Here is a 70,055-nt window from a genome sequence, read left to right on the forward strand (position 1 = left end):
CCCTGGACGTACCCTGCTGGCCCACACGCTGCAGGGCAGAGCCAGACAGCAGGCTGGGCTCACTGGCCTGGAGAGAGAGACACAGCAGGCTGGACTGCTCGCAGTAAGAGCTCACACCCGGACAGTGAAATCCTCTGCACCATGTGGAGCTGTGACACCCCTCTGTCAAAACACAGCTGGAGGAGATCCTGGAGCCAAATAACTCCCAACGATTAAACAGCTGGATGGGCCAGCTGGCCTCCTCTTGTCTGTCACCATCATGCTCTGATCTTCTCATGCTGTGTGAGTGAGTTAGTATTTTATTGTTTTGATTATTGGGAACACAAACAACTGGATTGACTTCACCTGAGCAGCTACTGACATCGACGTTTATTAAAAAACTTCTTTCTGTCAGGCTGAGTCCAAAATGACACAGAAAGTCACTTCTCTTACAACACCACACCTTCCCCAAACAACAACCACCAAAGCCGTTTCATAACTGCAGTTCTAAACCACTCCCCCTGACAACCCTAATCACACCCCTAACAACCACACCCCCTAATAATCACACCCCCACAGCTCTGTGCAGATCCAGGAAGTGAAACTCAGAGATCAGTTTCGTTTTACTAGAAACAGCCTCACTGCAGCTCCTTCTCTACTGCTCCTCTCTGTGCAGTCTCTACTTGTCAGAAAAATGGCAGAAGGAACTTTTCCATTTTCTCAGGACCAGTTCAGCTGCTCAGTGTGTCTGGATTTGCTGAAGGATCCAGTGACTCTGCTCTGTGGACACAGTTACTGTAAGGGCTGTATTAAGAACTGCTGGGATCAGGAAGATCAGACTGGGATCTACAGCTGCCGCCAGTGCAGACAGACCTTCACCCCAAGACCTGATCTTCACAGAAACACCATCCTGGCTGAAGTGGTGGAGAAACTGAAGGAGACAGGGCTCAGTGGTCCTCCTCCTGCTCACAGTCCTGCTGGCCCTGGAGATGTGCTGTGTGATGTCTGCACTGGGAGACAGAGGGGAGCTGTGAAATCCTGTCTGGTGTGTCTGGCCTCTTACTGTCAGACTCACCTCCAGCCTCACTATGAAGCTGCTCCATTGAAGAAACACAAGCTGGTTGAGGCCACAGGACAACTGCAGGAGAAGATCTGCTCCACTCATGACAAACCGCTTGAGGTCTATTGCCGTACTGACCAGAAGTGTGTTTGTTATCTTTGTGTAATGGATGAACACAGAGGCCATGATACTGTCTCAGCTGCAGCAGGAAGGACTGAGAAACAGGTGAGGACTTTGTGTCTGTTCATAAAGTGTCTAGTACAACATGTAAAAAGGATATTTAAGATATTTGGGGGCTTTAAGTGATCTCCAGACTGTATTTACTGTATCTGTAATGCTGGATCTCCACTGCTGAGTCCTGCTCATGTACTCAGCTGTGATCCACACTGTTGTGTCTCTGAAGTGTCTCCTGTTCTTCTGTCTGTTGTTCATTATCTCCTCCTCTACACCTTGTGGTGTCTCCGGGGGAGAGTTTATGTAAATTAAACCACACTTTTCTTTCCTGAGATCCGTGGCGTTTCTTCCTCCAACTGTCTTCCGAATACAGTCCGTAATCCGTTCCCTTAGTCCTGATCCGATCCAAGTTCCAAAAGTCTGTAATAAAGCCAATCTGCGATGTATCCTTAACCAGTGTCCGTAATCCAAAACCATAAACCTTTTCTCCTTTCAGTAGTCCGTTATTCTTTAGCCCAATCCTTAACATGCACCTCTTTCCTCTCTTTTCCTCCAAAATGCATTCACCTTACCGGCTTCCGCCCTGTTCACTGCCTCCGGGGCACTTATATTTCGGCTCCTGATGCGGCTCAGCTGTGTCTCGTTGTTCTCCATTTCCTGGTCAGCTGATTCTTTTTGGCCGCCATTTTGCTAAGGTCCATATTTAGTATTTTCAGTGTTTCGTTAATGAAATACCGGTTAGAGATGACCCTTCCCCAGGTCCTCTTACAACCTTCACTGTTTCCCTCTTTACGTTCCTCTTGAAGCACCAGTGAACCTGTACAACTTCACACAGCACACTCAACACCTCTAGAGCAGACTGCACCCTCAATAATGCACAGCACTCTCAACACCTCTAGAACAGACTGCACCCTCATTAATGCACAACACACTCAACACCTCTAGAACAGACTGCACCCTCATTAATGAAGTCCTAATTTAATTTCACTATAACTGTATGATCAATAATAATAAACTATATTTTTATACCTTTAAAAGTGGCAAAGCAATTTACAGCACAAAAAATGCACAGTGAGAGGAGAAAGTAGAAGGGGGTTTGGAAAAACAGCAGAAAAGCAAAGAAGCAGAAACAGACCCAGTTAAATTAAAGCTCTTAATGAATAGAAGATTGTGAGTCTGGATTTGAAAGAGCTCAGGGAAGGTGACTCTATGATATCCATAGGGATACAATTCCAGAGCTCTGGGCTGCAGCAGGAGAAGCCCTGTCACCCAGAGTGCTGGCTTGGGGGACAGACAGGAGACCAGAATTAGAAGAGTGAAGGTTGTGAGGTGGGGAGTAGGATGATAGTAACTCTGACAGGTACTGAGGTGTCAAGCCATGCAGAGGGGATCATGAGGACTTTGAAGTCAACATGAAACCTGATAGGAAGCCAGTGCAGGGACTTCAGGACAGGAGTAATGTGATCACTTGCACTAGACCTGGTCAGAATTCTGGCTGTCATATTCTGGACATACTGAAGTTTGTTCAGTGTGGGTTTAAATACCCCAGCGAGTGGAGCTGTACAGCGAGTTACTGTAGTCAATATGAGTAAAGATGAAAGAGTTGACCAGCTTTTCAGCAACAATTAGATATAACATAGGACGCAGCCTGGCAGTATTTCTGAGGTGGAAGAATGATGTTTTGATATTTTGTTGCACATGTCAAGCCTGGATCAGATATCGCCCCCAAGTTATTCAATTGTGACTGTGACTCCAGTACAGTGTCATCCACAGATAAGGATACTGCATTGGTGTGCCAAGAAGCATGACTTCTGTCTTGTCGTAGTTTAAATGAAGGAAATTGTGAGTCATCCATGTGTTTATGTCAGAGAAGCAATTAGAGCAGAGACATGTCAGTGTCAGTTTAGTATGGACAGACTGTACTGCAGATTTGAGTATCATCAGAACTCATACATGCTGAAGGGTAGGGGCCCAGTGTCAACCCTTGAGGAAGACCAGACTTAATGAGTCCAATTTCAGAGCTACAATCGCCGAGAGAGACAGAGTGAAAGTGATCAGTGAGGTAAGACTGGAACCATTGAAGAGCAGTGTCAGAAACTCCAAACACAGTCTCAAGACAAGAAAGTGAGAGGTCATGGCTGACAGTGTCGAAAGCAGCACTGAGCTCAGTAAGAATGAGGACAGAAAGAGAACGAGAATCAGAAGCCGTTAGAAGATCGTTAGTGACTTTGACCAGGGCACTTTCTGTGCTGTGAGGTTGTCTGAAACCATATTGGAGTTCAAAGAGGATTATTTAACTGAAATCTAACAGCACACTGTAAACTTTCTGCATGAAAAGGTAATGAAAGGGTATGAAAGTTGGAGAGAGGGTGAAAGTTGTTCAGGCTGTCCAGAGCCATGACTCTCTTTCTCACACAGGGGTAACAGCAGCAGCTGTGAAGCCACTGGTACCACATCAGTGCTCAAGGATTCATTTATTATACTGAGGACTATGGGGCAGAAAGCAGAGAAACAGGATTGAAATAAAGTGCTGGGAAGGGGATCTAATAGTCAGGTGGTGGACCTCAGACACATAAACCAGTGAACTGTGGTATAATACCTTCACCTGCTTTATTAAATATAAGACTCACGCTGGGCTCTCATGGAGTCAATCTGACACAGAACATGTTTCCTTTTGTCCTCTGAAATGATCTGAATTTCCCCAGAAGCAGACAGGATGTGAGATGTGGTCGGACACAGGGTCTGCCTGGTCCAGAACCTCATCCAGCGGTCAAGCACGTCAGCCACAGGGTCTCCTCTGACCACTCAGAGAAACTAGTGGCAACAAGGCTCATCAGCACTGCTGTAGTCCTCTGTTTTGAGATGCCGAGAGCAGTCAGGACACTAGTGTATATTGAGATGAATGAAATCTGAAATCTCTAGATTATGAAGGAACAAGTAATAGGTTTATTCTTCTTCAGGTGTGAGAAGGCTCCACGGCCGAAACGTTGTGTTTTCTTTCTTCTTTTTTTCAGTATTGAATAAACCTATTGCTTGTTCCTTTGCAGCCTACGCATGCTGACGCAGCTCCCCACCTGAACTATCTCTAGATGATGTTTTATATATAATTTGAAACACAATTATCTTGTTTTTACATTTCACCTCACATACAGATGTGCAGACCCAGGTGTCAGGTGTCTGCTGCGCTGCACACGCTGCCGGTGTAGATTAGACATGAAACAGGAGCATGTCAGACAGGAGCAGGAAACACATCTCATGTGGATAAGACATCAGCCAGCAGCCATATCACCCTGCAACTCACAACTGGCAACCCACTGAAGCTAAGCAGGTGTGAGCCTGGTCAGTACCTGGATGGGAGACCTCCTGGGAAAAACTAAGGTTGCTGCTGGAAGAGGTGTTAGTGGGGCCAGTGGGGGGCGCTCACCCTGCGGTCCATGTGGGTCCTAATGCCCCAGTATAGTGACGGGGACACTATACTGTAAACAGGCGCCGTCCTTCGGATGAGACGTAAAAACCGAGGTCCTGACTCTCTGTGGTCATTAAAAATCCCAGGGTGCTTCTCGAAAAGAGTAGGGGTGTAACCCCGATGTCCTGGCCAAAATTTCCAATTGGCCCTTACTAATCATGGCCTCCTAATAATCCCCCTCTATGAATTGGCTACATTACTCTGCTCTCCTCCCCACTGATAGCTGATGTGTGGTGAGCGTTCTGGCGCACTATGGCTGCCGTCGCATCATCCAGGTGGATGCTGCACATTGGTGGTGGTGGAGGGGAGTCCCCATTACCTGTAAAGCGCTTTGAGTGGAGTGTCCAGAAAAGCGCTATATAAGTGTAAGTAATTATTATTATTATTATTATCAGGGATACAGAGTGTGGATTTCCCAGGGTGACTCTAAGGGGTGTCTCTGTGATGTGATTCTCTTACAGCAGAAATGTCCTGAGTGTCTCTGTTTCTCCACAGAAGCAGCTGGGGAAGACACAGACACAAACCCAGCAGAGACTCCAGGAGAGAGAGAAGGAGCTGCAGAAGCTGAGACAGGCTGTGGAGTCACTCAGAGTGGGTATTTACCAGAGGAGTGGACACACAGACACACATTTCCACAGCTGGACACTGGACAGTACCCTTTGGAAACAGAGCATACAGCATAATGTAGTTTGAGTGTTTTCCTGTGCAATAATCCACTGTGTGTCTCCTCCCTCAGAGCTCTGCAGGCACAGCAGTACAGGACACTGACAGGATCTTTACTGAGCTGATCCGCTCCATTGAGAGAACACGCTCTGAGGTCACACAGCTGATCAGAGCTCAAGAGAGGGCTGCAGTGAGTCAGGCTGAAGGACTTCTAGAGCGACTGGAGAAGGAGATCACTGAGCTGAAGAGGAGAGATGCTGAGCTGGACCAGCTCTCACACACAGAGGATCACATCCATTTCCTCCAGGTAACATCACTGCTCTGTGACTCTGCAGTACAGAAGGGTGTCTCTCACACAGAGCTGCTCCTGGCTTCTCCCCAGGAATGTGTGTTGTGTTTGACTGGAAACTCCTCTTTCTCTTCCCTGATTCAGAATTTCCAGTCTGTCTGTGTCCCTCCTGGAGCTGGAGACTCACCCAGCATCCCTGTCTGTCCACACTTCTCTCCTGAGGCAGTGAGGAGAGCTGTCTCTGGACTGAAAGAGCGACTGGAGGATCTTTGCAAGAAGGAATCAATAAAGATTTCCACAACAGGTTAGTAGAGAAACACACTGATGTCTTTCTGGATAGCTTATATATTTCCTGTTTTTCTCTTATATTGTCAATGAATTTTTTGTGCAGTGACTGTATTTATCAGAGCAGCTTATCAGTCAATGATTCAAATTCTAGGTGAAATGTCTTAAAATCTCCAGTCTCACAAATCTTTATGACAGTAAGTGTGTTGTTATATTGTGCTGTATATAGTTTAACAGGAACGTTTTAATAGGGGCTACAGTCCCAGTCCAGTAGAACATGTTATTCCTGTTACTCTGTTACTGCAGCCCTGATGAGACATTTCTCTGTGTGTCTCCCCAGTGACTGAAGTCTACAGTCTGCTGACTCCAGAGCCCGGGTCCAGAGCAGAGCTTTTAAACTGTGAGTCTTTTTTCACAACACTTCCCCTCTGAAATGTACCTGGAGCTCAAACACACAGCAGGAACAGTGATACAGAAATTGATACACACTCTGACACACACACACTGATTCACACTCTGATACATGCTGATACACGTCTGAATTCAGAAAGTCAAGCTTGCAGACAGTCACTCTGTGTGGATCAGAGACACACTATGTCAAACACACAGATGGACACAGAAGTTCCAGTGGGTGTAGTTTATTTAAGAAAATGCACTTTATTACAACAATGTGCAGTGCACAGTGCTTACAGAGAATACACTTCTGACAACAACTTTTCTACAGAATTTAAATCGTCTCAAAAAGAGTGATTTAAACCACTTTTGCAAGTGGTCAGTGAGGCTGGTTCACACAATAAGAGCCCCTCCAAGCCTCCTGGGTGTTACCACTGGCTGCAGTCCTGGCTTTGAAACTGCGATTGTCCATTTCTCAACAGGATCACTAAAGAACAGGTTTTTCTGGGTTTTCTTCAGCCCTCAGTCCTTTCCAGTGCTCTTTTGCTCTGATGAAAAGTTCAGCAGTTCAGGAGTCGTATAGAAACCAATGTCCTCAGGCAGCGGACTTGGGGCGACCTGGTGCTGGGCGGGTCTCAGGACATCCGAACGTCAATGATGAGCCAAGGGGAATGAGAGACCCGGAAATATATATCCCCAGAGACAGAGACACCGGAAGGACAGCAAAGCACAAGCTTTGCTTGGGACAGGACAGAGTAGGAGCGCCCTTTGGCTGCAGAGGGCATGACACCTCTCTGGTCACCAGCTCTGGTGCACAGTTATCCAGCTGAGGGCCTTCAGCTTGTTGTCTAGTCCTCTGGGTTGAGTCTTTACCCAGGTCTCCCATGGGATCGTCAGCCCCTCCCCGGTGACCTGTAGGATCATCTGTCTCGCCCTGGTGACTAGTTCCTCCTTTCTCTTCCTTGTATAGTGCCTTTTGTTGGTGCAGAGCTCTTGCTGTCTCATGGCCTCATACCTCCTAGTAGGTCTCCGGTCAGTTTTCTGCTTTAGGACTAGTGTTTGACACCGGATCAGATGCTTCATTGGGAGGGAGAACCACAGCCTGACAAAGTACTGAGAATTGTGACTGATGGGGTCCAGCCCCTAGTGACAGAGGTTGCAGAAGAAGATGCAGTGGAGTTTCAGGGGGAAATTCGGCACATCTCTCCCCCTTCCTCACTGTCTGGCACATCTGGCTCCTTGTGATGTACTCGTACCTGTTCCACCATCCCTTGCAGCGCTTGTCTGAGTCTGGCTGACAGAGGGTACACCACGACCAGGTCAGCTAAAGCCAGCAGGGTGTCTGCCTTCAGCACCCTCACTTTCCCCATGAGAGTCAGCGTGAGAGTCTTCCACAGGCCCAGTAACACGTTGACCTTGACGGTCCTCTCTGTCCAGTTTATGTTCTTGTTGTCCTGGCTCTGGAATGAAACCACCAGTATCATTAGGGGCTCCATGCAAAGCTTGAGACCTTCTGGCGGCATGTTCCTGTCCCTCCAGGGTCCAAAGAGCTTGCCCTTGCTCTTTCTGTTTATTAGCCTCAAGTCTGAGGCTCTGCAGTACTTCTCCCTGACCTGCAGCCCACTCTGCAACCCCCTGTCTGAAATCAGGAACAGCATCATGTGTACTGGGAGATCTTGAGGACTTCCCCTGTGCCTCTGCCTACAGCTCTATAATGAGAACATAGAGAAGAGGTGAAAGAGGACACTCTTGTCCTTCTCCAGATTCCTGGGGGATGAAATCCCAAATATGTCTGTTCATGTTGACCCTACTACCCACTTCAGAGTACAGTATCTCTGTCCAGCAGCTAAAACTTTCTCAGAATCTGATGGAAGAGCTCTTGTTCCACCTCCACCAGGTCTGCCGCTGGGGTGTCCCAGAAGCAGGTGTAGAATTCCTTGGGAAGTCCGTCTTGCCACAGCCCTTTGCCATTCTCCATCTGTCAGAATGTGTCAGAGTCTGAGACCCTGGATTTGTGAATAACTGGAATATTCAGGAGCAGAGCCAGTCTCACAATAATGATGGTATGATGACAGTGCTCTTCACCTGCAGCTTCACAGACACACAGTCTCTGACAGACAAAAAGAAAAAGAATTCAGGACGACACACAACCCGTTACACAGTTTGTTCATTGCTGGCTTGCTGTTTACTGGGACCAACAGTAACAGGAAGCCAACAGCAGGTATAAGTCATCGTAAATGTATTCTGTTCAGTGTTGAAAGAGTGAGCAAACACTCTGTACAGGACATGTTTCTGCAGTTTCACATCAAGAAGAACAGATGTTTGGAAAGCTGTGTCAATTCTACTTGTCACAGAAATGGTAAAAACGACACACGTTTAAGATCAAGATCTCTTTATTTGCCATATACAATCTCTTGCATTAGGAATTCATCTTTTCACATACAGTATCCCAGCTTGCTCTCCATGAGACACAGACACACAGACAGAGAGAAGCTTGGGGTCACAGTACAGCCTGTTTTCCTCAGAGCAGCTCAGACATGTCAGAGTCAGGTGCTCATGGTTAGTTTAAGAGGGGTATTTACTGGGGCTGTAGGGCTCCTCTTACTGGCCAGGGGTAATAACTTTGGGGTCTTTCTCTTCAGCCCAGCTGGTGTTCTCACATGGTCCTGGTCATTAAGAGACCCAGTGGTTTGTTTCACTAAGAATGACACTGGAGTGTCAATATTATTTCACTAGTCCCACCAGAGTGAGTGTGTATTGGGGTGTTTGCCTGCGATATTGGGGACCTCGTTTCAAACAGGAGTGATCTAGAGGGTGTCTGTGTTTCCAGACTGATAGACTCTCCTGTGGAGTAAGTCAGTGTTTGACACTGTGTCCTGTTCTACACAGAATAAGTGTGAAATATCAGTTTAAGATGTTGTCATGATGGCTTCAGAGTTGCAGTGTCCAGAAGAGGGCGACCTCTCTCATCACTGAAATAAAGGCACTCTGAGCCCAGAAATGAATTCAGGTATTAATAATAATTGCTTACACTTATATAGTTCTTTACAGGCAATGGGGACTCCTCTCCACCACCACCAGTGTGTAGCCCCACCTGGATGATGCAACTGCAGCCATAGTGCGCCAGAACACTCCCCACACATCAGCACCTGTTTACAGTATCATGTCCCCATCGCTATACTGGGGAATTAGGACCCACATAGACTGCAGGGTGAGCACCCCCTGTTGGCCCCACTCACACCTGTTCCAGCAGCAGCCTTAGTTTTTCCCAGGAGGTCTCCCATCCAGGTACTGACCAGGCTCACACCTGCTGAGTTGCAGTGGGCTGCCAGTTGTGAGTTGCAGAGTGATATGGCTGCTGGTGTTTTTATCAATTCATGTAGGTGACTGTGTCAGCCTTTCTAGGCTCCAGGAGTCAAAAAATAAGAGCTGATAAGAATATCTTTGATCTTCACTAGATTGACAGGCAGACAGGCAAAGGGGAGTATTTACTCAGTATTAAGTATTAATAGTTTACACTGAAGTATTAAGTATGAGGAGAGTATTAAGTCAGTATTCATTAGTCATGCGAATAAAGCTTCTTGAATCGATTAAAACCCCCATTCGCTTTGGGCATGTATAAGCCTCGCCCCGTCTGTCAGTGGTCAGAGCTTACTGAGTGACAGCTGTTGTCTCCTATCAGAGAGGCAGACAGTGAGCGCGAGCAGTATGAAGTCAGAATGAGCACCTCTGTTTCTCTCGTCTTTCTCTCCGGGTTTCTGGATGTGTTATTTCTGCTTTTAATTGAATACGTTGGATATTTCTTCGCATTTTCAAAGTAAGTGGGAAGGCTTTCTTATATTTCAGCAAGGTTTTGCTTTTTCCATTATATTTTTTTTCTGTAAAAACTTGCATTACACAGTCTTTGAATTCAGCACTTTTTTATTCTGCGTCGTCAGGAAAATGGTCTCAGAGAAGATGAACGAGCTGCTGAACTGGGATTTGAAATAAACCGGTTTAACAGACAGGCTGTCCAGTTTCTTACAGTATACAGGTCGTTGTGGTGGGTTGTGAAGTGTTTGAAAGCGAGTGGTCGGGCTGTAGTTTCTCCTGCAGTCCGGTCGGTCCTGTGTTTATTAATAATGTCGTTTAAGAAAATAAAGTTTCATCGCTGTGAAAACAAGTGTTTAATGTTTGTATTTAGAGGATATTGGGATCACTCCCATGTGTAATACTAGTGAAACAGTGAAGAAGATGTCGTTTCTCTGGAAGGGAAGAGCAGTCATTAGTAATTGACTGGTGTTTCTCTCTCGGTGTGTTTGGGGACAAAGACATTTCACAGTCTGATGGAGTTGAGTTGGACTGTGATCGGCAGGAGCCTGTTGTGATGTTTGTGTTTTATTCCCCAGCTGCTGTGACTCTGGACCCTGATACAGCTCACTGTGGGCTCAGCCTGTCTGAGGATGGGAAGAGAGTGAGATGGGGAGAGAGGAAGAGTCTCTCTGACAATCCTCGCAGATTTGATTACTGGTCCTGTGTCGTGAGCAGGGAGGCCTTCACCTCAAGGAGACACTACTGGGAGGTGGAGGTGAATGACGGGTGGATAATAGGAGTGACCAGAGAGTCTGCAGAGAGGAAAGGGGGGTTCATCTTCTCTCCCCAGCGGGGTTACTGGTGTCTGAGATCTTACCAGTCTGTTTTCTCTGCTCTCACTGCCCCTGAGACCCCTCTCCCCCTCAGTCTGCGGCCCAGGAAGCTGGGGGTATGTGTGGATATTGAGGAGAGGAAGGTCTCCTTTTACACAGTGGAGTCCAGAGCTCATGTCTACACTTTCACTGACATGGTCTTCCCTCAGGGGGAGAAGATCTATCCTGTCTTCTGTACCTGGGATTCAGATAAAGACCTTGAGCTGCTGCCTGCTGTCAGTGTGGAGATTAAACCCGTCACTAACTCATGAACACAGGCTGACTCTCTCCCAGCTCTCTGTCCACTGCTCACACTGGGAGACGGGTTTACTGACGGGCAGTGAGATGAGGTCAGAAATATATTAGTAATTGTAGAAATGATGATGTTGTGTCGTGTTAAATTTTTTTTATTTACTATAACGCATTTAAACGGGGAAAAATAACATGTACGAGAGAGGGCGAGATACCTCGCTACCAGCCTGCTATACTCCTGACTTGTAAATATCTCTGGAAACCCTCCAGTGTTTTTTTTCTAATTTTTGAGAAAATAAACTTTTAAAAATGAAATCCCGTGTGAGTCTCACCTGCGCGCGCCGGTAACTGTGAAGCTGCCAGAACGGGGAGGGACCCGCTGACGTCAACCACAGCCAGGAGGAATAGGGACTGTGACGCAGACAGGAAGTGGCTCAGGGTGGTTATGGGAGTTGTAGTTTATCACCAGCGCTGTGTCTGTGAGCAGCTACAGACCCTGACAGTCTAGTACACGGCTCCCCTTAGAGTTAAGTTTAATGTTTCAATAAAATCAGTTTTATTTGATCTGTGTCTCAGGGGAAAGTGCGGTATGGACGCGATGTGCCCGTTACTCCTTTTTCCTGCTCTTTTCTTTATTTTAGTTCCCAATAAATCGAGATAATCGCCCGGTGAAAGCTCTGTTTTCCTTCATATTGTAACGCATACGGCCATTAGGGTGTGTAAGAGCCGGCTTACCAGAGCGGTGACGTCGCCGCCCTTCCCTGTGATAGCAGGACCACAGCTACTAAGCTGTAGAGAGATCTCTCTTTGGCTCACCGGGCTGGGTCCTTGTTGAGTGACGTGGGAGTCCTGGGTTTGAGCCCTTGACGGTCGGGGGTCGACCTGATGCGGCAAGGGTGCCCACCTGAACCCCGAAGCGTTACAATATGAAAGCCCAAACTCCTAAACCGAACTCAGGATTTTACATCTGTTTGGTGGCAGCGGCGAGTTTTTTTCTTCACGGACAGAAACTTGGGCTCCGTGTCAGTCTTGTCTTCCGTCCTGCCGTTTGGACATTTCATGTGGACGATTCTCTTTCCACAGAGGGACTGTGTCGTGAGAGGTAGTTTTAACACACTCCCTTGTGCGCTGGTTTGTGTGGTAATTGTGAGACACTCCCTAGAGCAGGCGAGTTAGTAGATGGCTGAGTTGCTTAATAACTGTTCATGTAAGAAGTGAAGTTAAACGCATTCCTGGTGTTGTTCAACCTTGTTTAATCTATATAAACCAGGGTTCCCAATCAGTCGATCGCGGAGTGCTTACAAGTCAATCGATCGCAAGAATGTTTGGCAAAAAACAAATGGGCTATTTAATTATTTACTTTATTCGAGAGCCTAAAATGTCACTCAGATCTGTCCATGTCATGTCATACACTTTACTGCCCTTGTGTGTGTCTCACCCTTGTCGAAAGGGTTGTAAAAGTCTCTTCCCTGAGTGCTGGCTGACACTGAAGAAAGGCTGCAGGAGCTCTGTAATGAGGAGCTGTGTGTGCGCTACCCAAGATCGTTCTCTGGGTTATTGCCGCACAAACCCCGGTGTGTAAAACACTTAGCTGCAGCAGTGTGGGTGTTTAAATGCTCTTGGCTCGTGAACAGCACCCCCCTATCCCAGTGCATTGCCTGTGTAATAGCGCCACATTCAATAAAACCACGAGAGACAGAGATCCACAAAGCTGTGTCGGTCTTCTGTGTAAAATAGCGGTGTGTAAAAATTCGCTCTGAATCTGGACTGTAATTAACACTGTAAACATCCCGTTTGTTTAAAATCAGGTGAGTGTAAATCTGCTGTGTTATTGTCGAGCTGTGGAAGAAGACAAGAAACATATTTTTGAACCTTGTAGGTTTAATTCAGTGTGATGTGTTTAGTACTGCAGAGATCAATGACAATGTATGTATAGAAAAAGGTGAGTGTGAATCTGGTATGTTATCGTCCATCTGTAAAAGGAGACAGGAAACCCTGCTATACTGTAGTTCAGAGTCATTTGTTTTCTCCGTTTTCCATAGCCTTCGCTTATTAAAATGCCTATTTTTGAGACCACGATTTTTCAGATGTCAATAACTTTGTGAAAATGACACAGAGCCTTCAAATCACACGCATTTAAGAGATCGCGATTTGTGAAAATTGCAGCAGCTTTTATTTAAACAACATACTGGGGCATTAGGACCCACATGAGCCACAGGGTGAGCGCCCCCTGCTGGCCCCACTCACACCTCTTCCAGCAGCAGCCTTAGTTTGTCCCAGGAGTCTCCCCTCCAGGTACTGACAGGCTCACACTGCTGGGCTCCAGTGGGCTGCCAGCTGGGAGCTGCAGGGTGACGTGGCTGCTGGCCTGCATGATGTAGCGCTGGATGTTGTAGCAGTGTAGATACGGGTTGGGCTCCTGTGGCCGTTGTCCAGGGTAGCTGTCGTGGTCTAGATGAAAGCTACAGGTGCTGAGGGTCCCCCCTCTGGGCCTGTGACACCTGGGGGTGCTGTTGCCACTGATCATGGTTCTCTCTCTGGTTTCTACCCCAACACGCTTCTCAGGGGTGGTGTTCGCCAGTGTGTCCGGCGGCCTGGGAGAGCTCTCCTTCCTGTCCTTCACAACCTTCTTCCACAGGTACACCAACCTCTCAGGGCAGCGTTAATGTACTGGAGTGTCCAGTCAGTGTGTCTGTATGAACGCCCTTCTCTCTCTCAGTGCAGTGTTAATGTACTGGAGTGTCCAGTCAGTGTGTCTGTATTAACCCCTCTCTCTCTCAGTGCAGTGTTCATGTACTGGAGTGTCCAGTCAGTGTCTGTATTAACCCCTCTCTCTCTCTCAGTGCAGTGTTAATGTACTGGAGTGTCCAGTCAGTGTGTCTGTATGAACCCCTCTCTCTCAGTGCAGTGTTAATGTACTGGAGTGTCCAGTCAGTGTGTCTGTATTAACCCCTCTCTCTCTCAGTGCAGTGTTAATGTACTGGAGTGTCCAGTCAGTGTGTCTGTATACACTGTATACACGCTGCTACAGGTATCCAGTTTCCTGTAGTGTCCTGTGATATCCAGTGCCCTGTGGTGTCCTGTGATATCTCTCCTCTTTCTACACTCCCTCTCTCCTCTTTCTCTCTTTCCACACTCCCTCTCTCCTCTTTCTCTCCTCTTTCCACACTCCCTCTCTCCTCTTTCCTCTGTCCATCTTCCACAGCTGAGCCCAGACTGGCAGGAACGCCTGGCTTGTATAGCAGGGGGGGCAGGAACCGGAGGCAGGTGCAGGAGATCAACACTAAACTAGGAAGGGCTGGAGCCTCCTTAAGAGGAGGGGTTTACGAGCGTGACAGACCGCATCCAGAAGATTCTAGCCTCCAGGGGGCGTGGTGAAAACAAACAGACGGAGCCCGGGGAGGGGCCATCGGGGGGGGGGAGGTGATATCGAGGGAACGATTTACAGAAAGTGTCTAACAGGCCAGCATGATCCCCGGCTCCTAACAACAACGCTATCAAACACTATCAAACACGTTACTGTGTCTTTATATCAGTGCAATAAAGCCGAACTGCTCCGCTCCTGTCCTTGCGAAGGGCAGAGTTAGAAAACGATATTTTGAGAGAAAACGAGGGAACGATTTAGCCTTTTCGTGCGCACGCAGTGTAAATCGTTCCCTCGATATTTCACTTTTTTTTTCCTACCGATAGTCCCCTCCCGGGCTCTGGAAAAGACCACCCCATGAGCCGGGCTGTGGGGGTTGTTGGGAGGGATACCCGGTTTCTAATGTACAAGCATGACCCTCTGGCGAGGGTGCTGGGTCTCAGATCAGGTGGCCTACTGCAGCCTAGTCTACTCACAGTCTACTCACAGCTGACATCATAGCCTGTACCTGCGAGTCAATCTGTCCTCAGATCCAGACTGAAGACCTACTACTGCAGCCTAGTCTACTCACAGCTGACATCATAGCCTGTACCTGCGAGTCAATCTGTCCTCAGATCCAGACTGAAGACCCATGACTGCAGCCTAGTCTACTCACAGCTGACATCATAGCCTGTACCTGCGAGTCAATCTGTCCTCAGATCCAGACTGAAGACCTACTACTGCAGCCTCGCCTCCTCACACCTGACATCATAGCCTGCTGCAGCCATGGCTGCTGGTGCTGTTGTACAGGCCATTGTGTGTCTCTGTGTTGGCCCACCAGGCAGATACATCTGTTCTGACCAGACTATCCTATTCTCCTCCCCACGTCTGGATGGCACCCAGGCTGGGCACCATCTGAGCTGGATGCTACATCACTGCCATGGATCCAAGAGGGACATCGTGGATATAGCTGTCGTTTAGGAGGATTTACTGGTCCACAGAGATCTGCATGGAGTACTGACACACAGAAGACATGATGGCTGGATTAATACCCTCATTCATTTCTTTCTTTTTTAATTCTATAATGTTAGCATGCCCAGAGGGGTTGGGCAGCCAGTTGACCTTGGACCCCCAGAGGATTTTTTCTCTCCTTACTGAGGGGTTTGTGGTTCCTCTCCTCCGTTGTCTCCTGCTCTTTTCTGTCCTGTGTTCACAACTTGAGGGTCACTTGCTATGTTAAGCACCTGGGGGCAACCTTGTTGTGAAAGGCACTGTATAAAAATACCTTGAAATGAATGGACTATTCTGTCAAGGTGAACAACACGAGTGCTTGTGCCTAGTGCTCTGCTGCTCTAAAATGATAGATTATACGGTCGCATCGCCACCGCCGCCGCCGCCAACCTGATTCTCTCAAAGTTATCGCTCTCAGGCTCTACTGCAGCACCCCTGAGCATTACATGATTAAGCGGTGCGGACGTCATCTCTGTTTAATTTCGTTTAAACTCGTTTGAATCATTCTGAATTGATTTCGTCATGTGTACCCCTTCTTTCTATCTCGAAATGTTAGATGTACTCTGGTTTGGATTGTATTTCTTTTGTTATCGTTTATGCAGAAAGTTAAGAAAAAGAACGTTAGTGGTGGTGGTAGCGAGGGCGCAGACCCCCCTGAATCCCGAAAACTCTACATTATTATATGGCTCTGCGGCTCGGGACCTACGCCTCCTTCAGGTGTGACGTTCACAGCTGATAAAAGGAAGAGGAGCTGTTACCTGTGGAAATTCCTTAACTTCCTTCATGTTGTCCTCAAAGACAAACTGCAGGCAGCACAGATAAAAAGACCATTACATTTGCTGACCGCCCTGTCTTTCTCACACCTGAAGATGCTCCACAGCCGGGGCTGGAGGGAAACAGGGGTGTTCGGGGGAGGTGTGTCGCCCGGCTCCGAGACCCTCTTACAAACTGCAGGGCCACGCCGCTGACGACACGCAGGGCCCCTTTGACGCAGAAGAGCTACAGCAGGGAAACCGGCCGGCCGAGCGCGTCTCTTTCCGGACCCTGGGCAGACGGCACAATCCGGGGAGGAGTGAGGAAAACAGGGGGAAAGAGGCAGGCAGGGGGCTGGAGGGAAACAGGGGCGTGTCCACGGTGCGCTGGTGTTCGGGGGAGGTGTGTCCGAGGCAAACTGTCCAAGGGAGTCCGAGGTGAATCCATGAGTGTAGCAATAGTCCAAGACCGGGTGATCCATCCTGACAGACGAACAGAGTTACAAGCCGGAGCGGGATCTGGCGGAGGGTCGGGGGAATAAAAGGGGGTCACGGGGCCAGACGCTCCCTCATCCCGGACCCAGAAGATCAGGACACCGTGATGAAGCCTGTGCCGCTGAGTCGCTCCTGGACTTCCGGGTGTCCATCTTCCACAGCTGAGCCCAGACTGGCAGGAACGCCTGGCTTGTATAGCAGGGGGGCAGGAACCGGAGGCAGGTGCAGGAGATCAACACTAAACTAGGAAGGGCTGGAGCCTCCTTAAGAGGAGGGGCTTACGAGCGTGACAGGTGTTTGTATTAAGGATTCCATTGCTTGTGGTTCTCTTCCTAAAAGAGGGAACTTGCTTGTGTTTTAGGATGCCTTTGTTGTAAAAGACTTGAGGACAAAATCCTGGCTTTTCTCTGGAGTACAGCCTTGAGATTCCAGTTGGTTGTGACCAGACGACCTCTGAAAACGTCACACTGAACACCAGTGAATCTGAGCTGCAGGAGGGACGTACTGTATCCAGACTGATTAACTTCTCAGAGGTGTTGACAAGAAAGTGGGTTTCCATCACAGCACAGGAGTACTGCTTTACACAAACAGTGGTGGGAGTGTGAAACAGGTTCCACAACCCCTTAGAGTAGCATGAGATGAGATGGTCGGACTAATTAGTTTTTAGTAATTATCAGACACGCGGGGTGTTATCAGTCCCTGTGGAAGGAAGGAGAGCTGCTGCACACAGAGATCAGGGGCTCGCTGTTGCGCTGGGTGGATGGAGATCACAATCACACCCACATGACACTGCCCTGTCCATCTGCTCCTCCAGCGTCTCTCGGGGGAGAGATGGGCTGGTGACTCTCTCAGCGCTCCGCAGGTCTGTGCGGCTCACAGGGGGGTCACTGCGCAGGTGAAGCACGAAGCCCTGGACGTACCCTGCTGGCCCACACGCTGCAGGGCAGAGCCAGACAGCAGGCTGGGCTCACTGGCCTGGAGAGAGAGACACAGCAGGCTGGACTGCTCGCAGTAAGAGCTCACACCCGGACAGTGAAATCCTCTGCACCATGTGGAGCTGTGACACCCCTCTGTCACAACACAGCTGGAGGAGATCCTGGAGCCAAATAACTCCCAACGATTAAACAGCTGGATGGGCCAGCTGGCCTCCTCTTGTCTGTCACCATCATGCTCTGATCTTCTCATGCTGTGTGAGTGAGTTAGTATTTTATTGTTTTGATTATTGGGAACACAAACAACTGGATTGACTTCACCTGAGCAGCTACTGACATCGACGTTTATTAAAAAAACTTCTTTCTGTCAGTCCAAAATGACACAGAAAGTCACTTCTCTTACAACACCACACCTTCCCCAAACAACAACCACCAAAGCCGTTTCATAACTGCAGTTCTAAACCACTCCCCCTGACAACCCTAATCACACCAATAACAACCACACCCCTAATAATCACACCCCCGCAGCTCTGTGGAGATCCAGGAAGTGAAACTCAGAGATCAGTTTCGTTACACTAGAAACAGCCTTACTGCAGCTCCGTCTCTACTGCTCCTCTCTGTGCAGCTTTTACTTGTCAGAAAAATGGCAGAAGGCAGTATTTCAGTTTCTCAGGACCAGTTCAGCTGCTCAGTGTGTCTGGATTTGCTGAAGGATCCAGTGACTCTGCTCTGTGGACACAGTTACTGTAAAGGCTGTATTAAGAACTGCTGGGATCAGGAAGATCAGACTGGGATCTACAGCTGCCCCCAGTGCAGACAGACCTTCACTCCAAGACCTGATCTTCACAGAAACACCATCCTGGCTGAAGTGGTGGAGAAACTGAAGGAGACAGGGCTCAGTGGTCCTCCTCCTGCTCACAGTCCTGCTGGCCCTGGAGATGTGCTGTGTGATTTCTGCAATGGGAGACAGAGGGGAGCTGTGAAATCCTGTCTGGTGTGTCTGGCCTCTTACTGTCAGACTCACTTCCAGCCTCACTATGAAGCTGCTCCATTGAAGAAACACAAGCTGGTTGATGCCACAGGACAACTGCAGGAGAAGATCTGCTCCACTCATGTCAAACTGCTGGAGTTCTATTGCTGTACTGATGAGAAGTGTGTTTGTTATCTCTGTCTACTGGATGAACACAGAGGCCATGATACTGTCTCAGCTGCAGCAGGAAGGACTGAGAAACAGGTGAGGACTTTGTGTCTGTTCATAAAGTGTCTAGTACAGGATATTTAGGATATTTGGTGCTTTAAGTGATCTCCAGACTGTATTTACTGTATCTGTAATGCTGGATCTCCACTGCTGAGTCCTGCTCATGTACTCAGCTGTGATCCACACTGGTTGTGTCTCTGAAGTGTCTCCTGTTCTTCTGTCTGTTGTTCATTATCTCCTCCTCCTCACCTTCACTGTTTCTCTCTTCACTGTCCTCATGAAGCACCAGTGAACCTCTACAACTACACAGCACAATAAACACCTCTAGAGGAGACTGCACCCTCATTAATGCACAGCACACTCAACACCTCTAGAACAGACTGCACCCTCATTAATGCACACACACTCAACACCTCTAGAACAGACTGCACCCTCATTAATGCACACACACTCAACACCTCTAGAACAGACTGCACCCACATTAATGCACAGCACACTCAACATCTCTAGAACAGACTGCACCCTCATTAATGAAGTCCTGCTTTAATTTCAGCACAATAGTATTATTATTTATAATAATAAACTCTATTTTTATATGATAGATTTAAAATGGCTTCTCAAAGCACTTTAAAGAACACAAAAGGTAGAAGGTAGAAGGGGGTTTTGGAAAACAGTATAAAAGCAAAGAAGCAGAAACAGACCCAGTTAAATTAAAGCTCTAAATGAATAGAAGATTTTGAGTCTGGATTTGAATGAGCTCAGGGAAGGTGACTCTATGATATCCACAGGGATAGAATTCCAGAGCTCTGGGCTGCAGCAGGAGAAGCCCTGTCACCCAGAGTGTTGGCTTGGGGGACAGACAGGAGACCAGAATTAGAAGAGTGAAGGTTGTGAGGTGGGGAGTAGGATGATAGTAACTCTGACAGGTACTGAGGTGTCAAGCCATGCAGAGACTTTTACGGGATCATGAGGATTTTGAAGTCGACATGAAACCTGATAGGAAGCCAGTTCAGGGACTCCAGGACAGGAGTAACGTAATCACTTGCACTGGACCTAATCAGGATTCTGGCTGCCAAATTCTGGACATACTGTAGTTTGTTCAGTGTGGGTTTAGATACCCCAGCATGTGGAGTGTTACAGTAGTCAATATGAGTAAAGATGAAAGAGTTGACCAGCTTTCAGCAACAGTTAGCTCTAACATAGGACACAACCTGGTTGTATTTCTGTGTGGAAGAATGATGTTTTGACAATTTGTTGCACATGTCAAGCCTGGATCAGATATCGCCCCCAAGTTCTTCAATTTTGACTGTGACTCCAGTACAGTGTCATCCACAGATAAGGATACTGCATTGGTGTGCCAAGAAGCATGACTTCTGTCTTGTCGCAGTTTAAATTAAGGAAATTGTGAGTCGTCTATGTGTTTATGTCAGAGAAGCAATTAGAGCAGAGACATGTCAGTGTCAGTTTAGTATGGACAGACTGTACTGCAGATTTGAGTATCATCAGAACTCATACATGCTGAAGGGTAGGGGGCCAGTGTCAACCCCTGAGGAAGACCAGACTTAATCAGTCCAATTTCAGAGCTACAATCGCAGAGAGAGACAGAGTGAAAGTGATCAGTGAGGTAAGACTGGAACCATTGAAGAGCAGTGTCAGAAACTCCAAACACCGTCTCAAGACAAGAAAGTGAGAGGTCATGGCTGACAGTGTCGAAAGCAGCACTGAGCTCAGTAAGAATGAGGACAGAAAGAGAACGAGAATCAGAAGCCATTAGAAGATCGTTAGTGACTTTGACCAGGGCACTTTCTGTGCTGTGAAGTTGTCTGAAACCATATTGGAGTTCAAAGAGGATTATATACCTGAAATCTAACAGCACACTGTAAACTTTCTGCATGAAAAGGTAATGAAAGGGTATGAAAGTTGGAGAGAGGGTGAAAGTTGTTCAGGCTGTCCAGAGCCATGATTCTCTTTCTCACACAGGGGTAACAGCAGCAGTTGTGAAGCCACTGGTACCACATCAGTGCTCAAGGATTCATTTATTATACTGAGGACTATGGGGCAGAAAGCAAAGAAACAGGATTGAAATAAAGTGCTGGGAAGGGGATCTAATAGGCAGGTGGTGGATCTCAGACACATAAACCAGTGAACTGTGGTATAATACCTTCACCTGCTTTATTAAATACAAGACTCACGCTGGGCTCTCATGGAGTCAATCTGACACAGAACATGTTTCCTTTTCTCCTCTGAAATGATCTGAATTTTCCCAGAAGCAGACAGGATGTGAGATGTGGTCGGACACAGGGTCTGCCTGGTCCAGAACTTCATCCAGCGGTCAAGCACGTCAGCCACAGGGTCTCCTCTGACCACTCAGAGAAACTAGTGGCAACAAGGCTCATCAGCACTGCTGTAGTCCTCTGTTTTGAGATGCCGAGAGCAGTCAGGACACTAGTGTATATTGAGATGAATGAAATCTGAAATCTCTAGATTATGAAGGAACAAGTAATAGGTTTATTTTTCTTCAGGTGTGAGAAGGCTCCACGGCCGAAACGTTGTGTTTTCTTTCTTCTTTTTTTCAGTATGGAATAAACCTATTGCTTGTTCCTTGGCAGCCTACGCACGCTGACGCAGCTCCCCACCTGAACTATCTCTAGATGATGTTTTATATATCATTTGAAACACAATTATCTTGTTTTTACATTTCACCTCACATACAGATGTGCAGACCCAGGTGTCAGGTGTCTGCTGCACTGCACATGCTGCCGGTGTAGATTAGACATGAAACAGGAGCATGTCAGACAGGACCAGGAAACACATCTCGTGTGTATAAGACATCAGGGATACAGAGTGTGGATTTCCCAGGGTGACTCTAAGGGGTGTCTCTGTGATGTGATTCTCTTACATAAGAAATGTCCTGAGTGTCTCTGTTTCTCCACAGAAGCAGCTGGGGGAGACACAGACACAAACCCAGCAGAGACTCCAGGAGAGAGAGAAGAAGCTGCAGGAGCTGAGACAGGCTGTGAAGTCACTCAGAGTGGGTATTCATCAGAGGAATTGACACACAGACACACATTTGCACTGCTGGACACTGGACAGTACCCTTTGGAAACAGAGCATACAGCATAATGTAGTTTGAGTGTTTTCCTGTGTAATAATCCACTGTGTGTCTCCTCCCTCAGAGCTCTGCACGCACAGCAGTACAGGACACTGACAGGATCTTTACTGAGCTGATCCGCTCCATTGAGAGAACACGCTCTGAGGTCACACAGCTGATCAGAGCTCAAGAGAGGGCTGCAGTGAGTCAGGCTGAAGGACTTCTAGAGCAACTGGAGAAGGACATCGCTGAGCTGAAAAGAAGAGACTCTGAGCTGAACCAGCTCTCACACACAGAGGATCACATCCATTTCCTCCAGGTAACATCACTGCTCTGTGACTCTGCAGTACAGAAGGGTGTCTCTCACACAGAGCTGCTCCTGGCTTCTACCCAGGAATGTGTGCTGTGTTTGACTGGAAACTCCTCTTTCTTCCCTGCTGCAGAATTTCCAGTCTGTATGTGTCACCCCTGGAGCTGGAGACTCACCCAGTGTCCCTGTCCATCCACACTTCTCTCCTGAGGCAGTGAGGAGAGCTGTCTCTGGACTGAAAGAGCGACTGGAGGATCTCTGCAAGAAGGAATCAAGAAAGATTTCCATTAAAGGTTAGTAGAGAAACACACTGATGTCTTTCTGGACAGCTTATATACAGTATTTCCTGTTTTTCTCTTATATTGTCAATGAATTTTTTGTGCAGTGACTGTATTTATCAGAGCAGCTTATCAGTCAATGATTCAAATTCTAGGTGAAATATCTTAAAATCTCCAGTCTCACAAATCTTTATGACAGTAAGTGTGTTGTTATATTGTGCTGTATATAGTTTAGCAGGAATGTTTTAATAGGGGCTACAGTCCCAGTCCAGTAGAACATGTTATTCCTGATACTCTGTTACTACAGACCTGATGAGACATTTCTCTGTGTGTCTCCCCAGTGATTGAAGTCTACAGTCTGCTGACTCCAGAGCCCAGGTCCATAGCACAGCTTTTCCACTGTGAGTCTGTTTTCACAACAGTTCCCCTCTGAAATATACCTGGAGCTCAAACACACAGCAGGAACAGTGATACAGAAACTGATACACACTCTGACACACACACTGATTCAGACTCTGATACATGTTGATACACGTCTGAATTCAGAAAGTCAAGCTTGCAGACAGTCACTCTGTGTGGATCAGAGACACACTGTGTCAAACACACAGATGGACACAGAAGTTCCAGTGGGTGTAGTTTATTTAAGAAAATGCACTTTATTACATCAATGTGCAGTGCACAGTGCTTACAGAGAATACAATTCTGACAACAACTCTTCTACAGAATTTAAATCGTCTCAAAAAGAGTGATTGTCCATTATCAATCATTCTATTTTGCAAGTGGTCAGTGAGGCTGGTTCACACAATAAGAGCCCCTCCAAGCCTCCTGGGTGTAACCACTGGCTGCAGTCCTGGCTTTGAAACTGTGATTGTCCATTTCTCAAAAGGAGCACTAAAGAACAGGTTTTTCTGGGTTTTCTTCAGCCCTCAGTACTGTCCAGTGCTCTTTTGCTCTGATGAAACAGTTCAGCAGTTCAGGAGTCATATAGAAACCAAAGCTCTCAGGCAGTGGACGTGGGGCAACCTGGTGCTAGGCGGGTCTCAGGACATCCGAATGTCAATGGTGAGCCAAGGGGAATGAGAGACCCGGAAATATATATCCCCAGAGAGAGAGACACCGGAAGGACAGCAAAGCACAGGAAACTAGGGACAGGACAGAGTAGGAGCTCCCTCTGGCTGCAGAGGCCATGACAGTACCCCCTCCCCTTCATGGGCAGCTCCTGACGCCCATACAAATAAGCGAGCTGCACAGCACTGGGGGGAGGAAAAACCTAATTTAACTGAAAGGAAACCTCCGGGAGTCCACAACTGAGAGCTAACCCCTCCTCCAGGGTAGAAACCTTTATTGGGTAGCGGAACGGGGGGCCGGGGTAGTGCTCCGGAGACATAAAACAAAAAAAGACAAGTAAACAAGCACAAACAACGACAGAAATAAACCTGGGAGACCAGGGTAACAAACCACAATAAACAGATAGGAACCAAGAGTTCTACAACACAGGGGACAGGGGGACCAGAGAGAAGGGGAAACCAGGAAGTGAAAAAAGCAAAACACCAGGCAGAAACAAAGAAAAGGACAAAAACCCAGGAAAATTACCGCAGACTGGGCAATAGGCACATTCAACATTCTATCACTGATATCGGAGTGGACAACCCGAGGAAAGCCAGGCACACGGCCCGCTCAAAGGCACAGGAGTCGGAAAAAGAACCTCGCGATTAGAATAGGAGAGCTGAGAGAAAAAAAAAGCCCAGAGGAAAAAAAACTGCGGAAAAACAAAAAAGTGCCGCTCGCAGGGTCAGTAGGAGGCTCAGCATTCTGTCACGGATGTCGGAAGGGACAAATCGTGGAGAGGCAGGAGAGTCCCCATGAGAGTCAGCGTGCGAGTCTTCCACAGGCCCAGTTACACGTTGACCTTGACGGTCCTCTCTGTCCAGTTTATGTTCTTGTTGTCCCGGCTCTGGAATGAAACCACCAGTATCATTAGGGGCTCCATGCAAAGCTTGAGACCTTCTGGCGGCATGTTCCTGTCTCTCCAGGGTCCAAAGAGCTTGACCTTGCTCCTTCAGTTTATTAGCCTCAAGTCTGAGGCTCTGCAGTACTGCTCCCTAACCTGCAGCCCACTCTGCAACCCCCTGTCTGAAATCAGGAACAGCGTCATGTGTACTGGGAGATCTGGAGGACTTCCCCTGTGCCTCTGCCTACAGCTCTATAATGAGAACATAGAGATGAGGTGAAAGAGGACACTCTTGTCCTACTCCAGATTCCTGGGGGATTAAATCTCAAAGATGTCTGTTCATGTTGACCCTACTCCTTACTTCAGAGTACAGTATCTCTGTCCAGCAGCTGAAACCAATGTGTAGCATCCACCTGGATTATGCGACGGCAGCCATAGTGCGCCAGAACGCTCACCACACACCAGCTCTCAGTGGGGAGGAGAGCAGAGTAATGTAGCCAATTCATAGAGGGGGATTATTAGGAGGCCATGATTGGTAAGGCCAATTGGAAATTTGGCCAGGACACCGGGGTTACACCCCTACTCTTTTCGAGAAGCGCCCTGGGATTTTTAATGACCACAGAGAGTCAGGACCTCGGTTTTACATCTCATCCGAAGGACAGCGCCTGTTTACTGTATAGTGTCCCCATCACTATACTGGGGCATTAGGACCCACATGGACCACAGGGTGAGCGCCCCCTGCTGGCCCCACTAACACCTCTTCCAGCAGCAACCTTAGTTTTTCCCAGGAGGTCTCCCATCCAGGTACTGACCAGGCTCACACCTGCTGAGCTGCAGTGGGCTGCCAGTTGTGAGTTGCAAAGTGATATGGCTGCTGGTGTTTTTATAAATTCATGTAGGTGACTGTGTCAGCCTTTCTAGGCTCCAGGAGTCAGAAAACAAGAGCTTATAAGAATATCTTTGATCTTCACTAGATTGACAGGCAGACAGGCAAAGGGGAGTATTTACTCAGTATTAAGTATTAAGAGTTTACACTGAAGTATTAAGTATGAGGAGAGTATTAAGTCAGTATTCATTAGTCATGCGAATAAAGCTTCTTGAATCGATTAAAACCCCCATTCGCTCTGGGCATGTATAAGCAACGCCCCCGTCTCTCAGTGGTCAGAGTTCAATGATTGACAGCTGGTGTGCCCTATCAGAGAGGCGGACAGTGAGCGCGAGCAGTCTGAAGTCAGTATGAGCGCCTCTGTTTCTCTCGTCTTTCTCTCCGGGTTTCTGGATGTGTTATTTCTGCTTTCAATTGAACACTTTGGATATTTCTTCGCATTTTCAAAGTGTTAAGGCTTTATTATATTTCAGTAAGACTTTGCTTTTGCCATTATATATTGTTTTTTGTAAAAACGAGCACTATACAGTCTTTGAATTCAGCACTTTTTTATTCTGCGTCGTCAGGAAAATGGTCTCAGAGAAGATGAACGAGCTGCTGAACTGGGATTTGAAATAAACCGGTTTAACAGACAGGCTGTCCAGTTTCTTACAGTATACAGGTCGTTGTGGTGGGTTGTGAAGTGTTTGAAAGTGAGTGGTCGGGCTGTAGTTTCTCCTGCAGTCCGGTCGGTCCTGTGTTTATTAATAATGTCGTTTAAAAAATAAAGTTTCATCGCTGTGAAAACAAGTGTTTAATGTTTGTATTTAGAGGATATTGGGATCACTCCCATGTGTAACACTAGTGAAACAGTGAAGAAGATGTCGTTTCTCTGGAAGGGAAGAGCAGTCATTAGTAATTGACTTGTGTTTCTCTCTCGGTGTGTTTGGGGACAAAGACATTTCACAGTCTGATGGAGTTGAGTTGGACTGTGATCGGCAGGAGCCTGTTGTGATGTTTGTGTTTTATTCCCCAGCTGCTGTGACTCTGGACCCTGATACAGCTCACTGTGGGCTCAGCCTGTCTGAGGATGGGAAGAGAGTGAGACTGGGACAGAGGAAGAGTCTCTCTGACAATCCTCACAGATTTGATTACTGGGAATGTGTCGTGAGCAGGGAGGCCTTCACCTCAGGGAGACACTACTGGGAGGTGGAGGTGAATCGATACTGGAGAATAGGAGTGACCAGAGAGTCTGCAACGAGGAAAGGGAGGTTCAGCTTCTCTCCCCAGCAGGGGTACTGGTGTCTGAGCTCTTACTCTTCTGATTTCTTTGCTCTCACTGACCCTGAGACCCCTCTCCCCCTCAGTCTGAAGCCCAGGAAGCTGGGGGTGTGTGTGGATATTGAGGAGAAGAAGGTCTCCTTTTACACAGTGGAGTCCAGAGCTCATGTCTACACTTTCACTGACATAGTCTTCACTCAGGGGGAGAAGATCTATCCTGTCTTCTGGACTGAAGATTCAGATAAAGCCCTTGAGCTGCTGCCTGCTGTCAGTGTGGAGATTAAACCCGTCACTGACTCATGAACACAGGCTGACTCTCTCCCAGCTCTCTGTCCACTGCTCACACTGGGAGACGGGTTTACTGACGGGTAATGAGGTGATGTCATCAATATAGAAGTAATTGTAGAAATGATGATGTTGTGTCGTGTTTAAATGCGTTATATTAAATTTTTTAAAATTAAACGGGGGAAAAATAACATGTATGAGAGAGGGAGATATACCTCGCTACCAGCCTGCTGTACTCCTGACTTGTAAATATCTCTGGAAACCCTGCTGTGTTATTTTCCCATTTGTAAGAAAATAAACTTTTAAAAATGAAATCCCGTGTGAGTCTCTCCTGCGCGCGCCGGTGATCGTGAAGCTGCCAGAACGGGGAGGGACCCGCTGACGTCACCACAGCCAGGAGGAATAGGGACTGTGACGCAGACAGGAAGTGGCTCAGGGTGGTTATGGGAGTTGTAGTTTATCACCAGCGCTGTGTCTGTGAGCAGCTCCAGATCCTGACAGTCTAGTACACGGCTCCCCTTAGAGTTACGTTTAATGTTTAAATAAAATCAGTTTTATTTGATCTGTGTCTCAGGGGAAAGTGCGGTGTGGACGCGCTGTGCCGTTACTCCTTTTTCCTGCTCTTTTCTTTATTTTAGTTCCCAATAAATCGAGATAATCGCCCGGTGAAAGCTCTGTTTTCCTTCATATTGTAACGCATACGGCCATCAGGGTGTGTAAGAGCCGGTATCAGAGCGGTGACGTCGCCGCCCTTCCCTGTGATAGCAGGACTACAGCTGCTGGGCTGTAGGGAGATCTCTCTTTGGCTCACCGGGCTGGGTCCCTGTTGAGTGACACGGCATTCCTGGGTTTGTGTCCCTGACGGTGGAGGGCCGACCTGATGGGGGGAGGGCGCCCGCCTGAACCCCGAAGCGTTACAATGTGAAAGCCCAAAATCCTAAACCGAACCCAGGATTTTACATCTGTTTGGTGGCAGCGGCGAGTTTTTTTCTTCACGGACAGAAACCTGGGCTCCGTGTCAGTCTTGTCTTCCGTCCTGCCGTTTGGACATTTCATGTGGACGATTCTCTGTCCACAGAGGGACTGTGTCGTGAGAGGTAGTTTTAACACACTCCCTTGTGCGCTGGTTAGTGTGGTAATTGTGAGACGCTCCCTAGAGCAGGCGAGTTAGTAGATGGCTGAAGAAAGGCTGCAGGAGCTCTGTAATGAGGAGCTGTGTGTGCGCTACCCAAGATCGTTCTCTGGGTTATTGCCGCACAAACCCCGGTGTGTAAAACACTTAGCTGCAGCAGTGTGGGTGTTTAAATGCTCTTGGCTTGTGAACAGCACCCCTGTATCCCAGTGCATTGCCTGTGTAATTGCGCCACATTCAATAAAACCACGAGAGACAGAGATCCACAAAGCTGTGTCGGTCTAATGTGTAAAATATCGGTGTGTAAACATTCGCTCTGAATCTGGACTGTAATTAACACTGTAAACATCCCGTTTGTTTAAGATCAGGTGAGTGTAAATCTGCTGTGTTTTGTCGAGCTGTGGAAGAAGACAAGAAACAAATTTCTGAACCTTGCAGGTTTAATTCAGTGTGATGTGTTTAGTACTGCAGAGATCAATGACAATGTATGTATAGAAAAAGGTGAGTGTGAATCTGGTATGTTATCATCCATCTGTAAAAGGAGACAGGAAACCCTGCTATACTGTAGTTCAGAGTCATTTGTTTTCTCCGGTTTTCATAACCTTCGCTTATTAAAATGCCTATTTTTGATACCATGATTTTTCAGATGTCAATAACTTTGTGAAAATGACACAGAGCCTTCAAATCACACGCGTTTAAGAGATCGGGATTTGTGAAAATTGCAGCAGCTTTTATTTAAACAACATACTGGGGCATTAGGACCCACTTGAGCCACAGGGTGAGCGCCCCCTGTCCAGGGTAGCTGTCGTGGTCTAGATTAGTGGTTCTCAAACTTTTTGGACCAAGTACCACCCCTAATCCAACCAAAGCATCCAAGTACCACCTACAAGGCATCATCTCATAGGAACCCCAGAAATTCTCAATGACCAACATGAGCGCGCGTGCACACACACTCACACATACATATAATAAATATTATAATAATAAACTTTATTTGATATAGCGCCTTTATAGGTGGCTTCTCAAAGTGTTTTACAGAAAAAAAACAGTAACAACAACTAATAAAAAAGCACCATTTCAGTGAGAGGGGTGAGCCTGTTTAGTCGAGCAAAGCAGATGTGAATTAATTTTTCGAGCCTTGATACAATTCACAACAGAGTCTTTCTTTCAGGCATTTTCTTGACGGCGAAGGTCTCGCGGTGGATGTTGTAATGCGTACATTAATTTCTGGAGCAACCTCTCTAATTCGTGCAACTACACCGTTATGTCGGCTTGTCAGTGCTCTAGCACCGTCTGGACAAACTCAGACGCATTTTATCCAGTCGAGGCCATTCTCTTCGATAAATTCATTCAGAAGCTGAAATATGTGCTCTCTTGTACTTCCTGTTGGTAGCGGTTTACAGAACAGAAAGTCCTCATGGGACGTACCTGTCACGATTATAGTCCCTCCTCCTTAAGGGTGCTCCAGCCCTTCACTTAAGACTTTATTCTGTGCACCTGATTCCGATTCCCAGCCCACCTTAAAAGCCAGGCGCTGACGCTCATCCGGGCTCTGCATCTGATTTCCATATCGTGCGAGTCCGGGACCTGGAAGCGCCTGGTCCCGTTAAGGTTTTAACCTCGGTTCCCATTCCTGTTCCCCGTCCGCCGGTTCCGACCCAGCCTTCGTGGTTCTTAATTCTTGCTCTGATGGATCTTCTGGTTTTGGACTTACCCTTGTGGTTTGGATATTCCCAAAGGACTACTCTCTCGGATTGTTCGCCTCGGCCACACCTCCCCCGTGCACCAGCGCACCTTGGACACGCCCCCCTGTCTTCTGCCCCGTATTCCTGCATGACGTTTCCCTAGTGTTTCCCCACTCCGTCGGATTGTGTCATCCGCATAGGGTCCGGAAAGAACTGTTCATTACAGTACCCTCAAACTCGTATCTAACGTAAACGAGCAAATTGGCCAAATCGACTACAGACTCGGTGTACTTTTGATATAATCCTTCATTTCAATAATTCTATGAATGACTGTGTCTTTCAGGGGGAGGGGGGCAGCAGGTCGAGCTGTTTAGCACCTTTTTCTCCACACATAATACGTGTCAGCTCTTTTGCCAACGGTAAATAAGGTTCTTCAGAAATAGTGTACTGTAGCTTACCTGCTTTAGCAATCCGCAAGCTTGCATTTTTCCGCGTTTCCGTTTTTATTTCCGTATTTATTTAAAGTTTTTATTTCATGCACATGGGAGCGAAACACAGAGACGCTCTATGTATTTTTCTCAAATTAGAACAGTTCTTAAATATTTTTCTGTTATCTATCACGCTTTCGTGTGCTCACAAGATTACCTGCGTTCGTAGCTCGTATTTCTATGCATTCCTGTGTTTACAACGCTGGCATTGTTCCACAATCACGCACATTCTCCTTTCTCCCTATTTGCTGGAGATACAGTAGCTTTTTTAAATACAATTGGTCATTTCCATCCGTAGCACGCATTCCTATAGAGTGGTATAGAATTACAGAGTATCTGTTGTGTCCACTGAACTAATAGCGCGCACTGTATCGTAGTACGTAGGCTGCGTATTCGACATGTATTAAAATACAAAATATGAAAACCTGTCCTGATTTTTCAGCGCACACGAAACAGTTCCAGGGTCATTTGACGTACCACCTAGTGGCACTCCGCGTACCCCTGCCGGTACGCGTACCACAGTTTGAGAACCACTGGTCTAGATGAAAGCTACAGGTGCTGAGGGTCCCCCCTCTGGGCCTGTGAAACCTGGGGGTGCTGATGCCACTGATCATGGTTCTCTCTCTGGTTTCTACCCCAACACGCTTCTCAGGGGTGGTGTTCGCCAGTGTCTCCGGCGGCCTGGGAGAGCTGTCCTTCCTGTCCCTCATGACCTTCTTCCACAGGTACCCCAACCTCTCAGGGCAGCGTTAATGTACTGGAGTGTCCAGTCAGTGTGTCTGTATTAACCCCTCTCTCTCTCAGTGCAGTGTTAATGTACTGGAGTTTCCAGTCAGTGTGTCTGTATGAACCCCTCTCTCTCTCAGTGCAGTGTTAATGTACTGGAGTGTCCAGTCAGTGTGTGTGTATTAACCCCTCTCTCTCTCAGTGCAGTGTCAATGTACTGGAGTGTCCAGTCAGTGGGGGCAGGAACTGGAGGCAGGTGCAGGAGATCAACACTAAACTAGGAAGGGCTGGAGCCTCCTTAAGAGGGGTTTTCGAGTGTGACAGGCGTTTGTATTAAGGATTCCACAATGAACCGCAACGGCTTCTGTGTTACGCTGGCGGGTGATTCATCCTCAAAGATGTTTCCAAAGAACACCAGCGCGTGCTTCTCGGGGTATTCAGGAAGGGCGACTGGCCTGCACGGGAGCTGGGCAGTGGGCCTGGGAGAACTACACTACCCGCACACCCTACACACGGTAGACCGAGACGAAGAGTCTTCTGCGCGTCGGCGAAGAGGCCGGAGGCTGCAGGGACCGGCACCGCCCCCCCCCCCCAAGGGTACGCCGGCGGCATCGAGCAGCTCACGCTTGAAACGAAGCGCGCTGTGGACAAAACCAAGCTCACTGGCGTAGGTTTCAGACACGACGGAGCCCGGGGAGGGGCCATCAGTGGGGGGGGGGAGCGATATCGAGGGAACGATTTACAATTCGGGCGCACGAAATAATGTTTCCTCTTCCTCTTCGTTTTCTTTGTGTGACTGAAGTCGCACGCACACAGAAAGTGTCTAAAAGGCCAGCATGATCCCCGGCTCCTAACAACAACGCTATCAAACACTATCAAACGCGTTACTGTGTCTTTATATCAGTGCAATAAAGCCGAACTGTCTGACACTGCTGTAGATTGGGATAATGGAGAGAGATGAACTGATGAAGTTTTATTCTGGTTTGGGGAGGAGTTATTAGGGCACTGTAGCTCCTGTACTCTTGAACTTCCTAGTGAGGACTGCAGCTCTCTTTCACTGCTAGTGCCGCACCTGTCCTTGCGAAGGGCAGAGTTAGAAAACGTTATTTTGAGACAAACCGAGGGAACGCTTTAGCCTTTTCGTGTGCACGCAGTGTAAATCGTTCCCTCGATATTTAACTTTTTTTTTTCCTTCCGATGGTCCCCTCCCGGGCTCTGGAAAAGACCACCCCATGAGCCGGGCTGTGGGGGTTGTTGGGAGGGATACCCGGTTTCTTATGTACAAGCATGACCCTGTGGCGAGGGTGCTGGGTCTCAGATCAGGTGGCGGAAGTGTAAAATCGCCCCATCCTGTCAATATGACGGGCGGGTTTATCACCAGGCGTGTCTATACACAGAAATCCTAGAACACCAGTTCATAGGCGACGTCTATGTGCCGCTTCTGCGTTGCGTGCCTTTCAAAGGCGTGGATGGCGAATTCGTCACGGTCTTGCATGACAAGCCCCACTGCATGCTGGTGAGCATCGATCAGTTTAAAACACCATCGCTCTCGAAATAAAGACGGATCGAAACGAGCAGGTGTCATTTCATCTGAAAGCATGACGGTCTCTCTCTCCGTACCTCCCTCTCTCTCTAACCCTGTGTGTGTGTGTAGCACTCTATTGTCCCCGTGCGTGTGTGCGTGTGTGTGTGTGCGTGTGTGTGTGTGTGTGTGTGTGTGTGTGTGTGTGTGTGTGTGTGTGTGTGTGTGTGTGTGTGTGTGTGTGTGCGTGTGTGCGCGTTAGTGTAGGTGCAGGCCAAAATGGCAGTCAGCAGGAGCGTTCCCTCAAACCCCCTTCGCCTGTGAACACGACACCGTGTGTCTTCCTGTCTCTCTCTGTTCACGGGCGGGCCAATCCCCAAGCAGCCTCTTCAGCCCGACTTCCGGAGCGGAGAGCTCTCCCCTGGCGGACACAGCCGGGAAGCGTCTGGGAGACGAGCCCCTGCCGGATCACCGCGGGGAGCACGCCGGTGGGGGGGGGGGACACTGCTCGCTTTCCCCCTCAGCGCCGGACCAGGAGGGCACAGGGCATCATCCCCTGATCGAAACAGGGTCCCCCGAGCGCCGGGACGCGCCTCGAGCAGGCCTTACCCGCCACAGTCGACACGGTCGGGTTCGAGCGCCGGGAAGCTGCCCCGCCCACCCCCCTGCAGACAGCACAAACGAAGAAACCCCCCTCCTCCTTCGTCAGCGCTGCGCTCGTGTGCCGTTGAAGGTGGCGTCGGCGCTGCTGTCGTTCCCCAGATGTAGCGCCTTGTCGTTTCGGGGTCCTGACGTCACTCAGCCCCCCCACAACCTCATAGGGGAACCGGACCGGTCTCACTCGTCAGTGCCAGGTCAGACGTCAATCGTTAGACGTTATATCTCGGGAATGAGAGCAGCAGGGAAGTTACTTTCACCGGCACAAGCGCAGCGCTCGCGCACGAGACCACTGTGGCTTCCCCGCCGCATCTTCAGCGCGTTGGCAGGTGGCGCAGGCTGCCTTTTCATCCAAACACTCGCAGGTCGACCCCTCGTCAAGGGGAGATCTGCCCTCTAGCTCAGCTGGCTGGGTCCCTGTGGAGCGCCGCCGGAAGCCCGTGTTCGAGTCCCCAGCGGTGGGGGGATCGACCTGAGGCGGCAGTGGCGACATTCACAGAGCTGCGATGTGTCCAGGGTGTCCCAGGAGTGCGTGTGCCAAATACAGAGACAGCTGTGTGTCTGGGGAGCCAGTACAGGAGATCTGCTGAAGCCCGTAAGGCCAGTACAGGTGATCCGCTGAAGCTCGTGTAGCCGGTACAGGAGATCTGCTGAAGAATACATTTACACGCAACATCCTCGGAACACGCTTCGCCACAACACTCCCAGCCTCGTTTGTCGTGAGCGTGAGGGGTGAGGAAGAGTGTGAACATCCACCTCTTTTCAGCCTGTACTACAGTGACTGTTCGCTCATCTGCCTGCCCTGCTCAGCAGCAGTGTCAACGGACAATTCAAGCGCGTTACTGGACTTTGACATTAGTGCCACAATCGCAGAGCCTCTAGCTCATTTCACACTTCCTGTTTACTCCCTTGTCTCTGTCAACAAGGTAAAATCGCTTCTGAAGAAGAACGTGGTCAGTCACAGCGAAGTGTTGTGTAGAGAGAGAGAGAGAAACACAACTCCGAATGTGGAGATCTGTGTGAAACCCAGCGCCTTTCCCACCGCGGGGGAGAGGTTACCCACAGATCTGTGCGAGAGGCTGCTCTGCAATCCGCCTGGTGGCGTCTTCCCCGCGCGCACGGATCAAGGACTCGAGTGCCCCCCCCATCACGACCCGCCCGTGAGCACGCAAGCGCTCCGCCATGCCCACGAGCTCCAGTCACGCTGAACGGCCCCCGCACCCTGTTCACCCCCCCCTCTCTCTCCCTGAGCTCTGAAACCAGTTACTCGTCTCTTCTATCGGCTGGATTACCTTTCGGCTGCCGACTCCTCGCCCTCGTTTCAGAGCCCGGCTGCTCCTCTCGTTCTTGGCCCCACACTGTTCTGGGACCCAGTCGATCTCCCGCCCAGACTCCACCGGGGTGAGCCCCGCACCGGGTCCCGCCTCCTGACCCCACCTCCCCCGATCGAGAGACGAGTTTTCTTCGACACGGGCGGGAGCGTCGTCCGGGGTGCGCGTCCCCGTTTCCTGCGCGTCCGTGTGTGAGATTGTGGGGGTCTCCACAGGCGGCCTGTCGCACAGGTGCGTGTCAGGTGTGTCGATGAGGGCGTTACACCGCCGGCACAGCTTCTCTTTACGACGCGTGATGATTTGCGAGGTTATAAACCCCCCATTTCTCACAGCGACCGACACCCGCCGCCGCCTTCTGAACGCGTCCCGAGACCTCGCGCACAGGGCGGTTCTGAACGTCTGGCTCCATGCCGCAACACGCGGGACTGACACACGTTTGACGGGCTTTAACGCCAGCCCGCGCGGCGCTGCTGTGGCGATCCGCGGCGTGGCCGTGACTGCGAACATCCGCGGATTGATGACAACAGCTCGACTGTTTAAAAAGATGAGCCATGACCTTCCCACAGTAGAACAAACAGCGGTTTAGATTCTGATGGCGGGGGACCTGGCGTGAAATATTTCCACTCGGCCCTCTTCACGGCACAGAATTTGAACGAGCGCCTCTAAGGGCTTTTTATTAAAGAAAAAAGCTGCAGCGTCTGACAAGCCCGTCTCCCGATCCTCTGAGCGACCCGACTCGCTGCGTGTCGGCTCAGCCCCCTGTCGCCACAGCCAGTGTCCACCAGGCCGCGCACACGACCTGGCGAAACACAGAGGACCGTCGACAAGGTGCGCTTTTCCCCTGCTCAGTGACCCTCCTGTACAACAGGGATCGAGACCTCCTGCCGTCACCGTTCCGAACCGCCCGTCAGAGATCCGGCCAACGAACCCACTCGCGGGAGCTGGAGGAGTGACCCTGCAGGAGATCTGCACCGCCAAACAAGCCCACGTCCGCAGGGGAAGCCAGTGACCCCCCAAACCAGGGAGAGAGGAACCGAAGCCAAGCTGTGATCCTGAAGCCGTGGTCGAAGGAGAGAACCAAGAGTCCGTAACCACAAAGCAGCAGAGAGGAATGAGGCATTTTTTTATTAATACACAAGAATAACAAGTCACAACAAAAAAATCAATCACGTTGCAGAGCGCAGTCCATCCCTATCCTAAACCAAAAAGGATTTTCCTCCGCTCCTCGGCAGTGGGGTAGCCCTGCTGGCTGTACTCGTATGTACTCATGGAGCTGGTGGCCGAGAGGAGAAGGCTGACCAAGCTCACAGCCATCATGAACGACGCCTCTCCTCCGCTTCATGGGACTGTTACTGGGCAGCGGAGCACCTTTAGCACCAGACTGCTCCAGCTGCGGTGTTCAAGGGAACGTTTCCGCAGGTCTCTCCTCCCGGCGGCTGTCAGGGTGTAGAACGCTGCCCCAGGCGGGGACTGTCAGCCCTTCATCTGCTCGTCTATGGACAGCATGGTGCTCCATTGGACTTTTTGGACACTCAGTCTGTATAAACCTATGCACATTTTGCACATATGTTATTGTCTTAACAGTGACTATGATCAGCACATTTTGCACACACCTATGTATTTATTCATTTTTATTTATTTAGTTGTCTTTTGTTTTATAACTACTCCGATGTCTGTTTTTGCTTGTCTTGGGCTGGCCTGCTGTAACACATCAATGTCCCTACGGGATCAATAAAGTCTCCTCTATCTATCTATCTATCTATCTCGGCCACCTGCGCGATTCACCCCTCCCACGGCCGCTGGGACGAGGAACTAGGCGTAGCGCGACAGAGCGGCTCACACCGAGGACCGGCACTGAGCGGGGAGGGAGGGGGAACCGTGCTGGAGGACCAGGCGGGCCGGGGGTGTGGTTGGGGATGACGCGCTCTGAGACGCGGTCTCACTGGACTCGGGCTTCTGCCTCTTCCGCTGCCGTGCCTGCCCGTCGGGGGGGTGTCGTCTGTGAGGACCCCTGTGCGGCTCTGTAAGAGGGCCGAGGTGTGGTTGAAAGTATCGGCGGCGTTTCAATTCCCCGGGTCGCCGTCTGGGCGAGAACAGCGGGTTATTAAACCGGCCGGAAGACAAACGCAGCTGAACGAAATCGCTCGGCGACAGCTCAGCGGATGATCTCCGGGCGGCCCCATGCGCAGCGTCCATCGCCTGTACCTGCGGGTCAATCTGTCCTCAGATCCAGACTGAAGACCCATGACTGCAGCCTAGTCTACTCACAGCTGACATCATAGCCTGTACCTACGAGTGAATCTGTCCTCAGATCCAGACTGAAGACCTACTACTGCAGCCTAGTCTTCTCACAGCTGACATCATAGCCTGTACCTGCGAGTCAATCTGTCCTCAGATCCAGACTGAAGACCCATGACTGCAGTCTCGCCTCCTCACACCTTACATCATAGCCTGCTGCAGCCATGGCTGCTGGTGCTGCTGTACAGGCCATTGTGTGTCTCTGTGTTGGCCCACCTGGTCTGTTCTGACCAGACTATCCTATTCTCCTCCCCACGTCTGGACGGCACCCAGGCTGGGCACCATCTGAGCTGGATGCTGCATCACTGCCATGGATCCAAGAGGGACCTCGTGGATATACCTGTCGTTTAGGAGGATTTACTGGTCCACAGAGATCTGCATGGAGTACTGACACACAGAAGACATGATGGCTGGATTAATACCCTCATTCATTTCTTTCTTTTTTAATTCTATAATGTTAGCATGCCCAGAGGGGTTGGGCAGCCAGTTAACCTTGGACCCCCAGAGGATTTTTTCTCTCCTTACTGAGGGGTTTGTGGTTCCTCTCCTCCGTTGTCTCCTGGTCTTTTCTGTTCTGTATTCACAACTTGAGGGTCACTTGCTATGTTAAGCACCTGGGGGCAACCTTGTTGTGAAAGGCAGTATATAAAAATACCTTGAAATGAATGGAATATTCTGTCAAGGTGAACAACACGAGTGTTTGTGCCTAGTGCTCTGCTGCTCTAAAAGGATAGATTATACATTCACATCGCCACCGCCGCCGCCAACCTGATTCTCTCAAAGTTATCGCTCTCAGGCTCTACTGCAGCACCCCTGAGCATTACATGATTAAGCGGTGCGGACGTCATCTCTATTTAATTTCGTTTAAACTCGTTTGAATCATTCTGAATTGATTTCGTCATGTGTACCCGTTCTTTCTATCTCGAAATGTTAGATATACTCTGGTTTGGATTGTATTTCTTTTGTTATCGTTTATGCAGAAAGTTAAGAAAAAGAACGTTAGTGGTGGTGGTGGCGAGGGCGCAGACCCCCCTGAATCCCGAAAACTCTACATTATTATATGGCTCTGCGGCTCAGGACCTGCGCCTCCTTCAGGTGTGCAGTTCACAGCTGATAAAAGGAAGAGGAGCTGTTACCTGTGGAAATTCCTTAACTTCCTTCATGTTGTCCTCAAAGACAAACTGCAGGCAGCAAAGATAAAAAGACCATTACCTTTGCTGACCGCCCTGTCTTTCTCACACCTGAAGATGCTCCACAGCCGGGGCTGGAGGGAAACAGGGGTGTTCGGGGGAGGTGTGTCCCCCGGCTCCGAGACCCTCTTACAAACTGCAGGGCCACGCCGCTGACGACACGCAGGGCCCCTTTGACGCAGAAGAGCTACAGCAGGGAAACCAGCCGGCCGAGCGCGTCTCTTTCCGGACCCTGGGCAGACGGCACAATCCGGGGAGGAGTGAGGAAAACAGGGGGAAAGAGGCAGGCAGGGGGCTGGAGGGAAACAGGGGCGTGTCCACGGTGCGCTGGTGTTCGGGGGAGGTGTGTCCGAGGCAAACTGTTCAAGGGAGTCCGAGGTGAATCCATGAGTGTAGCAATAGTCCAAGACCGGGTGATCCATCCTGACAGACGAACAGAGTTACAAGCCGGAGCGGGATCTGGCGGAGGGTCGGGGGAATAAAAGGGGGTCACGGGGCCAGACGCTCCCTCATCCCGGACCCAGAAGATCAGGACACCGTGATGAAGCCTGTGCCGCTGAGTCGCTCCTGGACTTCCGGGTGTCCATCTTCCACAGCTGAGCCCAGACTGGCAGGAACGCCTGGCTTGTACAGCAGGGGGGCAGGAACCGGAGGCAGGTGCAGGAGATCAACACTAAACTAGGAAGGGCTGGAGTCTCCTTAAGAGGAGGGGTTTACGAGCGTGACAGGTGTTTGTATTAAGGATTCCATTTGCTTGTGGTTCTCTTCCTAAAAGAGGGAACTTGCTTGTGTTTTAGGATGCCTTTGTTGTAAAAGACTTGAGGACAAAATCCTGGCTTTTCTCAGGAGTACAGCCCTGAGATTCCAGTTGGTTGTGACCAGACGACCTCTGAAAACGTCACACTGAACACCAGTGAATCTCAGCTGCAGGAGGGACTTACTGTATCCAGACTGATTAAAAAAGCTACTGTATCTCCAGCAAATAGGGAGAAAGGAGAATGTGCGTGATTTTGGAACAGTGCCAACGTTGTAAACACAGGAATGCATAGAAATACGTGCTACGAACGCAGGTAATCTTGTGAGCACAGGAAAGCGTGATAGATAACAGAAAAATATTTAAGAACTGTTCTAAGTTAATTTGAGAAAAATACACCGAGCGTCTCTGTGTTTCGCTCCCATGCGCATGAAATAAAAACTTTAAATAAGTACGTAAATAAAAACGGAAACGCGGAAAAATGCAAGCTTGCGGATTGCTAAATCAGGTAAGCCCCACACTATTTCTGAAGAACCTTATTTACCATTGGCAAAAGAGCTGACACGTATTATGTGTGGAGAAAAAGCTGCTAAACAGCTCGACCTGCTGCCCCCCCGAAAGACACTTATTGAAATGGCGGATTATATCAAAAGTACACTGATAGAGCGCGTTAAGATGAGCAGATGTTTTTCACTGCAATTAGATGAGTCTGTAGTCGATTTGGCCAATTTGCTCGTTTATGTTAGATACGAGTTTGAGGGTACGTCCCATGAGGACTTTCTGTAAACCGCTACCAACAGGAACTACAGGAGAGCACGTATTTCAGCTTCTGAATGAATTTATCGAAGAGAATGCCCTCGACTGGATAAAATGCGTCGGAGTTTGTACAGACTGTGCTAGAGCAAAGACAAGCCGACATAACGGTGTAGTTGCACGAGTTAGAGAGGTTGCTCCAGAAATTAATGGATGCATTGCAACATCCACCGCGAGACCTTTGCAGTCAAGAAAATGCCTGCCGATTTAAAATCTGTTAGACTCTGTTGTGAATTGTATCAAGGCTCGAAAAATTAATTCACATCTGCTTTGCTCGACTAAACAGGCTCACCCCTCTCACTGAAATGGTGCTTTTTTATTAGTTGTTGTTACTGTTTTTTTTCTGTAAAACACTTTGAGAAGCCACCTTTAAAGGTGCTATATCAAATAAAGTTTATTATTATAATATTTATTATATGTATGTGTGAGTGTGTGTGCACGCGCGCTCATGTTGGTCATTGAGAATTTCTGGGGTTCCTATGAGATGATGATGTAGGTGGTACTTGGATGCTTTGGTTGGATTAGGGGTGGTACTTGGTCCAAAAAGTTTGAGAATCACTGCCTTAGAGTAACATAAGATGAGATGGTCAGACTAATGAGTTTCTAGTACTTATCAGACACGCGGGGTGTTGTCAGTCCCTGTGGACAGAAGGAGAGCTGCTGCACACAGAGATCAGGGGCTGGCTGTTGCGCTGGGTGGATGGAGATCACAATCACACCCACATGACACTGCCCTGTCCATCTGCTCCTCTAGCGTCTCTCGGGGGAGAGATGGGCTCGTGACTCTCTGCAGCGCTCCGCAGGTCTGTGCGGCTCACAGGGGGGTCACTGCGCAGGTGAAGCACGAAGCCCTGGACGTACCCTGCTGGCTCACACGCTGCAGGGCAGAGCCAGACAGCAGGCTGGGCTCACTGGCCTGGAGAGAGAGACACAGCAGGCTGGACTGCTCGCAGTAAGAGCTCACACCCGGACAGTGAAATCCTCTGCACCATGTGGAGCTGTGACACCCCTCTGTCACAACACAGCTGGAGGAGATCCTGGAGCCAATTAACTCCCAACGATTAAACAGCTGGATGGACCAGCTGGCCTCCTCTTGACTGTCACCATCATGCTCGATCTTCTCATGCTGTGTGAGTGAGTTAGTATTTTATTGTTTTGATTATTGGGAACACAAACAATTGGATTGACTTCACCTGAGCAGCTACTGACATCGATGTATATAAAAAAAGCTTCTTTCTGTCAGGCTGAGTCCAAAATGACACAGTAAGTCACAACTCTTATAACACCACACTTTACTCAAACAACAACCACCAAAGCTGTTTCATAACTGCAGCTCTAAACCACACCCCCTGACAACCCTAATCACACCCCTAACAACCACACCCCCTAATATTCACACCCCTGCAGCTCTGTGCAGATCCAGGAAGTGAAACTCAGAGATCAGTTTCGTTTTATTAGAAACAGCCTCACTACTGCTACGTCTCTACTGCTCCTCTCTGTGCAGCTTTTACTTGTCAGAAAAATGGCAGAAGGCAGTATTTCAGTTTCTCAGGACCAGTTCAGCTGCTCAGTGTGTCTGGATTTGCTGAAGGATCCAGTGACTCTGCTCTGTGGACACAGTTACTGTATGGGCTGTATTAAGAACTGCTGGGATCAGGAAGATCAGACTGGGATCTACAGCTGCCCCCAGTGCAGACAGACCTTCACTCCAAGACCTGATCTTCACAGAAACACCATCCTGGCTGAAGTGGTGGAGAAACTGAAGGAGACAGGGTGCAGTGGTCCTCCTCCTGCTCACAGTCCTGCTGGCCCTGGAGATGTGCTGTGTGATGTCTGCACTGGGAGACAGAGGGGAGCTGTGAAATCCTGTCTGGTGTGTCTGGCCTCTTACTGTCAGACTCACCTTGATCTACACAATGAGCTCAATCCAGGAAAAAAACACAAGCTGGTTGAGGCCACAGGACAACTGCAGGAGAAGATCTGCTCCACTCATGACAAACTGCTGGAGGTCTATTGCCGTACTGACCAGAAGTGTGTTTGTTATCTTTGTGTAATGGATGAACACAGAGGCCATGATACTGTCTCAGCTGCAGCAGGAAGGACTGAGAAACAGGTGAGGACATTGAGTCTGCATTTGAAGTGTCTAGTAAAACATGTAAAAAGGATATTTAGGATATTTGGGGGCTTTAAGTGATCTCTGGACTGTATTTACTGTATCTGTAATGCTGGATCTCCACTGCTGAGTCCTGCTCATGTACTCATCTGTGATCCACACTGGTTGTGTTTCTGAAGTGTCTCCTGTTCTTCTGTCTGTTGTTCAAGATCTCCTCCTCCTCTCCTTCACTGTTTCCCTCTTTACTGTCCTCATGTAGCACCGTACAACTTCACAGCACACTCAACACCTCTAGAGGAGACTGCACCCTCATTAATGCACACCACACTCAACACCTCTAGAACAGACTGCACCCTCATTAATTCACAGCACACTCAACACCTCTAGAGGAGACTGCACCCTCATTAATGCACAGCACACTCAACACCTCTAGAACAGACTGCACCCTCATTAATGCACAGCACACTCAACACCTCTAGAACAGACTGCACCCTCATTAATGCACAGCATACTCAACACCTCTAGAACAGACTGCACCCTCATTAATGCACAGCACACTCAACACCTCTAGAACAGACTGCACCCTCATTAATGCACAGCACACTCAACACCTCTAGAGGAGACTGCACCCTCATTAATGCACAACACACTCAACACCTCTAGAACAGACTGCACCCACATTAATGCACAGCACACTCAACACCTCTAGAACAGACTACACCCTCATTAATGATGTCCTGCTTTAATTTCAGCACAATAGTATTATTATTTATAATAATAAACTCAATTTTTATATAATAGATTTAAAATGGCTTCTCAAAGCACTTTACAGAACACAAAAGGTTGAAGGTAGAAGGGGGTTTTGGAAAACAGTATAAAAGCAAAGAATCAGAAACAGACCCAGTTAAATTAAAACCCTTCTGAAACAGAAGATTGTGAGTCTGGATTTGAAAGACCTCAGGGAAGGTGACTCTATGACATCCACAGGGTGGAACTCCAGAGCTCTGGGCTGCAGCAGGAGAAGCCCTGTCACCCAGAGTGCTGGCTTGGGGGACAGACAGGAGACCAGAATTAGAAGAGTGAAGGTTGTGAGGTGGGGAGGAGGATGATAGTAACTCTGACAGGTACTGAGGTGTCAAGCCATGCAGAGACTTTTAGGGGATCATGAGGACTTTGAAGTCAACATGAAACCTGATAGGAAGCCAGTGCAGGGACTTCAGGACAGGAGTAATGTGATCACTTACACTAGACCTGGTCAGAATTCTGGCTGTCATATTCTGGACATACTGAAGTTTGTTCAGTGTGGGTTTAGATACCCCAGCGAGTGGAGCGTTACTGTAGTCAATATGAGTAAAGATGAAAGAGTTGACCAGCTTTTCAGCAACAATTAGATATAACATAGGACGCAGCCTGGCAGTATTTCTGAGGTGGAAGAATGATGTTTTGATAATTTGTTGAATATGTCATCCTGGATCAGATATCACCCCCAAGTTCTTCAATTTTGACTGTGACTCCAGTACAGTGTCATCCACAGATAAGGATACTGCATTGGTGTGCCAAGAAGCATGACTTCTGTCTTGTAGCAGTTTAAATGAAGGAAATTGTGAGTCATCCATGTGTTTATGTCAGAGAAGCAATTAGAGCAGAGACATGTCAGTGTCAGTTTAGTATGGACAGACTGTACTGTAGATTTGAGTATCATCAGAACTCATACATGCTGAAGGGTAGGGGGCCAGTGTCAACCCCTGAGGAAGACCAGACTTAATGAGTCCAATTTCAGAGCTACAATCGCCGAGAGAGACAGAGTGAAATTGATCAGTGAGGTAAGACTGGAACCATTGAAGAGCAGTGTCAGAAACTCCAAACACAGTCTCAAGACAAGAAAGTGAGAGGTCATGGCTGACAGTGTCGAAAGCAGCACAGAGATCAGTAAGAATGAGGACAGAAAGAGAACAAGAATCAGAAGCCGTTAGAAGATCGTTAGTGACTTTGACCAGGGCACTTTCTGTGCTGTGAGGTTGTCTGAAACCATATAGGAGTTCAAAGAGGATTATTTAACTGAAATCTAACAGCACACTGTAAACTTTCTGCATGAAAAGGTAATGAAAGGGTATGAAAGTTGGAGAGAGGGTGAAAGTTGTTCAGGCTGTCCAGAGCCATGATTCTCTTTCTCACACAGGGGTAACAGCAGCAGTTGTGAAGCCACTGGTACCACATCAGTGCTCAAGGATTCATTTATTATACTGAGGACTATGTGACAGAAAGCAGAGAAACAGGATTGAAATAAAGTGCTGGGAAGGGGATCTAATAGGCAGGTGGTGGACCTCAGACACATAAACCAGTGAACTGTGGTATAATACCTTCACCTGCTTTATTAAATACAAGACTCTCGCTGGGCTCTGCTGGAGTCAATCTGACACAGAACATGTTTCCTTTTGTCCTCTGAAATGATCTGAATTTTCCCAGAAGCAGACAGGATGTGAGATGTGGTCGGACACAGGGTCTGCCTGGTCCAGAACCTCATCCAGCGGTCAAGCATGTCAGCCACAGGGTCTCCTCTGACCACTCAGAGAAACTAGTGGCAACAAGGCTCATCAGCACTGCTGTAGTCCTCTGTTTTAAGATGCCGAGAGCAGTCAGGACACTAGTGTATATTGAGATGAATGAAATCTGAAATCTCTAGATTATGAAGGAACAAGTAATAGGTTTATTTTTCTTCAGGTGTGAGAAGGCTCCACGGCCGAAATGTTGTGTTTTCTTTCTTCTTTTTTTCAGTATGGAATAAACCTATTGCTTGTTCCTTTGCAGCCTACGCATCCTGACGCAGCTCCCCACCTGAACTATCTCTAGATGATGTTTTATATATAATTTGAAACACAATTATCTTCTTTTTACATTTCACCTCACATACAGATGTGCAGACCCAGGTGTCAGGTGTCTGCTGCGCTGCACACGCTGCCGGTGTAGATTAGACATGAAACAGGAGCATGTCAGACAGGACCAGGAAACACATCTCGTATGGATAAGACATCAGGGATACAGAGTGTGGATTTCCCAGGGTGACTCTATGGGTTGTCTCTGTGATATGATTCTCTTACAGCAGAAATGTCCTGAATGTCTCTGTTTCTCCACAGAAGCAGCTGGGGGAGACACAGACACAAACCCAGCAGAGACTCCAGGAGAGAGAGAAGGAGCTGCAGAAGCTGAGACAGGCTGTGGAGTCACTCAGAGTGGGTATTCATCAGAGGAGTGGACACACAGACACACATTTCCACAGCTGGACACTGGACAGTACCCTTTGGAAACAGAGCATACAGCATAATGTAGTTTGAGTTTTTTCCTGTGTAATAATCCACTGTGTGTCTCCTCCCTCAGAGCTCTGCACGCACAGCTGTACAGGACACTGACAGGATCTTTACTGAGCTGATCCGCTCCATTGAGAGAACACGCTCTGAGGTCACAGAGCTGATCAGAGCTCAAGAGAGGGCTGCAGTGAGTCAGGCTGAAGGACTTCTAGAGCGACTGGAGAAGGAGATCGCAGAGCTGAAGAGGAGAGACTCTGAGCTGAACCAGTTCTCACACACAGAGGATCACATCCATTTCCTCCAGGTAACATCACTGCTCTGTGACTCTGCAGTACAGAAGGGTGTCTCTCACACAGAGCTGCTCCTGGCTTCTCCCCAGGAATGTGTGTTGTGTTTGACTGGAAACTCCTCTTTCTCTTCCCTGCTGCAGGATTTCCAGTCTGTCTGTGTCCCTCCTGGAGCTGGAGACTCACCCAGCATCCCTGTCCGTCCACACTTCTCTCCTGAGGCAGTGAGGAGAGCTGTCTCTGGACTGAAAGAGCGACTGGAGGATCTCTGCCAGAAGGAATCAATAAAGATTTCCACAACAGGTTAGTAGAGAAACACACTGATGTCTTTCTGGACAGCTTATATATTTCCTGTTTTTCTCTTATATTGTCAATGGATTTTTTGTGCAGTGACTGTATTTATCAGAGCAGCTTATCAGTCAATGATTCGAATTCTAGGTGAAATATCTTAAAATCTCCAGTCTCACAAATCTTTATGACAGTAAGCATGTTGTTATATTGTGCTGTATATAGTTTAACAGGAACCTTTTAATAGGGGCTACAGTCCCAGTCCAGTAGAACATGTTATTCCTGATACTCTGTTACTGCAGCCCTGATGAGACATTTCTCTGTGTGTCTCCCCAGTGACTGAAGTCTACAGTCTGCTGACTCCAGAGCCCTGGTCCAGAGCAGAGCTTTTACACTGTGAGTCTGTTTTCACAACACTTCCCCTCTGAAATATACCTGGAGCTCAAACACACAGCAGGAACAGTGATACAGAAACTGATACACACTCTGACACACACACTGATTCACACTCTGATACATGCTGATACACGTCTGAATTCAGAACGTCAAGCTTGCAGACAGTCACTCTGTGTGGATCAGAGACACACTGTGTCAAACACACAGATGGACACAGAAGTTCCAGTGGGTGTAGTTTATTTAAGAAAATGCACTTTATTACATCAATGTGCAGTGCACAGTACTTACAGAGAATACAATTCTGACAACAACTCTTCTACAGAATTTAAATCGTCTCAAAAAGAGTGATTGTCCATGATCAATCATTCTATTTTGCAAGTGGTCAGTGAGGCTGGTTCACACAATAAGAGCCCCTCCAAGCCTCCTGGGTGTTACCACTGGCTGCAGTCCTGGCTTTGAAACTGCGATTGTCAATTTCTCAACAGGAGCACTAAAGAACAGGTTTTTCTGGGTTTTCTTCAGTCCTCAGTACTGTCCAGTGCTCTTTTGCTCTGATGAAACAGTTCAGCAGTTCAGGAGTCGTATAGAAACCAATGCCCTCAGGCAACGGACGTGGGGCGACCTGGTGCTGGGCGGGTCTCAAGACATCCGAACGTCAATCCTGAGCCAAGGGGAATAAGAGACCCGGAAATATATATCCCCAGAGAGAGAGACACCGGAAGGATAGCAAAGCACAGGAAACTAGGGACAGGACAGAGTAGGAGCTCCCTCTGGCTGCAGAGGCCATGACAGTACCCCCTCCCCTTCATGGGCGGCTCCTGACGCCCATACAAATAAGCGAGCTGCACAGCACTGGGAGGAGGAAAAACCTCATTTAACTGAAAGGAAACCTCCGGGAGTCCACGGCTGAGAGCTACCCCCTCCTCCAGGGTAGAAACCTTTATTGGGTAGAGGAAGGGGGGGCCGGGGTAGTGCTCCAGAGACATAAAACAAAAAAAGACAAGTAAACAAGCACAAACAACGACAGAAATAAACCTGGGAGACCAGGGTAACAAACCACAATAAACAGATAGGAACCAAGAGTTCTACAACACAGGGGACAGAGGGACCAGAGAGAAGGGGAGACCAGGTAGTGAAAAAAGATAAACACCAGGCAGAAACAAACAAAAGGACAAAAACCCCGGAAAAATACCGCAGACTGGGCAATAGGCACATTCAACATTCTATCACTGATATCGGAGTGGACAACCCGAGGAAAGCCAGGCACACGGCCCGCTCACAGGCACAGGAGTCGGAAAAAGAATCTCGCGATTAGAATAGGAGAGCTGAGAGAAATAAAAAGCCCAGAGGAAAAAAACCGCGGAAAAACAAGAAAGTGCCGCTCGCAGGGTCAGTAGGAGGCTCAGCATTCTGTCACGGATGTCGGAAGGGACAAATCGTGGAGAGGCAGGAGAGTGAAAAAGACCCTTTGCGTAGTTGTGGAACAGGGGTTAGCCTGGGCTCAGCTGTTCAGGAGTCGTGTAGAAACCAATGTCCTCAGGCAGCGGACGTGGGGCAACCTGGTGCTGGGCGGGTCTCAGGACATCCGAACGTCAATGATGAGCGAAGGGGAATGAGAGACCTGGACATATATATCCCCAGAGACAGAGACACCGGAAGGACAGCAAAGCACAAGGAACTGGGGACAGGACAGAGTAGGAGCGTCCTTTGGCTGCAGAGGGCATGACACTTCTCTGGTCACCAGCTCTGGTGCACAGTCATCCAGCTGAGGGCCTTCAGCTTGTTGTCTAGTCCTCTGGGTTGAGTCTTTACCCAGGTCTCCCATGGGATCGTCAGCCCCTCCCCGGTGACCTGTAGGATCATCTGTCTCTCCCTGGTGACTAGTTCCTCCTTCCTCTTCCTTGTATAGTGCCTTTTGTTGGTGCAGAGCTCTGGCTGTCTCATGGCCTCATACCTCCTAGTAGGTCTCCGGTCAGTTTTCTGCTTTAGGACTAGTGTTTGACACCGGATCAGATGCTTCATTGGGAGGGAGAACCACAGCCTGACAAAGTACTAAGAAGTGTGACTGATGGGGTCCAGCCCCTAGTGACAGAGGTTGCAGAAGAAGATGCAGTGGAGTTTCAGGGGGAAATTCGGCACATCTCTCCCCCTTCCTCACTGTCTGGCACATCTGGTTCCTTGTGATTTACTCGTACCTGTTCCACCATCCCTTGCAGCGCTTGTCTGAGTCTGGCTGACAGAGGGTACACCACGACCAGGTCAGCTAAAGCCAGCAGGGTGTCTGCCTTCAGCACCCTCACTTTCCCCATGAGAGTCAGCGTGCGAGTCTTCCACAGGCCAAGTTACACGTTGACCTTGACGGCCCTCTCTGTCCAGTTTATGTTCTTGTTGTCCTGGCTCTGGAATGAAACCACCAGTATCATTAGGGTCTTCATGCAAAGCTTGAGACCTTCTGGCGGCATGTTCCTGTCCCTCCAGGGTCCAAAGAGCTTGCCCTTGCTCTTTCTGTTTATTAGCCTCAAGCCTGAGGCTCTGCAGTACTGCTCCCTGACCTACAACCCACTCTGCAACCCCCTGTCTGAAATCAGGAACAGCGTCATGTGTACTGGGAGATCTTGAGGACTTCCCCTGTGCCTCTGCCTACAGCTCTGTAATGAGAACATAGAGAAGAGGTGAAAGAGGACACTCTTGTCCTACTCCAGATTCCTGGGGGATGAAATCCCAAAGATGTCTGTTCATGTTGACCCTACTGCCCACATCAGAGTACAGTATCTCTGTCCAGCAGGTGAAACTTTCTCAGAATCTGAAGTGCTCCAGCCCTCTGAACAGATAGCTGTGGTTTACTGTGTCGAAGGCTTTCTCCTGGTCCAGGCTCACCACCATCATGGGCACGTTCTGGTCCTCGGCCCAGGTGATGGCATCTCTGGTGAGCTGGAGGTTCCAGCTGACTTATCACCCTCCCACCCCACATGTCTGGTCACTGTTGGTGATGTGGGGCAGGGCGGTCCTCAGTCTAATGGCCAGTAGCTTGGACACGATCTTGATGTCCATGCAGAGCATCTTTTGAACCCCTCCTGAAGTGCTGAGAGATGACACCTTCCCTCATCCTGTGTCCAAGCTTTTTGCTGATGGAAGAGCTCTTGTTCCACCTCCACCAGGTCTGCCACTGGGGTGTCCCAGAAGCAGGTGTAGAATTCCTTGGGAAGTCTGTCTTGCCACAGCCCTTTGCGATTCTCCATCTGTCAGAATGTGTCAGAGTCTGAGACCCTGGATTTGTGAATAACTGGAATATTCAGGAGCAGAGCCAGTCTCACAATAATGATGGTATGATGACAGTGCTCTTCCCCTGCAGCTTCACAGACACACAGCCTCTTGTGAGCGGCAGCAGTGGGACTCTGGTACAGGGGCTCCTCTGGGGCCTGTAGGCCTCTCTCTTGTCTGAGAAATGGCTGCTTCTCTTCACATGTCAACCAGGCTGATGGGTCAGCAGGAAGAAACAGTCAGGACTTGATCTGTCTGAACAAACAGAGCGATAGGAAAACCCAACATCATTTGTTCTTGATATCCTGCCAAAATAAGAATGTCTTAGGTTATTGTTGGTCAGTCACTAAATCTTTAAGCACAAAAACCTCAAACGCTTTTAGACTACAGTCTGCAGACATCAAATACACTGGAATTGGGAATTACACAGTAAAATGCAGGAGAGGTATAAGTTGACGGGGGAAGAAACAGTATTTCTGTGTATTTTGCGCAGATGAATGTGAAGAGATAGGGGAATGACAGACAAAAAGAAAAAGAATTCAGGACGACACACAACCCGTTACACAGTTTGTTCATTGCTGGCTTGCTGTTTACTGGGACCAACAGTAACAGGAAGCCAACAGCAGGTATAAGTCATCGTAAATGTATTCTGTTCAGTGTTGAAAGAGTGAGCAAACACTCTGTACAGGACATGTTTCTGCAGTTTCACATCAAGAAGAACAGATGTTTGGAAAGCTGTGTCAATTCTACTTGTCACAGAAATGGTAAAAATGACACACGTTTAAGATCAAGATCTCTTTATTTGCCATATACAATCTCTTGCATTAGGAATTCATCTTTTCACATACAGTACCCCAGCTTGCTCTCCATGAGACACAGACACACAGACAGAGAGAAGCTTGGGGTCACAGTACAGCCTGTTTTCCTCAGAGCAGCTCAGACATGTCAGTGTCAGGTGCTCATGGTTAGTTTAAGAGGGGTATTTACTGGGGCTGTAGGGCTCCTCTTACTGGCCAGGGGTTATAACATTGGGGTCTTTCTCTTCAGCCCAGCTGGTGTTCTCACATGGTCCTGGTCATTAAGAGACCCAGTGGTGTGTTTCACTAAGAATGACACTGGAGTGTCAATATTATTTCACTAGTCCCACCAGAGTGAGTGTGTATTGGGGTGTTTGCCTGTGATATTGGGGACCTCGTTTCAAACAGGAGTGATCTAGAGGGTTTCTGTGTTTCCAGACTGATAGACTCTCCTGTGGAGTAAGTCAGTGTTTGACACTGTGTCCTGTTCTACACAGAATAAGTGTGAAATATCAGTGGAAGATGTTGTCATGATGGCTTCAGAGTTGCAGTGTCCAGAAGAGGGCGACCTCTCTCATCACTGAAATAAAGGCGCTCTGAGCCCAGAAATGAATTCAGGTATTAATAATAATTGCTTACACTTATATAGCGCTTTACAGGTAATGGGGACTCCCCTCCACTACCACCAGTGTGTAGCCCCACTTGGATGATGCGACTGCAGCCATAGTGTGCCAGAACACTCCCCACACATCAGCTCTCAGTGGGGAGGAGAACAGAGTGATGAAGCCAGTTCAGAGAGGGGGGTTATTAGGAGGCCATGATGGGTAAAAGCCAGGGGGAAATTTGGCCAGGACACCAGGGTTACACCCCTACTCTTTTCAAGAAACACCCTGGGATTTTTAATGACCACACAGGACCTGGGGTTTAAGTCTCATCCACAGGACAGCACCTGTTTACAGTATCATGTCCCCATCGCTATACTGGGGAATTAGGACCCACATAGACTGCAGGGTGAGCACCCCCTGTTGGCCCCACTCACACCTCTTCCAGCAGCAGCCTTAGTTTTTTCCAGGAGGTCTCCCATCCAGGTACTGACCAGGCTCACACCTGCTGAGCTGCAGTGGGCTGCCAGTTGTGAGTTGCAGAGTGATATGGCTGCTGGTGTTTTTATAAATTCATGTAGGTGACTGTGTCAGCCTTTCTAGGCTCCAGGAGTCAAAAAATAAGAGCTGATAAGAATGTCTTTGATCTTCACTAGATTGACAGGCAGACAGGCAAAGGGGAGTATTTACTCAGTATTAAGTATTAAGAGTTTACACTGAAGTATTAAGTATGAGGAGAGTATTAAGTCAGTATTCATTAGTCATGCGAATAAAGCTTCTTGAATCGATTAAAACCCCCATTCGCTCTGGGCATGTATAAGCCCCGCCCCCGTCTGTCAGTGGTCAGAGCTCACTGATTGACAGCAGGTGTCTCCTATCAGAGAGGCGGACAGTGAGCGCGAGCAGTCTGAAGTCAGTATGAGCGCCTCTGTTTCTCTCGTCTTTCTCTCCGGGTTTCTGGATGTGTTATTTCTGCTTTAAATTGAACACTTTGGATATTTCTTCGCATTTTCAAAGTAAGTGGGAAGGCTTTCTTATATTTCAGCAAGGTTTTGCTTTTCCCATTATATTTATTTCTGTAAAAACTTGCATTATGCAGTCTTTGAATTCAGCACTTTTTTATTCTGCGTCGTCAGGAAAATGGTCTCAGAGAAGATGAACGAGCTGCTGAACTGGGATTTGAAATAAACCGGTTTAACAGACAGGCTGTCCAGTTTCCTACAGTATACAGGTCGTTGTGGTGGGTTGTGAAGTGTTTGAAAGCGAGTGGTCGGGCTGTAGTTTCTCCTGCAGTCCGGTCGGTCCTGTGTTTATTAATAATGTCGTTTAAAAAAATAAAGTTTCGTCGCTGTGAAAACAAGTGTTTAATGTTTGTATTTAGAGGATATTGGGATCACTCCCATGTGTAACACTAGTGAAACAGTGAAGAAGATGTCGTTTCTCTGGAAGGGAAGAGCAGTCATTAGTAATTGACTGGTGTTTCTCTCTCGGTGTGTTTGGGGACAAAGACATTTCACAGTCTGATGGAGTTGAGTTGGACTGTGATCGGCAGGAGCCTGTTGTGATGTTTGTGTTTTATTCCCCAGCTGCTGTGACTCTGGACCCTGATACAGCTCACTGTGGGCTCAGCCTGTCTGAGGATGGGAAGAGAGTGAGACTGGGACAGAGGAAGAGTCTCTCTGACAATCCTCACAGGTTTGATCTCTGGCTCTGTGTCGTGAGCAGGGAGGCCTTCACCTCAGGGAGACACTACTGGGAGGTGGAGGTGAATCGATACTGGAGAATAGGAGTGACCAGAGAGTCTGCAGAGAGGAAAGGGGGGTTCAGCTTCTCTCCCCAGCGGGGTTACTGGTGTCTGAGATCTCACCGGTCTGGTTTCTCTGTTCTCACTGCCCCTGTGACCCCTCTCCCCCTCAGTCTGCGGCCCAGGAAGCTGGGGGTGTGTGTGGATATTGAGGAGAGGAAGGTCTCCTTTTACACAGTGGAGTCCAGAGCTCATGTCTACACTTTCACTGACATGGTCTTCCCTCAGGGGGAGAAGATCTATCCTGTCTTCAGGACTGAGGATTCAGATAAAGACCTTGAGCTGCTGCCTGCTGTCAGTGTGGAGATTAAACCCGTCACTGACTCATGAACACAGGCTGACTCTCTCCCAGCTCTCTGTCCACTGCTCACACTGGGAGACGGGTTTACTGTGAGGTCAGAAATATAATAGGAATTGTAGAAATGATGATGTTGTGTCGTGTTTAATTTTTTTAAATTTACTATAACACATTTAAACGGGGAAAAATAGCATGTACGAGAGAGGGCGAGATAACTCGCCACCAGCCTGCTGTACTCCTGACTTGTAAATATCTCTGGAAACCCTGCTGTGTTTTTCTTCTAATTTTTGAGAAAATAAACTTTTAAAAATGAAATCCCGTGTGAGTCTCTCCTGCGCGCGCTGGTGCCTGTGAAGCTGCCAGAACGGGGAGGGACCCGCTGACGTCACCACAGCCAGGAGGAATAGGGACTGTGACGCAGACAGGAAGTGGCTCAGGGTGGTTATAGGAGTTGTAGTTTATCACCAGCGCTGTGTCTGTGAGCTGCTCCAGCCAGTCTAATACCCGGCTCCCTTTAATACGGGGATACATGACTATATTCGGTATTTTATGTTCGTTTGGGGTTTATTTTTACTGTGGTGGTTTGTGAGAGACGTTTTATTTGATCTCTGATCGTGATCCAGGGAAAAGTGGATGCTTCTTTCTTGTCTTTTCTTTATTTTATTTCCCAATGAAGTTTGGTAATGTGCCAGTGAAAGCTCCGCTTTCCTTCATATGAAGCCCAAAAGTTTGTTGGTAGCGGCGAGTTTTTTTCTTCACGGACAGAAACTTGGGCTCCGTGTCAGTCTGTTCTGTCCTGCCGTTTGGACATTTCATGTGGACGTTTCTCTTTCCACAGAGGGACTGTGTCGTGAGAGGTAGTTTTAACACACTCCCTTGTGCGCTGGTTAGTGTGGTAATTGTGAGACGCTCCCTAGAGCAAGCGGGTTAGAAGATGGCGACAGACCTGCTGTTCTAGTAAGAAGTGAAGTTAAACTCATTCCTGGTGTTGTGTTCAGCTGTGTTTAATATATATAAACTAACCTGAAACACAAGAGACTGCACCGGGAGATTACTGCACTGCTTCGGCAGTTTGTGTATTCAACATCATTATCTGAGGGATTCTTTTTGAAACTTTGGGATGTACAGTGTATAAATATATTTCATTTAGCTTATTTTAGTTCCTCTGTATTGGAACAAAACGCGCTACAATTCGTTACTTGTTCAACTTTTGTTTTAATCCTAGCCGTGTCCAGACTCTCAGAACAACCTGTGAAACGTCCAGTTCAGGACTCTCAGTACCACCCTCTCCGACCGCATCTGAAATATTTCACTTTGTTCGCTTCGTGACGCAGTGCTTTACCGCGGGAAAACACTGTTGACAAAATGAGTATCGAACTTAGAGCTGTTAAATATTCTCTTAGAAATACATTTTATTATGCACATAAATTAAACCGCTTGACTAAAATTTCTCTATGACTACAATGTGGTAAAAACAATGTTGGTGGTGTTTCATCACCACCATTAACATCTGTGGTGATGAAATGCCCGGAGAAGCTGGTGTTGTCACACATCAACTCCTCCATCACAGAGTCCCTGGACCCCTTGCAGTTCGCCTACCAGAGCAACAGATCAGTGGATGATGCTGTCTCCCTGGCTCTGCATACAGCCTTGGAACACCAGGACACTAAGAACTCGTATGTGAGAATGCTGTTTGTGGACTACAGTTCAGCATTCAATTCCATCATACCCAGTCAACTGGTGACAAAGCTCAGGGGATTAGGTCTGTGCACCTCTGTCTGCAACTGGCTGCTGGACTTTCTTATCGAGAGACCACAGGTGGTGCGGATAGGCAATAAAACATCAACACCACTCACCCTGAGCACTGGAACCCCACAAGGCTGCTGTCTGAGTCCAAGGTTGTACTCCCTGTTCACTCACGACTGCACAGCAAGACACAGCAACAACCACATCATTAAGTTTGCTGATGACACCACTATAATAGGACTGATCAGTGATGATGACGAGTCCACTTACAGGGATGAAGTCGTACAGCTGCTTAGGTGGTGTCATAGTAATAACCCGGACTTGAACGTAAAGAAAACGAAAGAGCTAATAGTGGACTTTCGGAGACACAGGCCACACACTCACAGCCCACTTAGTATTGATGGAACGGAACTGGAAACAGTCACCAGCTGTAGGTTTTTGGGAATTCACATCTCTGAAGATCTAACCTGGACTGTGCACACTGACTCTATCATGAAGAAGGCTCAGCAGCGCCTTTATTTCTTGAGGTGCCTCAAGCGCTGGGGGATGCCAGTACATGTGTTGGTGAACTTCTACCGCTGCACCATCGAGAGCGTCCTCACCAACGGGATCACCGTGTGGTATGGCAACACCTCTTCGCGAGAAAGAAAGGCACTGCAGAGAATGGCCAATATGGCCCAGAAGATCATCGGCTGCGGTCTCACCGAGATTAAACAGCTCTATGAGGACCGCTGCCGTGGTAGAATTCTGGCCATCACAGAGGACAGTCACCACCCCGGGCATGAGCTCTTCACCCCACTGCCCTCAGGCAAGAGATACAAGAGCACACGGACACTGACCACCAGATTCTTCAATAGCTTCTATCCACAAGCAGTGAGACTGGCGAACACATTTAGCCATCCCCCTCGGACCACAGCTACACCATCACCATCTACCTCATTGTGATTTCTTATCTATCACACATCTCCAGGCACTGTTTACATGTCTGTATTGTTTACATTCAAACTGTCTACATGTTTACTTGCACATTGTCTACTGTCTGTATCTATATTGTCCTGATGCACTGTCTGCACTTTGTTTTGTTTTTTACACTTGTTTTACAATCGAGAGACTTCCTGTCAGTAAGAATTCCATTGGACCAGTACCGGTTACATATGGCAGTAAAGTTCAAGTTCAAGTTCAAGGTTCTGCTGCAGCTCCCCTGACCATCACATCACCTCCTTCCTGCCCCCACATTCTCTGATTCTGCCCCTCAGCAAGAAATGCTTTCGCAAGTTCAAGTCTTGTACTGACGTGCGGACGCTTGACGTTAGTCGGGGGTCGGTCTTTTCACCACTTCTGAGACCGCGTGTTCAGTCACTTACAGCCACAAAACACCACTGCCAGGTCGCGGAGTCCTGACTTTAGAGCTGCCTCCTCTGTAGAAGTTATGTCCAAACGGGTGGGTTTGGGTGGAAGGGGATGTACCTCTGCACAAACAGCTTTTAGGCGCTCCGAATCTCTTCATTGCTCGCCGTAGCTACTGAGCTATGTAGCTCTCAAGATGTGCCGTATTACCTCAATCGACAAGTCTCCAATTGCATTATTAGTTCTTTCCAAAGGTTTGGCACGTTTTGATATGGACAGCAGTCAGGTCACTCTGCAGCTCACAACTGGCAGCCCACTGGAGCCCAGCAGGGGGCGCTCTCACCCAGCTCCCAGCCCACTGGAGCCCAGCAGGGGGAGCCTGGCCAGTACCTGGAGGGGAGACTCCTGGGAGAGGTGTTAGTGGGGCCAGCAGGGGGCGCTCTCTCCCTGCACTCTGTGTGGGTACTAATGCCCCAGTGTAGTGACGGGGACACTATAGTGTAAAACAGCCGCCGTCCTTCGGATGAGACGTAAAAACAAGGTCCTGACTCTCTGTGGTCATTAAAAATCCCAGGGTGTTTCTCGAAAAGAGTAGGGGTGTCCTGGCCAAATTTCCCATTGGCCCTTACCAATCATGGCCTCCTAATAACCCCTCTCTCTGAACTGGCTTCCCTCTGCTCTCCTCCCCACTGAGAGCTGGTGTGTGGTGAGTGTACTGGTGCATCATCCAGGTGGGGCTGCACACTGGTGGGTGTTGAGGGGATCCCCATGACCTGTAAAGAGCTTTGAGTGGAGTGTCCAGAAAAGCGCTATATAAGTGTCAGCAATTATTATTATTATTATTATTATTATTTTATCTTTGTTCTTCCAAATATAATATGCATGTGGTGCAAAGTTGTGCCAACATCATAAGATCTGATTGGGATGTGTTCTCTGAGCACATTGACGTTGTGGAGTTTGTCTTCTGCACCACTTTGGAGGGCTTTGTAAAAGAGTCCTTCACGCCAAATCGAGTCAAATGCATTTTCGAAATCGACAAAGCAGCCAAAAATGTTTCCTTTGTGTTTCTGGTGGACGTGTTTGTCTGTCAGTGTGTGTAGGGTGTAAATGTGATCAGATGTGCGGTGATCTGGCAAGACGCCAATCTGACTCTTGCTCAGGACACTGTGTTCGGTAAGGAAGGCCAGTATTCGTGTGTTCAGGATACTGCAGAATACCTTCCCCAGGTTACTGTTCACACAGATGCCCCGGTAGTTGTTGGGATGGAGTCTGTCTCCACTCTTACAGATGGGCGTGATCAGTCCTTGGTTCCAGGCCTCGGGGAAACAGCCGGCTGTCATGATGAGGTTGAGGAGTTTGAGCAGGGCTGGTTTCGTTGTTTTTTTTAAATGATTCAGTGTTTAAAGAATTTACAGATACAACTACAACTAGAGGAGCAGAGACCAGTACAAGAGGAAAAAGACACAATCAGAAAAAAAACAATTAACCGCCAGAGGTGATGAAGGAAATTATATAAGAAGATTATTTTTGACATAGAACAAACGTTCACTTGCTTTTGCACTTTTCAGATTCCTAGAGAATGAAAATAAATGTTTCAAGCTTATTGAAACAGGAGCCGGGGGTCCATCCGAGACAGACGGGTTCCGATCCGGAACGTGATCCGGGGCAGGGACAGGGACTCGAACCAGGCGCTGCGAGCCCCGGACTCAGGGGTCAGGGTGAAGTCGGGGTGAAGCCGTGCCGTCGGGGCTCTCCTGGAGCTGCTGGCAGGCGGGTCTTCCCAGTGCTGAGCCCGGAACAGCGGGAGGGGCAGGACTGGGGACAGGGGCTCGTCACCAGGGGAAATCGGAGAGGACTGGAGCGCCCCCTAGAGGAGGGGTGTGGATGGTGACACGTCCCAGACTCCTCGACTTCCTCTCGGCTTGTTTCGTCACGCGTGTCCCTCGCTGCTGTTTGAGCGCGTGCGCCGCGTCCTGTTTCACCACGCCCCCTGACAACCCTAATCACACCCCTAGCAACCACACCCCCTAATAATCACACCCCTGCAGCTCTGTGCAGATCCAGGAAGTGAAACTCAGAGATCAGTTTCGTTTCACTAGAAACAGCCTCACTGCAGCTCCGTCTCTACTGCTCCTCTCTGTGCAGTTTCTACTTAGGACCAGTTCAGCTGCTCAGTGTGTCTGGACTTGCTGAAGGATCCAGTGGCTCTGCTCTGTGGACACAGTTACTGTATGGGCTGTATTAAGAACTGCTGGAATCAGGAAGATCAGACTGGGATCTACAGCTGCCCCCAGTGCAGACAGACCTTCACCCCAAGACCTGATCTTCGCAGAAACACCATCCTGGCTGAAGTGGTGGAGAAACTGAAGGAGACAGGGCTCAGTGGCCCTCCTCCTGCTCACAGTCCTGCTGGCCCTGGAGATGTGCTGTGTGATGTCTGCACTGGGAGACAGAGGGGAGCTGTGAAATCCTGTCTGGTGTGTCTGGCCTCTTACTGTCAGACTCACCTCCAGCCTCACTATGAATCTCCTGCTTTCAAGAGACACAAGCTGGTTGAGGCCACAGGACAACTGCCGCGTCCTGTTTCACTGTGGCGGAGCTGAGCTGCACGTCTGCGGGTCGTCTGTGCTCTCGGCGCGCTGCTGCCCAGACAGGGGGCTGCCATCAGGTGTGCCACCGCAGTGAGACACGCCTCTCTCTCCTGTTAATCATTACCACCCGCCACACACACCAGAAACACGCGCAGGATCATAACCAGAGAAATAAAGGTTCTCTCTCACTCCATCTGTATTAACCCCTCTCTCTCTCTCAGTGCAGTGTTAATGTACTGGAGTGTCCAGTCAGTGTGTGTGTATTAACCCCTCTCTCTCTCTCAGTGCAGTGTTAATGTACTGGAGTGTCCAGTCAGTGTGTCTGTATTAACCCCTCTCTCTCTCTCAGTGCAGTGTTAATGTACTGGAGTGTCCAGTCAGTGTGTGTGTATTAACCCCCCTCTCTCTCAGTGCAGTGTTAATGTACTGGAGTGTCCAGTCAGTGTGTCTGTATTAACTCCTCTCTCTCTCAGTGCAGTGTTAATGTACTGCAGTGTCCAGTCAGTGTGTGTGTATTAACCCCTCTCTCTCTCTCAGTGCAGTGTTAATGTACTGGAGTGTCCAGTCAGTGTGTCTGTATACACTGTATACACGCTGCTACAGGCATCCAGTGTCCTGTGTCCTGTGATGTCCAGTGTCCTGTAGTGTCCTGTGGTATTCAGTGTCCTGTAGTGTCCTGTGGTATTCAGTGTCCTGTAGTGTCCTGTGATATCCAGTGCCCTGTAGTGTCCTGTGGTATCCAGTGCCCTGTAGTGTCCTGTGATATCTCTGCTCTTTCCACACTCCCTCTCTCCTCTTTCTCTCTTTCCACACTCCCTCTCTCCTCCCTCTCTCCTCTTTCCTCTCTCTCCACACTGTAAGCAGCTTTACTGGTATTACTGCTGATTTGCAGTGTTGCCAAAGCATATACAATGAACACATCATAGTACATTTACATACAGCATATAGAGCATTACTGAGAGACAGGCTCACTGTTCCTCAGGCTGGGACAGGAGATCACACACTGTATTATTATTATTGAGAGACGGGCTCACTGTCTGTTCCTCAGGCTGGGACAGGAGATCACACACTGTATTATTATTATTGAGAGACAGGCTCACTGTCTGTTCCTCAGGCTGGGACAGGAGATCACACACTGTATTATTATTATTGAGAGACAGGCTCACTGTCTGTTCCTCAGGCTGGGACAGGAGATCACACACTGTATTATTATTATTGAGAGACGGGCTCACTGTCTGTTCCTCAGGCTGGGAAAGGAGATCACACACTGTATTATTATTATTATTGAGAGACAGGCTCACTGTCTGTTCCTCAGGCTGGGACAGGAGGTCACACACTGTATTATTATTATTGAGAGACAGGCTCACTGTCTGTTCCTCAGGCTGGGACAGGAGATCACACACTGTATTATTATTATTGAGAGACAGGCTCACTGTCTGTTCCTCAGGCTGGGACAGGAGATCACACACTATTATTATTATTGAGAGACAGGCTCACTGTCTGTTCCTCAGGCTGGGACAGGAGATCACACACTGTATTATTATTATTGAGAGACGGGCTCACTGTCTGTTCCTCAGGCTGGGACAGGAGATCACACACTGTATTATTATTATTGAGAGACAGGCTCACTGTCTGTTCCTCAGGCTGGGACAGGAGATCACACACTGTATTATTATTGTTGAGAGACAGGCTCACTGTCTGTTCCTTAGGCTGGGACAGGAGATCACACACTGTAGTAGGGAGAAGCAACACCTTCCATCAAACTTTTTGACAGGTGCCACGCCCCCCTTTTTCAACCAACGGGCGCCCGTTATGTGTTGGATGTCCCGCCCCCTTCTGAGCCAATGGTCTGTCGTTCTGAGTTGCGATGTCCCGCCCCCGCCTTCCCGTCTCTGGGTCCAAATTTCCGCCTCCGCGGCCCCCTCGTGTCTGAAATATGTGCACACAAGTGCGTATTCGCGTCAGAGGGTAGGCGATCGTGTCCGCCGTGGGTTTTAGCGCGCTGTATTATACCCCTAGGGGGTCTGGTGATCCCGGGGTGCGAGCCTGGGTCAGACTGGCTGTCCCATCGGCTGGCTAAACCGAGCTCCGCAGTGAACCAGGACGCCGGTGCCCGATATGGACGGGCAGGGGCAGGCCGACGTGGTGGACAGGGGAGAGAGACTTCTCCGAGTTCTACGGCGGTCTCCGGGACATCTCCACATGGATAGTCACGTCGTCTAAATCCGCCGGGGCTGAGCCTCTGGAGGGGCTGAGCCTCTCCGAGGGGAGAGGAATTTCTTAAGCAGGACCTCCCAAGGTGCTCTCAAACGCGAGAAGACCGGACATCTCGTGCCGGCCAGCGACGTGGGGGCTGGGGCGGTAGAGAGGTTCAGCGGAACTATCAACACAAGAACGTGGAGGCGCCGCCCCACAGAAACACCTCCCGCTCCACTGGGGTCCTAACTGGTCTCGTTTTTTTTTGTTATAAAATATACTTTATTCCGAAAAAAAAAACATCTCAGAAAGAAACATCTCACACATATTGATACTCCACGTAATAAAAACAACGACGGAACGGCGGTGATTGTCCGTTATCAATCATTGCAAGTGTGGGCGGATTTGCGCTATTATGAGTGTCTCTCCAAACCCTACCACTTGCCGTTAAACCATTAATCCCTGTACAGGGTCCATAGTCCTTTCCAGCGCTCCCTCGCCGTGGGGAAACTCCATTTGGCTACGTCGCGCTTCATCCTCCTCCTGAGGTCCGCCAGGATCCTCTCCTCCAGCTCCCTCGCTCCCCACTTGATGTTGTGCCGGATGAGATTGTTCCTTGCGTCCCACAGGCCTTTTTTTGTGAGGGACAGCAGCAGCCACATCAGGAACTGCGTCCCCTTGTCTACTCCGGTAGGTGCCAGCCCCAGCAGAACGTACTGGTAACTGAGCACCGCACCCATCCCCAGGAGTTGCATGGTGTTGTCCATTCTGCCCCACACCGCCTTGGCGAAGGGGCAGCTCCAGAACACGTGCTCCTGAGTCTCCTCGACGAAACACGTGTCCCGGGGGCAATGCGGGTTCCTGGAGATCGAGTGTCTGTAGAGGACCTCTCTGGTAGCCAGTCTCTTGTGTACGGCCATCCAGTTGAGGTCCTTCAGTTCGTTGTCCAGTTCTTTCGGCTGCGTTCTTTCCCAGACTTGTCTGGGAACTCGCAGCCTTTCGTCGGCGACCAGATGCCCCCTCACCTCTTTGTACAGAGCTCTGTGGTTGGTGCAGAGCTCTGGCTGTCTCATGGACTCGTATCTCCTGCTCCACTTGACAGCGTGGGTGTAGAACTCCGGTCGCCTCTCTGCCTTGGGCCCAGTGTTTAACCACTGGACCAAGTGCCTCATCGGGATGGAGAGCCACAGCCTGACAAAGTACTGGTACTTGTGGCCATTGGGCTCCCGCAGCGCCCGACAGAGGTTGCAGAAGACGATGCAGTCGAGTTTCAGGGGGAAATGTGGGACATCTCGACCCCCTTCCTCGACCGGCTGACACATCCGGTTCCTTGTGATGCACTCGTACCTGCCGCCCCAGACGAAGCCGAAGATCATCCCTTGCAGCGCTCGTCTGAGTCTGGCCGGCAGCGGGTACACCACCGCCAGGTACACCAAAGCCGGCAGGACGTCTGCTTTCAACACCGTCACTTTCCCCGTGTAGGACAGCGACCGCGTTTTCCACAGACCCAGCTTCACGTTCACCCTGGCGATCCTTTCGGTCCAGTTGTTTGTCTCATTGTCCTGGCTCTGGAAGGAAACCCCCAGTATTTTGAGGGGCTCCGTGCAGAGCTCGAGACCCTCCGGCGCCGTCGTCCTGTGCTTCCAGGGCCCGAAGAACTTCAGTTTGCTCTTTCGGCGGTTGAGCTTCGACCCCGAGGCTCTGGAGTATTGCTCCATGACCTGCAGGGCCCTCCTCAACCCCTTGTCCGACCTCAGGAACAGCGTCGTGTCGTCGGCGTACTGGGAGATCTTCAGGGTTTCCCCCGCGCCTCCCGGTATCTCCAGGCCGTCGATGACGGGGTCCCGTCTCACCGCCTCTGCTAAGGGCTCTGTGAAGAGAACATAGAGAAGGGGTGAAAGGGGGCAGCCCTGTCGTACTCCGGATTCCTGGGGAATGAAATCCCCCAGGTTTCCATTCACGTTCACTCTGCTGCCCACGTCAGAGTACAGAATCTGAATCCAGCGGCTGAAACTCTCTCCGAAACCGAAGCGTTCCAGCACCCTGAACAGATAACTGTGGTTCACTCTGTCGAAGGCTTTCTCCTGGTCCAGGCTGACCACCATCATGGGCACGTTCCGGTCCTCGGCCCAGGCGATGGCGTCTCTGGTCATCTGGAGGTTCCAGCTGACGGATCGCCCCTCCACCCCGCACGTCTGGTCGCTGTGGATGATGTGGGGGAGGGCGGTTCTCAGTCTGCCGGTCAGGAGCTTGGACAGGATCTTTACGTCCACGCAGAGCATCGTGATCGGCCTCCAGTTTTTGAGGTCGGCGGCGTCTCCTCCCTTGAAGAGCAGGGAGATGACGCCCTCCCTCATGGTGTCTCCGAGTTTCCCCTGGCGGAAGATCTCCTGTGCCACTTCCACCAGATCTGCCGCCAGGGTGTCCCAGAAGCAGGTGTAGAATTCCTTGGGGAGTCCGTCCGGCCCCGGCACCTTGCCATTCTCCATGGACAAGAGCGCCGCCTTCAGCTCCTCGGCCGTGATCGGACCCTCCAAGTCCTCCCTCACCTCCTCCGGTACTCGTGCCGTCAGCCCCTCCAGAAAAGCATCGCCTGCCTCCACCTCCGTCTGCTTTTCTGAAAAGAGCTCCGTGTAGAAAGCGGTGGCCGCTTCTACCTTGTCGCTCTCGTCCAGCACTTCCTCTCCATCTCCCCGTCTCAGGCTGTGGATCACCCTCTTTTTCTGGGCTCCTCGGACCTGATTGAAGAAATAAGAGGAACAGGTTTCATTATTTTCATAATGCTCCCTCTGTGCCTTGACGGGGAAAGCCTTGGCTTTCTCGGTGTGCAGTTTGCGGAGCCTCTCCTTCAGGTCCCGTGCCCGGGCTGAATTGAAGGCTCCTCCCCCGTTAGCCGAGCTGTACTCCTCCTCTAGTTGCCTCTGGAGTCGTGCAGCTTCCTTCCTCTCCCCGGCCGCCTTCCGTCTGCAGTACGTCTGAGCCAGGGTTCGGGTCCTGTCCTTCACCGACTCCCACCATTCCACCACGGAGCTGTAGCCGTCTCTCAGATCGGCCCAGCTCGCGTAGTCTTTCCGGAACAGTGCCCTGAAGTCGTCTTCCTCCAGTATCTCCCGGTTCAGCTTCCAGTACCCACGACCGAATGCCGGCAGGCTGGTGTTAGCCACCACCGTCAAGCACTCGTGGTGGGAATACCACGCCGGGGACACCGTCGCCGACTCCAGGGAGCAGGTCGTGTGCAGGAAGATGTAGTCCAGGCGGCTGCACACTCCCCGGGAGTTTTTCCACGTCGTTCCGGCGTTGTTAGGGCGGCACCGTCTGAAGTCGTCTACAAGGGAGAACTGCTTGAGTAGCGACTCCAGCTCTGCCGAGCTAGCGTCGCTCCACTTCTCCCGGTCGACGTTGATCTTCCACCTGTCTGTTAGTGGTGCAGCAGCTGGCCAGGTCAGCAAACACTTCCTTCCGGATAGAGGGTTCCGTCGGAGCATAGACGTTAATCGCTCTCAACTTCTGCCCCCTCCAGTCGATGTCTGCGACCAGGATCCGGCCCTGCACCACCGAGAAAGAGGAAACCAGCGTCATCTCTGGGTTTCCGAGGAGGATTCCCACTCCGGAAGAGTGGACCCCTCCTACGCTCCAGCATGATTCTCCCTTCGTCCATTCCCTGGTGAATGTCAGCTTGTCGCCTTCATCCTTCAGGTGGACCTCCTGTAAGAAACAAACTGAGAAAGACTTTGAGGCCAGATCATGAAAGACTCCCCGTCTTTTCACCGGGTCTCTCAGCCCTCTCACGTTAGTTGTTAGAAAGGTAAGTTTCACAGTCATGATTGAACAAGTGAAAGTTAAACCTCCTCTCTTTGTACTTACAGTGGAAAACTTGGGAGTCTACATCTGGGCACTGTTTAGCCTAGATGTAACTCCTCTCGTTCGGGTCCTGGGGGGAATATGCTGGGCTCCCTCCAGGTCTCGCTGGGGACTGAAAAGTAAACATGCTGGACAGGTCCAGCCCTACCATCAGTCCCGGCTCCAGGGCGGCTTCAAAGTAATCCTCGTCTTCCTCGAGGATACTCTCCGCCACTGCTTCGGGAAGGCTTTTTTCTTCCCTTTCTCCAGGAGTTTCAGGGACCTCCAGTTGCTCCTGGGCCTAAGGGGAGGGGGTTCCGACTTCCTAGGCTGCCTCTTCCTGTTGCTCTTCTAACCCCAGTTCTCCCACACGGCTAGTGAGCGATCTCCGGCCTCCGTCCCACCAGACGACTCCCTTAAGGGCTGGAGAACAGTCTAGGGTGATCTCTGAACTGGCCTCATCACTCTGCTCTCCTCCCCACTGAGAGCTGGTGTGTGGGGAGCGGTCTGGCGCACTATGGCTGCCGTCGCATCATCCAGGTGGGGCTGCACACTGGTGGGGGTGGAGGGGATCCCCATTGCCTGTGAAGCGCTTTGAGTGGAGTGTCCAGAAAAGCGCTATGTAAGTGTGAGGAATTATGATTATTAAACCGTCCCAAGTTTTCACTCCAATGTGGGTGACCACGTGCGGGTGTTCAATATCAAGGGAGTGTTGGAGAAGGGGTATGAGCAGACCCTCACGGATGAAACCGTCACTGTCCAAGAGCGGACCCCCGGTTTCCAGACCCTCTTACAAACTGCAGGGCCACGCCGCTGACGACACGCAGGGCCCCTTTGACGCAGAAGAGCTACAGCAGGGAAACCGGCCGGCCGAGCGCTTCTCTTTCCGGACCCTGGGCAGACGGCACAATCCGGGGAGGAGTGAGGAAAACGGGGAAAGAGGCAGGCAGGGGGCTGGAGGGAAACAGGGGCGTGTCCACGGTGCGCTGGTGTTCGGGGGAGGTGTGTCCGAGGCAAACTGTCCAAGGGAGTCCGAGGTGAATCCATGAGTGTAGCAATAGTCCAAGACCGGGTGATCCATCCTGACAGACGAACAGAGTTACAAGCCGGAGCGGGATCTGGCGGAGGGTCGGGGGAATAAAAGGGGGTCACGGGGCCAGACGCTTCCTCATCCCGGACCCAGAAGATCAGGACACCGTGATGAAGCCTGTGCCGCTGAGTCGCTCCTGGACTTCCGGGTGTCCATCTTCCACAGCTGAGCCCAGACTGGCAGGAACGCCTGGCTTGTATAGCAGGGGGGGCAGGAACCGGAGGCAGGTGCAGGAGATCAACACTAAACTAGGAAGGGCTGGAGCCTCCTTAAGAGGAGGGGCTTACGAGCGTGACAGGTGTTTGTATTAAGGATTCCATTTGCTTGTGGTTCTCTTCCTAAAAGAGGGAACTTGCTTGTGTTTTAGGATGCCTTTGTTGTTAAAGACTTGAGGACAAAATCCTGGCTTTTCTCAGGAGTACAGCCTTGAGATTCCAGTTGGTTGTGACCTGACGACTTCTGAAAACGTCACACTGAACACCAGTGAATCTCAGCTGCAGGAGATACAGGAGGGACTTACTGTATCCAGACTGATTAACTTCTCAGAGGTGTTGACAAGAAAGTGGGTTTCCATCACAGCACCGGAGTACTGCTTTACACAAACAGTGGTGGGAGTGTGAAACAGGTTCCACAACCCCTTAGAGTAACATGAGATGAGATGGTCAGACTAATGAGTTTCTAGTAATTATCAGACACGCGGGGTGTTGTCAGTCCCTGTGGACGGAAGGAGAGCTGCTGCACACAGAGATCAGGGGCTCGCTGTTGCGCTGGGTGGTTGGAGATCACAATCACACCCACATGACACTGCCCTGTCCATCTGCTCCTCTAGCGTCTCTCGGGGGAGAGATGGGCTCGTGACTCTCTGCAGCGCTCCGCAGGTCTGTGCGGCTCACAGGGGGGTCACTGCGCAGGTGAAGCACGAAGCCCTGGACGTACCGTGCTGGCCCACACGCTGCAGGGCAGAGCCAGACAGCAGGCTGGGCTCACTGGCCTGGAGAGAGAGACACAGCAGGCTGGACTGCTCGCAGTAAGAGCTCACACCCGGACAGTGAAATCCTCTGCACCATGTGGAGCTGTGACACCCCTCTGTCCAAACACAGCTGGAGGAGATCCTGGAGCCAAATAACTCCCAACGATTAAACAGCTGGATGGGCCAGCTGGCCTCCTCTTGTCTGTCACCATCATGCTCTGATCTTCTCATGCTGTGTGAGTGAGTTAGTATTTTATTGTTTTGATTATTGGGAACACAAACAACTGGATTGACTTCACCTGAGCAGCTACTGACATCGACGTTTATAAAAAAAGCTTCTTTCTGTCAGTCCAAAATGACACAGTAAGTCACATCTCTTACAACACCACACCTTCCCCAAACAACAACCACCAAAGCCGTTTCATAACTGCAGTTCTAAACCACACCCCCTGACAACCCTAATCACACTCCTAACAACCACACCCCCTAATAATCACACCCCTGCAGCTCTGTGCAGATCCAGGAAGTGAAACTCAGAGATCAGTTTCGTTTTACTAGAAACAGCCTCACTGCAGCTCCTTCTCTACTGCTCCTCTCTGTGCAGTTTCTACTTGTCAGACAAATGGCAGAAGGCAGTATTTCAGTTTCTCAGGACCAGTTCAGCTGCTCAGTGTGTCTGGATTTGCTGAAGGATCCAGTGGCTCTGCTCTGTGGACACAGTTACTGTATGGGCTGTATTAAGAACTGCTGGGATCAGGAAGATCAGACTGGGATCTACAGCTGCCCCCAGTGCAGACAGACCTTCACCCCAAGACCTGATCTTCACAGAAACACCATCCTGGCTGAAGTGGTGGAGAAACTGAAGGAGACAGGGCTCAGTGGCCCTCCTCCTGCTCACAGTCCTGCTGGCCCTGGAGATGTGCTGTGTGATGTCTGCACTGGGAGACAGAGGGGAGCTGTGAAATCCTGTCTGGTGTGTCTGGCCTCTTACTGTCAGACTCACCTCCAGCCTCACTATGAAGCTGCTCCATTGAAGAAACACAAGCTAGTTGATGCCACAGGACAACTGCAGGAGAAGATCTGCTCCACTCATGACAAACTGCTGGAGGTCTATTGCCGTACTGATGAGAAGTGTGTTTGTTATCTTTGTGTAATGGATGAACACAGAGGTCATGATACTGTCTCAATAGCAGCAGGAAGGACAGAGAAACAGGTGAGGACTTTGTGTCTGTTCATAAAGTGTCTAGTACAAAAATGTAAAAAGGATATTTAGGATATTTGGTACTTTAAGTGATCTCTGGACTGTATTTACTGTATCTGTAATGCTGGATCTCCACTGCTGAGTCCTGCTCATGTACTCATCTGTGATCCACACTGGTTGTGTTTCTGAAGTGTCTCCTGTTCTTCTGTCTGTTGTTCATGATTTTCTCCTCCTCTCCTTCACTGTTTCCCTCTTTACTGTCCTCATGTAGCACCGATGAACCTGTACAACTACACACAGCACACTGAACACCTCTAGAGGAGACTGCACCCTCATTAATGCACACCACACTTAACACCTCTAGAACAGACTGCACCCTCATTAATGCACAGCACACTCAACACCTCTAGAGGAGACTGCACCCTCATTAATGCACAGCACACTCAACACCTCTAGAGGAGACTGCACCCTCATTAATGCACAGCACACTCAACACCTCTAGAACAGACTGCACCCTCATTAATGCACAGCACACTCAACACCTCTAGAACAGACTGCACCCTCATTAATGCACAGCACACTCAACACCTCTAAAGGAGACTGCACCCTCATTAATGCACAGCACACTCAACACCTCTAGAACAGACTGCACCCTCATTAATGCACAGCACACTCAACACCTCTAGAACAGACTGCACCCTCATTAATGCACAGCACACTCAACACCTCTAAAGGAGACTGCACCCTCATTAATGCACAGCACACTCAACACCTCTAGAACAGACTGCACCCTCATTAATGCACAGCACACTCAACACCTCTAGAACAGACTGCACCCTCATTAATGCACAGCACACTCAACACCTCTAAAGGAGACTGCACCCTCATTAATGCACAGCACACTCAACACCTCTAGAACAGACTGCACCCTCATTAATGCACAGCACACTCAACACCTCTACAACAGACTGCACCCTCATTAATGCACAGCACACTCAACCCCTCTAGAACAGACTGCACCCTCATTAATGATGTCCTGCTTTAATTTTAGCACAATAGTATTATTATTTATAATAATAAACTCTATTTTTATATGATAGATTTAAAATGGCTTCTCAAAGCACTTTACAGAACACAAACGGTAGAAGGTAGAAGGGGGTTTTGGAAAACAGTATAAAAGCAAAGAAGCAGAAACAGACCCAGTTAAATTAAAACCCTTCTGAAACAGAAGATTGTGAGTCTGGATTAGAAAGAGCTCAGGGAAGGTGACTCTATGACATCCATAGGGTTGAACTCCAGAGCTGTGGGCTGCAGCAGGAGAAGCCCTGTCACCCAGAGTGCTGGCTTGGGGGACAGACAGGAGACCAGAATTAGAAGAGTGAAGGTTGTGAGGTGGGGAGTAGGATGATAGTAACTCTGACAGGTACTGAGGTGTCAAGCCATGCAGAGACTTTTAGGGGATCATGAGGACTTTGAAGTCAACATGAAACCTGATAGGAAGCCAGTGCAGGGACTTCAGGACAGGAGTAATGTGATCACTTGCACTAGACCTGGTCAGAATTCTGGCTGTCATATTCTGGACATACTGAAGTTTGTTCAGTGTGGGTTTAGATACCCCAGCGAGTGGAGCGTTACTGTAGTCAATATGAGTAAAGATGAAAGAGTTGACCAGCTTTTCAGCCACAATTAGATATAACATAGGACGCAGCCTGGCAGTATTTCTGAGGTGGAAGAATGATGTTTTGACAATTTGTTGAATATGTCATTCTGGATCAGATATCACCTCCAAGTTCTTCAATTTTGACTGTGACTCCAGTACAGTGTCATCCACAGATAAGGATACTGCATTGGTGTGCCAAGAAGCATGACTTCTGTCTTGTAGCAGTTTAAATGAAGGAAATTGTGAGTCATCCATGTGTTAATGTCAGAGAAGCAATTAGAGCAGAGACATGTCAGTGTCAGTTTAGTATGGACAGACTGTACTATAGATTTGAGTATCATCAGAACTCATACATGCTGAAGGGTAGGGGCCCAGTGTCAACCCCTGAGGAAGACCAGACTTAATGAGTCCGATTTCAGAGCTACAATCGCAGAGAGAGACAAAGTGAAAGTGATCAGTGAGGTAAGACTGGAACCATTGAAGAGCAGTGTCAGAAACTCCAAATACCGTCTCAAGACAAGAAAGTGAGAGGTCATGGCTGACAGTGTTGAAAGCAGCACTGAGTTCAGTAAGAATGAGGACAGAAAGAGAACGAGAATCAGAAGCCGTTAGAAGATCGTTAGTGACTTTGACCAGGGCACTTTCTGTGC

At 49.2% G+C, this 70,055-nt stretch overlaps 4 protein-coding genes across 10 annotated transcripts in view; all 4 read left to right on the top strand.

Moving 5' to 3' along the window:
- The first annotated feature begins 380 nt into the window (after window positions 1-380).
- LOC138238048 (E3 ubiquitin-protein ligase TRIM39-like) lies at window positions 381-11,540 on the top strand. Of its 2 annotated transcripts, XM_069187860.1 has the most exons (6): window positions 381-1,264; window positions 5,175-5,270; window positions 5,416-5,649; window positions 5,776-5,935; window positions 6,257-6,316; window positions 10,698-11,540. In XM_069187860.1, the coding sequence occupies exons 1-6, from the start codon at window positions 674-676 to the stop codon at window positions 11,243-11,245; spliced, it is 1,689 nt and encodes a 562-aa protein (XP_069043961.1). In that variant the 5' UTR covers window positions 381-673; the 3' UTR covers window positions 11,246-11,540. The 2 variants fall into 2 exon arrangements, with proteins under 2 accessions (XP_069043961.1, XP_069043962.1); XM_069187861.1 differs by lacking the exon at window positions 6,257-6,316.
- A 5,634-nt stretch (window positions 11,541-17,174) lies between these two features.
- Window positions 17,175-27,313, top strand: LOC138238047 (E3 ubiquitin-protein ligase TRIM39-like). Its single transcript, XM_069187859.1, has 6 exons — window positions 17,175-18,992; window positions 21,892-21,987; window positions 22,133-22,366; window positions 22,491-22,650; window positions 22,977-23,036; window positions 26,488-27,313. The coding sequence occupies exons 1-6, from the start codon at window positions 18,402-18,404 to the stop codon at window positions 27,033-27,035; spliced, it is 1,689 nt and encodes a 562-aa protein (XP_069043960.1). The 5' UTR covers window positions 17,175-18,401; the 3' UTR covers window positions 27,036-27,313.
- Window positions 27,314-41,054: 13,741 nt separating this feature from the next.
- On the top strand, window positions 41,055-53,079 carry LOC138238050 (E3 ubiquitin-protein ligase TRIM39-like). 2 transcript variants are annotated; one of them, XM_069187866.1, is made up of 6 exons: window positions 41,055-41,726; window positions 44,861-44,956; window positions 45,102-45,335; window positions 45,462-45,621; window positions 45,943-46,002; window positions 52,249-53,079. In XM_069187866.1, the coding sequence occupies exons 1-6, from the start codon at window positions 41,136-41,138 to the stop codon at window positions 52,794-52,796; spliced, it is 1,689 nt and encodes a 562-aa protein (XP_069043967.1). In that variant the 5' UTR covers window positions 41,055-41,135; the 3' UTR covers window positions 52,797-53,079. The 2 variants fall into 2 exon arrangements, with proteins under 2 accessions (XP_069043967.1, XP_069043966.1); XM_069187865.1 differs by lacking the exon at window positions 45,943-46,002 and having other exon boundaries at window positions 41,075-41,726.
- Window positions 53,080-65,660: 12,581 nt separating this feature from the next.
- The window catches only part of LOC138238041 (E3 ubiquitin-protein ligase TRIM39-like), a 373,132-nt gene continuing 368,737 nt past the window's right edge, over window positions 65,661-70,055 (top strand). For all 5 annotated transcript variants that reach the window (XR_011189251.1, XM_069187843.1, XM_069187842.1 and 2 more), the window contains exon 1: window positions 65,661-67,757. Coding sequence is in view for 4 of the 5 variants with exons in the window: in XM_069187843.1 (XP_069043944.1) it covers window positions 67,167-67,757 (591 nt within the window). In the remaining variant the exon portion in view is untranslated. The remainder of the gene's footprint in view (window positions 67,758-70,055) is intronic.

Source organism: Lepisosteus oculatus, chromosome 4, assembly GCF_040954835.1.
Source record: "Lepisosteus oculatus isolate fLepOcu1 chromosome 4, fLepOcu1.hap2, whole genome shotgun sequence".
Lineage (NCBI taxonomy): Eukaryota > Metazoa > Chordata > Actinopteri > Semionotiformes > Lepisosteidae > Lepisosteus > Lepisosteus oculatus.

Coding starts and splice junctions, on each gene's coding strand:
- LOC138238047 (XM_069187859.1), top strand. CDS start 18,402: ATGGCAGAAGGCAGTATTTCAGTTTCTCAGGACCAGTTCAGCTGCTCA. Junction 21,988..22,132: donor AGGCTGTGAAGTCACTCAGA/GTGGGTATTCAT, acceptor CTCCTCCCTCAG/AGCTCTGCACGCACAGCAGT. Junction 22,367..22,490: donor ATCACATCCATTTCCTCCAG/GTAACATCACTG, acceptor TCCCTGCTGCAG/AATTTCCAGTCTGTATGTGT.
- LOC138238048 (XM_069187860.1), top strand. CDS start 674: ATGGCAGAAGGAACTTTTCCATTTTCTCAGGACCAGTTCAGCTGCTCA. Junction 1,265..5,174: donor CAGGAAGGACTGAGAAACAG/GTGAGGACTTTG, acceptor GTTTCTCCACAG/AAGCAGCTGGGGAAGACACA. Junction 5,650..5,775: donor ATCACATCCATTTCCTCCAG/GTAACATCACTG, acceptor TCCCTGATTCAG/AATTTCCAGTCTGTCTGTGT.
- LOC138238050 (XM_069187866.1), top strand. CDS start 41,136: ATGGCAGAAGGCAGTATTTCAGTTTCTCAGGACCAGTTCAGCTGCTCA. Junction 44,957..45,101: donor AGGCTGTGGAGTCACTCAGA/GTGGGTATTCAT, acceptor CTCCTCCCTCAG/AGCTCTGCACGCACAGCTGT. Junction 45,336..45,461: donor ATCACATCCATTTCCTCCAG/GTAACATCACTG, acceptor TCCCTGCTGCAG/GATTTCCAGTCTGTCTGTGT.